Raw genomic sequence first — 72,089 nt, forward strand, 5'->3', positions numbered from 1 at the left:
CCCTGTATACTGCTGAAAAAAATTATAGGTTTGGACTCGCCCAAAGCAGCCATCATAGTAAAGTCGACCCCCAATTTCTGGGTAGCAACTTGGAAGCATATTACGTATTTGGGCGAAGCAAAATTGGCAATCTTGCATAGAGAGGTCACCATAGCATTGGGAAAGACCAAACACTTGGTTTGGGCTGGTTTCCACCGATGCTGTTGCGTTATGTGAAGTTTGCATTTGGTTGCTAAGTCTTCCATATACCCGGATAATGTTTTGGAGCAATATTGTTTGATTGTTTTCCCCTTCATCACAAATCATCTTGACGGTTTGGGCTCTGGCATCCCCCTCTGATCTAGATACCAGTGATAGAATTATGATCAAAGCAATGCATATAACAAGTGTATGTATTGGTTTACCCATCTTCTATTTTATCAAACTTATTGAAGCAGGTTATAAAAAGCTGCAGAAGCTGGTCAGAAGCTGCAGGTGTTTTTGCTTAAGATCTTTTTCCTTGTTGGGTTTCTTCTTGCCTATATATAATCTAATATAAAAATAGCTATATTTAAACTAAAGTTATTAGCGATGTGAAAATGATGTGGTTGCTTGTAACAACGATGAACATGTTATTATTGGTGGTAAAAATTGTTGTGAAAATAATGGGTGGGAAGCTGATAATGCATGTTGAAGGACAACCTAACAACGTTGATTGGGACAGCATATTAAAAAGAGTCGGCTGGTATCCCGACCACTTTTTTAGTATTTAAACCAGACTATTTGCAGCGATTATCGATATAAATAGTGGTGTTTTTGTCCATATCCAACTATTTGCAGCGATTACTAACAAGAGGCCCGCTATTTTTTGCCAGATTTGCCATTACAGACAGGGGGCCCGCACTATTTGCAGGAAATAGTAGGTGTGGTCTAGATACCAAAAAAGCTTGGTTGGGATATGAATCCCTTAAAAAGATAATGCGAGGAATTTCCAATGGAGTTGCTTGAATATTTATTATGTCTTAGGCTCTCCAATGGAGTTGCCTTGGGTCCTTTAGGTGCACTTAGATATCTTTTACCGTTGAAGTTTATTCAGAACGAAAGATTTTTTTAAGAAGGTCCTTACCTAAGGGCATGTCTTTACTTGTCCTTAACTAATAATTTTTTGTTTTTAGTTGGAGGTAAAAGGATATATATAAGGATGTTAGTATGGTTGGAGATAAAATTATAAGATTTGAAAGATGTATAAGGATTTATAAGGATATTATGGGGCAGCTTAAGAACGCCTAAAGATGTCCTTAGCAAGTTAACATTAGAGATAGCCTTACTCAGCAATTATGCAAAGTGTTGAACTGGAATGGTAATAAAGCTTTAGAAGGTATATTGCATTACATAGTTGACATGAAATAGTAGGACCGTAGGATTAAAATGGTATAAACACATGTGTTGCCTTCCGTCGATAGTGAAAGGTTGTGGACTTGTGGGCACACCGTGTTGTTTAGCCATTTGAGAGTCATCATCAAAATATGTCTTTATATCTATACTTCTGTATCTATATTTATATCTATAATTATATAAAAATTATGCACATTTTGTTCAAAAGTTAGAAAAAGAAGATATGCAAAATGATTATTATACCCATAATAAAATAATTTACATCATTAGTTCTTAATTTATCTTCTAAAATATTTCAACTACTCATTTAAATCAATTACTTAAACATCAATTATATTTATATCAATCTAGAATACCCGCCACCACCACCAACATCAATAGTCTTTATCACCACATGTCCCCAATATCACCAGACCGTCATAACAACCACCGTCGCATTGTGCGGGTATCGTGCTAGTATCTTATAGTAATAATTTAAGGGTTTAACTAAACACTCATTACAAAAAAAAAAGTTAAAAGTATAAATAAATAAATAAATGTGTGTGTGTGTGTGTGAGAGAGAGAGATCGCTAAACTAATACTTGAATATAGAACTGCATACCTTTTGGCACATATGTGGCTTGGAAGAACAGAATATAATTCTAATTTGTTTAGCCATTTTGAATAGTCGTTTCTGGGTAGAAATTTCAAAGTCAACTGAATTTTGAGTGGATGATTTTGTACAATTACCCACCCACCAAACTTGAATTTAATAGGTGGCGTTAGATTAATTTATTTTTACTTTTGAGCTCCTTGGTTTACTTGTTTGAATTTAATAGGTGATGTTGGCTTAATTTGTTTTTACTTTTGAGCTCTTTGGTTTGCTTTTGTTTTTAACTAGTAAATTCCGGACCCCGCCTTGCGGAGCTTCGGTTGTCTTATTGAAACGCTTATATTATTTTGGTATATTTGCGTTGAACCTTTAACTACTTGTTAATTAAAATCATCTTGTCATGAATATGTTTGTTTAAAAGTGTGTAAAAAGTAAAAGTAATTCGTAGTAAAACCAGAACAGGATATGATATAACAAAAACATCAAGGTATCAGAATTCAAATGGATGTGACGTAATAAAATACAAATAGTGGTACAGGGTGTGCTACAAAAAGGTTGGATAACTAAAAAGGAAATAATGGCGAAAAAAGCAAAAAGTAACCCGTGGTAGAAAATCCGCAAGGGATACGATTTAGCAAAGTCTGAATAGTGTACGGGGTGTGACATGAACGAATAACAACTCACCACATAAGCAAGTTACTATGAAAAAAAATATGTGGAAAAAAAATCAAGAATAACCAAAATAAATAAAAAACTGAAACGGGATTCGATATGACAAAATCTGAATAGTAATACGAGATATAAAATCAATCATTGATCCAGTGACACATGGTGGCATTGATTGGTGACAGTGGGAATATAAGGCTGTCGGGTATCTAAGCTTAGGTGTGGAACACTCACATATTGTTTTTTTAATCCATAAAAATTATGGGGGCCCATGCATTTATTCATTAAACAATAAATAATAAAATATTAGTATGTGAGGGGTTCCACACCTAAGCTTAGGTGTCGGACAGCCTTATATTCCCTTTTTCCTTAATATATATATATATATCCAATTCTACCACCAAAAAAATAGTTTTGATATATTAGTTGGAAACCCCATAAAAAAATGTAATAAAACAAAAAAGGAACCTATAATTTTAAACCCGAAAGGAATCTAACGTGGTAAAATCTGAATATTGCTACTAAAAAGATAAATGTTTTCAATATAAATATTTGGAAACCCAAAAGGAAAAAATATGGAAAAAAAAACCCAAAAAGTAACTCATTAGAAAAAAAACCCAAACGAAATACGATTTGATAAAATCCGAATGATGATGCAGGTTGTAGCATGGAGGAATAATAACTCGCTCGTAACAAGTGACTATTCACATCCAATTTAATTAGTATAGTATAGTATAATATATAATATAATATAATACATTGGAGTGATTGGAGTATTTGGTTAAAATATTACCGTAGTTTTTGTTGATCTGAATACGTTGCCATCATTCTTCCATTATGGAATTTATTTATGGTGGGACCAATCTGAAACGAAAATCCTAATTAAGTTCAAATATTGAGAGTTTGAAACTTACTATTAAGAAAAATAATAAATTATTGGAATTTTGGGACATTGCACCTCTTCCTTAACCTTGGCCTAACTACATGAGATAATATCTAATGATAGGTAAATATTGTGTGTGGTTGGTTATTGAAAATTTTTTTAGCTTAGGGTAAATAGTTAACACTTTTATTTATCAAGACAAAAGTTATGGATTCTCTTTAAGACTAGAGAATTTTTTTTGTATTTTAGATATAATGTGGAAGCAGATTCCATATCTTAAATAGGGTTAAATTGTTTACATCTAAACCTTCTAAATATCGTCAAAGACGGTAAAAGGTCATGGGCGGATCAGGGGATGATGAACCTAGACATATCAAGCCCAAACACCACTAACTTTGATAACTTATTTAGAATGAACTCAACCCAAAATTCAAAATGAACCCAACCCATCTAAAAAATCCAAATGCTCCTTAGGGGGAAAAATCAAGTTAACTAATTGAAATAAAAACGTGGTGTATTATTGTATTAGCTTTTCATGAAAGTTTTTAAAACACAAAATGAACACCACCACTAACAACTATCCGATTATTCTACATTGATCTTAAAAAGGAAATTTAAATCTCCAATTTTACTTGCTAGTAGGCCAAATTTTTATGAATGCTACAAGGGTAAACTTTTATTTATGATTTATTCCAAATCCTCAATTTTACTTATACTAGTTTTCAGACCTGATGGGCGGACAATCTTAATATATATATATATATATATATATATATATCAAAGGTAAATATCAAAATAATAAATAAAAAACTGGTGAAAAATAACAAAACATGAACAAAAGACATTTAAAAGAATGAACCTTTTGTATTAGAAGAAAAGTCCATAACCAAACTATAAATGACAACAAACTAGATTAAAAGAGATGGAAAAATAACAATAACATAATAATTCATTATCAAATAATAAACAAACACGAACAAAATACAAAAAAAAAAAAAATTAAATTAAAGTGATATATGGTTTTTTTGTAGAGAAAATTACTGAACTTCATTTGTTTATTGAGAATGATGGAAATTGATTAATAATTTTTTTTTTATGTTGTTCTTGTGAGAGTTTTAAGGATAGTATATATTTTTAAAATTTAAAAAAAGATTTGTTTTTATAGGCTAAGATTTATGATAAATTTTAGGATATAATTATCTATTTAATAAGCAAAAAAGGAAAAAAATTCTAGAAAAAAGGAAGAAAAAAAAATGGATGATTAATTAAGAGGAAGGAATATGCCTACAAAGGGAGATTAGAGGTGTCAAATGTACCTCCAACTTCTTCTTTTAATTATACTATAGATTAGGTCACAATTTTATAAATCTTTGAATTATTGGATTATGAATTTTTTAATTTTATGATCTTTTATTATTCAATTTCTATTGGGATGGTGCTAGTTTATTTATATCTATTTTAAGCTAATTTTTAAAGATATTTTATAAGTTTACTATTTATATTTGTGATATTAGGAGACAAGACGGATTTGCGAAATGAAATTGTCTTTTCTAACTCATGTTTAATTTATATGGTAGAAAAAGTAGCACTTGTCAAAGTCACAAATGAAAAAAATATCAAAATGTTTTCTAAACATGGGTCCTCGCAAAGAATAATTGTAATTATTTATGGTTTGTCATAATCTATCTATTATATAGTATATATTATCTATATATAATGCATTTTGCTTGTTTTATTAAGAAAATTTTCTTAAATATTCAGTATTTGAAATGTCATATATGCCCCCCATCTATGCACTTATAATGCATTTTTTCCCTCCACTTTCTTATTTAATGAACTAATCTACCTAAAATGTGCATTACCCATATTTATTATATTAAATATCTGAAGTTGATATATCTAAAATGCTCTATTTATCCGTCGCCGCTACCATTTTCGCCGTCACATTATGCGGGCACTCATCTAATCTAACAGTATATAAAGCATTTTGCTTATTTTATTTATGGAGTTTTCTTAAAAATTCAGCATTTGAAATGTCATATATGCCCCTCATCTATACATTTATAATGCATTTTTCCCTCCCTCTTTTTCAATTAATGAACTAATCTACATAAAATGCCCATTACCCATATTTATTATATTAAACATCTGCGCTTGATATATCTAAAATGCTCCATTTAGCCGTCGTCGCCACCATTTACGCCGGCACCCATCTAATACTATATAAAACAAACTACCCTCCCTCCTTTAACTAATTAAGACTTTGAGATGATCATATACCCCTCTCTTTATTCACTAATTTAAAAATCTTCATATATATATATATATACCTATAATATCTTAAATGAAATAACTTATAACATAGATTCTCCAACCCATAAATAACCATATTAACCCCTCTTAAATCAATTAATCTACATTCACCATCACGTGAAAGGACTGGACTCGATAAAAAAAACATGAATATATATATATATATTATAAGTGTTTACCCACTGCGGCGCAGTGGGGCTACACCTGCCCACTTCGGCGCAGTGGGTTCCTGCGGCCAACAATTCCAAAATTCCCCCACTGCGGTGCAGTGGGGTTGCACATGCCCACTGCGACGCAGTGGGTACCTGCTGCCCAAAATTTCCAAAACTTCATTTAAACCCACTCCAATACATGGAACACATTCGACACACTTCCAAACCTTTTAAAACCAAAACTAAAACTTCAAATTGTATAAAACATCATTACAACATTCACAACTTCATTGACCACCAAATGGGTCAATTGCCCAACTTGGGTAATCAAACAAAAATGATCGAGTTTACTTCCAAAAGCATATGACTCAACCAAAAGACCTTTACAACTTGAATTTGTACCATCAAACTGAAGCAAAGTGTTGCCAAACGACCAAAAACGTATCAAGAGGTGGAACTTCTAAGTATCTACGCAAAAGTACCAATCTACCTTCAATTCTTCCAAAAGACTTTAACTTCAAGCTTATAGTCAATCAACTAAGTTCCTTCTTCTGGAACTGCCTATAAGAAAATTGAAACAACTAAAATATAAGCAAAGGCTTAGCGAATATACGTGCATACATTTATGAACACGAAGGAGGGCAACGCACAAAGGACTATTACATGCAACCTATGACACCGTCGTGTCACACCTACATGTTCACCTTTGCATTCTAACGCTATACATGGATCCATATAAGCAATCAACACAATCAATAACAACTATCGGGATTCTTAGGTCTCGGAGGTTCTTAGGCCTCATACACAAAGGGGTTCTTAGGCCCCACTGAATCACATATCGGGATTCTTAGGTCTCAGAGGTTCTTAGGCCTCATAAACACTATGCCCCAAATGGGCTTAACGCCAAATCAATTACCACACATGGAAACTGCTCAACATCGTATTATAATCGACCCAACGTATGCACAAAGGTATGCAAATATACTCACCTCCTCCGCGGCTTAAACAATAACTCGATAATATGGCAATGCACATTTACAAGCTTCAACCTATAATCATATCATAATATGCATAAGCTTACATTCACAAACTTGACTAACTCAACTTAGTCATTCTTATCAATTACTAGCCTTTTCTAAATCCAAAACCAACCCATTTGTCATTGAGTTACTTTCACTTTCAACAATTTCACTGGGTAGTTCAATCTACCACTTTCATCATCATTTCAATAATTACTAAAAATTAACTTTATCAAGTGAACACATAAAATTCTTAGCCAATCATATCATGCAACTCAATGACAAACTAGGTTATCTAAGAATTTGGGGAAAAATTATACATAAATCAATTTCTAGCAAAATCCCCAATTTGGGTTACTCCATGAACCCTAATTTCAAGAGAAAGGGTAAAATCTAGGTTAAGGAAATCAATACCTCAAAAATGAAAGACAATAGATTAGGGTTTTCAAATCCCAATCTCCTCTCTTTTCTTCTTCTAGAATTCGGCCACCACCACCACCATACACAACCCTAATTTTTCAATCTTGCTTATTGAAGGTTATTATTATTGTTTCTATTCTTGATTTAAAATGAATTATACTTTGATTTGATAGAAACAAGAAGAAGCAGAAGACTTGAGAAGTTTAGAAAAATGATAGTGGAATGGTGAATAAGGGAGGAAGGATGGCTGGCACATCCTCAAGATGCCACGCCCTTTCTTAAAATTAGTGGTATTTTACCCGCTATCCACTAAAGTTCCAATTAAATTAACCTCATATCTAAAAATAAAATACTAGGAAATTAATTTAATGTCAAAACTATAAAAAGAGGTTGATTTCTTCACCTTAAAAACTTTGAGGTGTTACACCACGCCACCACCACCACCACCACCGCCACCGCCACCGCCACCGCCACCGCCACCGCCGCATCGTAGACATCCGTTTAGTTAGATAAGACTAATATGAAAAATAAAAACCAGGAAACTTATTTTATACATTTAAAGATGACACGTGTAACTTAAAGGACTTGTCAAATGTCGTTTAAGAGATGCTATAACCCTCTATAGTATATTGGTAGACATATAACTTTAAGATTTTGTTATTGTTATATTTATATTTGTTGCGTTATGTGGTTCTTTAATCTGGTCTCAGTGGACTAGTAAGTCAAAAGATTGGTGTGACATCCGATCGAATCGTAAAGTCAATATACATATATATTTGAACGACATAATATGATATAATATTAAAACATCTAGCAAGACGCGAATACAAGAGTTTTAAGATTACAAGAAGTTGAAACATAATATGACCAATTTTACTTCCAATCTTTTATTATACTAAAATATAATTGCTCTAATAGCTTATTAAATCTTAGTCCTTCAGTATATTAAGAGTTTAGAGAAAAACGACAACCCATTTATATTTCTATTTCTTGTTCCGCGGCTTCAAATGACTTCAAAGCAAGAAGGTAACCTTTTTTTCTTTGATATTTGAGTTCGATGGCTTCATAAATAGAGAATGGAAATTAACTTGTCTTGTTTGTGTTTCCATCTACCAATAGCATCATACAACCAATAGGTAACATAAATGTGGCTTCAAAATATCTCTCTAAGTTCCCTATATCATAAGGTAACCTAAACATAAGGTCTATGGGTCAAACGAGCATGAAAACAAGCCTAAACGACTGCCAGACCTGAATATGCGCCGCATGGATCTTCCATGCGCCACATAAACTCAAACAGAAGCACCCAGACTAATCTGTGCACTGCACAGAATTCTTATGCGCCGCCAGAATCCTTGTGCACCGCACAGAATTCCTGTGCACCGCACAACGGGCCTCGATCAGCAAACATAATTTTTGAACATCTCTAAACGATTTCCAATTGATCTCAAACCCTAACCCCGACCTCGAGACATGAAATTGACTCTTTTATAATACAATTGATGACTTCAAACCATCAATTGATTCTTTAATCCATTACAAACACAAATCGCTTATTTGATTACTCGAATGACATGAAATCCATAAACGTTTTGCAATTAACCCATACCCAACCCTCACAACCAGAGATGGGTGGATAAAAACTATTAAAGACCAGTACCCTATGATCTTGCAATGATGAATTACCTGTAGGGATGATTAATGGATCGAAAACTAGAAGAAATCTCCATCAAATTGCTTCTGAATCGCATAGAACTTGAGGGGATGCTCTAGGGTTTGTGTGTGAACTTTCTCAGAGGTTTTGGATCTGATTTTAGGGCATATGGGACGTGACTTAAGTCCCCTATAAGCTGGAGCATGTATCAAGATTCAACATCTAGGCCCTTATACTTTCTTATAGCTCATTTCGTAACCTAATTACTCGTTTAACACATACGGGAACTCTTAACAACTCACAAATCCTATCGGAAACACTTTTTAACTTTATTAATCATCTTTGCCATCTTAAACACATCAACATATTCATTATTAAAGCATTGAAACCTCACACATATAGCACATTATTCACATATAAGCATTAAATCTCTTAGAGACTTAACAGACACAAGGTGTTGACTTAACGATTCAGGTCAACCGTTAAATAAAAGTTCGGGATGTTACAACTTGGTTGTGGTAGAACAATCCATGGAGTATAAATACTAATGAAGTTATAAGATTCTTTTATTAGATGTCTAATACGATAAATTATCTAGAAGATAAATAAGGCCGCCGCATCGCGCAGGTTTCACCTCGTTATTATACTAATTTACAGATACATTAAAACAAACAAACATGAGATCGAAACAACAAACCTGAATGAAAGGATCGGAAGTGTGAAATTGACCGTGGAAATAGAAAAATTTTGAATACTAAAATCTTTATAAATATATTGATTGTATTCATCTAATTGTTAACCCTAAATCTCTAAAATTTAGGTATCTATTCAAATCTTTTTTTAATGAAGGCACGAATATGAGGGGATAAATTAGAGATCTCATTCTTCTATCAATAGCAAGAAGTAACAGTTTATTAATTTTGGGTTTCCACTGAAAACAAAACCAAGTTTGGTTCAAGTTGTAGATGCGTTGTACATGAACTCGGAGGTCATGCGTTCGAATCCGTCTCCGGATTTTTTTTATTAAAAGCAGATTTATGGCTTATATACGCTTAAGTGGACACTCCACATTAGCAGATAAGTTGCATATGTGGCTGATGACTTGTCACTTGATTCGCTCTGGTGATGCCACGTAAGAAAATGCTAACATGATGGGCTAAAAGAGCGCTACGTGAGCTCTTTTAGATAGGCTTTTATATATATACTAGGTCTTTTACCCGCACGATGTGCGACTATTTAAAATAACCTACGTAAAAAAGAATAAAAATGAACATGAACTAATATATATTAATCCATTAAAGCATAAAATCTGTAGAAGTACATATATAAATCTTATTCCAAAGTCTAATGTTCGTAAACTTTACAAAATGTGAAAATGTAGAATAGACATTCAATCTTATCATCAAGTCTTTAAAAGTCAAAATCAAATATTTAAAATCAAAACTTATCATCAATTTTTTCTTTAAGTTTTAATGGATAACCATGTCAAAATCAAAACCAAAACGAAAAAAATATAGCAGATTAATGAAAAAAGTATAAACTTAAGCATTTAATCTTCATTCACCTAGATATAGAATTGAAGAAATAAAAAATAGTTGGATGAGAAAAATGATGATAAGAACCATAAATTATAATGTCAAAATTAACTCAAAATAAACAGTTAATCGTCTAATCAAATTATTAAAAAGAAAGAAAAGGTTTAGTTGTCCATAACTAATCAACTAATAAAGTTTTAAAGATAAATATATAAACCACATAAAAAATAAAAGAATTTCGAAGATGAAATAAAAACCAACTTAAAAGAAAATATGATGGTGTTGGTGTCAACACAATTATAATCTACTTACTAAAACCAATGTTGGTTTTTAGGAAACAAAATCAATTTTATTAATTTCAAATTCTTATTTTGTTACATACCAATATATTTAATAATTTTCGTTTCTTAAATAAATAAATATTGTGAAAAAAAAATGAAGATGACACATAGGATAAAAATCTATGTGGCAAATATTAAAAATAGCTTTAAATTGAAGAGGGTTTTAAATAGCTAGGATTCCTATTGTTTTAATATATATATATATATAGATATATAGATTGTCATTCTACACATTTATTAAAAGTTATAACTAGTCTGCCAAATACCTAAATATATTTAAAAAGCTTCACTTATCAGCTTGCAGCTACAGTACTAGCTATCAGCTTACAACTTACAACTGCCAGTTGCAGCTAATTTTGCCAAACATACCCAACATATTGTTTAAACTTTAAACAAATTAACACACATGAAAGTTGGTAAAATTTAATATATACATCCCTAATATAAATGAATCTTAAAACTAAACCAGTATGACCTGTATACATGATTGTAACACCCCAGGCTAGAACCCGAAATATCACTGAAATTATATAGCACACAGTGGAATTATCGTAGAATATATACTACATGAAAATAAAGGATTCGGAGAATCCAAACCAACATTTAAGGTGCAAGATAATAAGTAAACAAGAAACCATGAATGAGACTAAAAACAAGGCATTACAACTAAGATCATAAGTAACTAAACGAGAACCCTAAATGGACAACGGATCACGGATCCATGGGAGTCCCATTCCAAGCTCTAGCAGAATCAACAAGTAGCCATCAATACTCCAACTTCACACGAATACCTGAAAAGTGCACTAAACAAGGTCAACACTAGGTTGGTGAGTTCGTAGGGATGGATCACATGAAGCCATCACCAATAATCACAATACATATAAGGAAGATCAAGCATACCAGTAGCCTTCACGTGTCACACTAACAACACATCAAGATTTCACAATATAAACAAGCGTGTAATGGTAAACATATATAATGCCAATGCCAAATAGGAATCGTATGCATGTAAATGTCATAATGCGTATGATATGCATGCCAATGTCGTGATGCGTATGATATGTATGGCCATTTATGCAACGATACCCACATGTCATCATGACCAATGTGGCATCTCAAAAATGCTTCGGCGTATATACGTCTATATACCCGATCAACACCGGTGCATACGTCTATACCCCCGGATAAACATTTGTTTCAACAGACAATCATCTCATCAAATGCATGCTTACGTACCCCGGGGAGCGAACGGCCCCGCACACGATTCCCTGCAGGGGTGCGAACGTTCTCGCTCACGTTTCCCATACAAGTGGGGCTACGTACATCTCAACAATAACCAACCAATGCAATCCCAAATGCATTTCCCCGAACAGCCCCAAGCCTTGGTTTACCACAAAGACCAACAAACTAGCCAATATCCATATCAAAGCTTAAGTGTGTTGCCTCTATCACAATTCCATCAATAATCATCCATCAATCCAACCATCTAACCGAACTATACATACATACACTTAAGAGAGTTTGCTTTCAAAAAGTCCTTGATGCTTGTATACAGGGTCACCTGCAACCTTCCCACCACATCTCAAACCTTTTGAAAGCGAAGTCGACTTCCATATATATACATCTATCCTAAATAACCACAATATTCCAAACACATGCATAATCCATCAAACAATCCATCAATCAATCCACAATTCAATTAACATTCGATCACACAATATTTAATCATAACGAGTGAAAATAAATTAAATAAAATCATCAACCATCAATAAATCAATCAAACAATTAAACACGTAAGGGTGCACTTTCCAGCCCGAATCTCAAGCGAGTAAGGAACAACGGAACTCACCTTGGCTTCCAAGCTACGATAAAGAGTTAACAAAGAGTTACAAACGCTCAACAACCGCTACGAGTCCGGAACCTAGCAATAAATATCATATTATCATCAAAGTCAACTTCTATAATCCTAAACAAGTTGGTTTGGTAAGATTAAGGTCGAGTCACAACTCTTAGACGTCTAACCGCTTTCACGCGTAAGTACAAGACACATTCGACTCGACATTTTTAAAAATGGAGAAAGATTCATGAAAAATGAATGTTACTACAAGAAAGTAGACTCTTATACGATTCCAACGATAGGTCATATGACTCGATTGGACTTACGGATCCAAAGTTATAAGCGTTTGAAGTTGACGAAGAGTTTCCGGTTCAACAACTTTTCACTGCGCCGCAGTGGGGTCTGGCACCTCCCACTACGCCGCAGTGAGCCCTATTTGCAGCCAAACAACATCAGGTTTCGAGCTAAAACACCCCAAAACTCCATTTTTGACCCAATGATCGATCTAGGAAGGTTCAAGACATGTTTTGAAGCACAAACCAACATCATATGACATAAATAAACATAACCCACATCTTAGTTTCGATTCATAACATCAAATCCTTGATCAAATCCATTTTGACCCATTTCAAATCCTATTTGAACCCTGATTTGATTTTTCCCGATTTGTGACCCGAATTCGTTTGTAATCAACTAGAAACATGTAAATAAACATGAAATGATAATTATGGGATGAATTTGACTTACCAAAATCTTCACCTCGTGCTCAAACCCGAATTTGACCAAAAAGTGGGCGATTTCCTACATTTCGAAACCCGAATTTTTGATATGATGATAAGGAGATGATGAGGATTATTATTCTTGTTTTTAATCTTGCTTAAGCTTCATTAAAGGTCATAGAAATCTAGTGAGAGAGTGAGATTGTGAGTGTGTGTGTGCGTGTGTGTTTGTAAGAATTCAAGAGAGAGGGAGAAAATGGAGAATGAATGGATGGGAGGGAGGATAAGGTGGTAGAAGGGGAATGGGTCTTGGGTCATGGGTTGACCCAACTCACACATTACTAGCTCAATTAAATTGTTTCCTTTTGTCGTCTAAGATCATACCATCCAACGAGTGGTCAAGTGACCCATTAAACGTTTTTCCCATCATTTAATCTCAAAGGAGCTAAATCATTCTTTATTTAAATTTACTAAGCATTTTATATAAAAATCAAAGGGTCAAAATTTGCGGATGTTACAATGATTCATGTTATTTTTCAATTAAAAAGATATAGTTTTCTCACTTTTAGTTTTAATTTGTGTAATAATAATGCTCACAGTTATAATTATCAAATCATCTAATATTAATAATTTTGTAACTCTCATGTCCAGGACACGAGTTTAAAATCTATTTTATATTATTAGATGCATGACAAATTAATTACAATGAGTTTGTCCGGATACTGGACAAATAGGTCCAAATCAACTTTGGGCTGGTTTGCTCCTATCCAGACCTGTCATGGTCAATTGGGACGGCTGCTGGTGTAACACCCCGAGCTAGGGCTTGAAATATTACGGAAATTATATAGCACACAGTGGAATTATCGTAGAACATAACTACATGAAAATATATGATTCGGTGAATCCAAGCCAACATTTAAGGTACAAGATACAAAGTAAACAAGTAGTCATGAATGAGAAATAAAATGGGTCATTACAACTAATTTCATAAGTACTATACATGAACCCTAAGTGGACAACGGATCACGGATCCATGGGAGTCCCAATCCAAGCTCTAGCGGGAACAACAAGTAGCCATCAATACTCCAACTACACACGAATACCTGAAAAGTGCACTAAACAAGGTCAACACTAGGTTGGTGAGTTCGTAGTGATGGATCACATGAAGCCATCGCCAATAATCACAATACATATAAGGAAGATCAAGCATACCAGTAGCCTTCACGTGCCACACTAACAACACATCAAGATTTCATAATATAATCAAGAGTGTAATGGTAAACATATATAATGTCAATGCCAAATAGGAATCGTATGCATGTCAATGTCATAATGCGTATGTTATGCAAGCCAATGTCGTGATGCGTATGATATGTATGGCCATCTATGCAACGATACTCACATGTCATCACCATGACCAATGTGGCATCTCAAAAACGTCGGCGAATATACGTCTATCAACCCGGATGACCAACACCAGTGTATACGTCTATACCTGGATAAACACATTTGTCTCAACAGACAACTAAATCATCTCAATGCAACCATCATAATGCAAGCCCAGGAATCCATCAATCCAACAACCATTAAACTAACAATATCCATATCATTGCCTAAGCGTGTTGCCTCTATCACAATTCCATCAATAGTCAACCATCAATCCAACCAACTAACCGAACTATACATACATACACTTAAGAGGGCTTGCTTTCAAAGAGTCCTTGATGCTTGTATACAGGGTAACCCCCAGCCTTCCCACCACATCTCAAACCTTTTGAAAGCAAAGTCGACTTCCATGTATGTACATCTATCCTAAATAACCACAATATTCCAAACATATGCATAATCCATCAAACAATTCATCAAACAATCCATCAATCAATCCACAATTAAATCAACATTCGATCACACAATATTTAATCATAACGAGTGAAAATAAATTAAATAAAATCATCAACCATCAATAAATCAATCAAACAATTAAACACGTAAGGGTGCACTTTCCAGCCCGAATCTCAAGCGAGTAGGGAACTACGGAACTCACCTTGGCTTCCAAGCTACGATAACGAGTTAATGAAAAGTTACAAACGCTCAACAACCGCTACGAGTCCGCAACCTAGCAATAAATATCATATTATCATCAAAGTCAACTCTATAGTCCTAAACAAGTTGGTTTGGTAAGATTAAGGTCGAGTCACAACTCTTAGACGTCTAACCGCTTTCCCGCGTAAGTACAAGACACATTCGACTCGACATTTTTAAAAATGGAGAAAGATTCATGAAAAATGAATGTTACTACAAGAAGGTAGACTCTTATACGATTCCAACGATAGGTCATATGACTCAATTGGACTTACGGATCAAAAGTTATAAGCGTTTGAAGTTGACGAAGAATTTTCGGTTCAGCAAGTTTTCACTGCGCCGCAGTGGGGTCTGGCACCTCCCACTGCGCCGCAGTCAGCCTTTTCTGCAGCCAAACAGCACTAGATTTCGAGCTAAAGCTCCCCAAAACTTCATTTTTGACCCAATGATTGACCCAAGAACCTTTCTAACTCGTTTTTAAGCATAAATACACATATATAAACATAATTAGACTCAACCCACTTCACAAATCCAACTTATAACATCCAAATCACACCCAATTTATTCTAACCCCAACCAAAACCCTAGATAACCCTAGGTTGAGTTTTGATCCGATTCGTGACCCGAATTCGTTTGCAATCAACTAGAAACAAGTTAATAAACATAAAATGATGAATATAAAATGAGTTTCACTTACCAAATTCTTCACCAAGTGTTCAAACCCGTTTTTGAGCTAAAGATGGGGATTTCTTATACTTGGTGACCCAAATATTTGATATTGTGTGAAGATGATGATGAAGATGATGATTACAATATAAATCTAGCTTGAAACGCAATAATGATGCAAGATTTCTTGAGAGAGAGTAAGGTATATATGTGTGTGTGTGTGTGTTTTATTCTTGCAAAGGAAAGAAAGAAAGATAAAGAGATAGAGAGGGATGAGAATGAATGAATGGATGAAAAGGAATAAGGGTGGGGATAGGGGTGGGGTTGGGTCATGGGTTGACCCGCTTCACACATTACTAGCTCAAATAAATTGTTGCCCTTTTGTTCGTCGAAAATCATACCGTCCAACGAGTAGTCAAGTGACCCATTAAGCATCTTGCCCATTATTTAATCTCAAAGGAGCTAAATCCATCATTAATTGAATTTAATAAGCATTTTCATAGAAGTCAAAGGGTCAAAATTCGCGGATGTTACAGCTGGACTTGTAAAGGCTTTTGGAGAGCTGGGGTTTTCATGGACCAGTTTGATTCGATTTTGATTTAATCTCAAACTAATTTTAACATATATCAAACCGAACCAAATCAAGTATATCGTCAATCGAATCAGGCCAAACCATGTAAGTTCTGATTTGGACGGTTTGATGGTTTTTCAATTTTTTTTCTTTCTTTTATTTTTATATAGTTCTGTATATAATTGTCAAGATTTATATTAAGATCCATAACAAACACTTAAAATTAGAAGTGTAAATATTAAAAGAATTTCTCGCGGATCAAACTATTTGTTTTAATGTGTTTGAACTTTAAGTGAAAACTCTATCCATATGTTAATAACAGTTATAACACTCACATTATTGAAAAAGCTTTTGTTTATATTAGAAATGTATAGTTAATTATAAATTTGAAATATACGTTTGTTCTTTACAATGAAATTCTAAGGAATTTGGAGCATAAAAGTGTTTATTTTCGTATAATGTTTAAGCTTTATGACTTTAGATAAAGTAATTATAAATTTGAAATATACGTTTGTTCTTTACAATGAAATTCTAAGGAATTTGGAGCATAAAAGTGTTTATTTTCGTATAATGTTTAAGCTTTATGACTTTAGATAAAGTAATTTTCTTTTTGAGTTGTGAAAGTATGAAGTACGGTCCGGTCCGGTTTTTCTTTGCTCAAACTGTAACCGGACCAAATAACCCGGTTTTTTAAAACTTAAACTATCGGATCAGACTTTAACAATTCAATCCGAATCCAAATACTGCGGTTTTGTTCGTATTAACCAGTTTGACAGTTGGATAAACACCCTTAATTATAGCAACTCTTTTAACATTTTTCTATCATAATTATGGTGGTTCTGTCATGAATATTTCGTTTTAGAATTGAAGTCAGAGTATTCCGACAAATAGTGTCAACTTGAGATCACTTTACATGATTTTTGTATAGAAATCTTTGCAAGTCGAAATAACGATAGTTTATTTAAGTTGTGGACAAACGTCTCATTTGCTCGTAATGACTAGTTCTTACTGGAAATCTGATTCCGAATGATGATGAAGGTACCTTTGAAGCCAACTATCTATGTCTATAACTATACTTCATATTATAAAGCAAATAACTTTGTTGTTCAAATTTAAGTTTCAACAATTCATCAAAACCATCTTACATCAATAACCTAAAATACTTATTGCCGCTGCCGCCACCACCACCAATTGCCACCGTCACTACCACTGCACCAATCGCCGCTGCACCCACCGCTACCGCTACCACCACACGTGATCACCACCCGTTGTCGTTACCACTGCCGGTACCCTTCTATTCTTACTTATAAACAGGAAAAGCCTTTAAAGTTAACATGGCGGATAGGTGACCTTGAGGACTAACTTTGTGTATCTATAAATAAGAGACAGAGTGTAGGTATTTTGTTCTGGAGGTTGAGAAAATGGACTAATGAGATCTAGTTGTGTCTATTAGCTATAGATTTGTTGATTTCTTGTGGCGGTGATGGATACCAAAACGAACCAGACCCAAAAAATCTGAAATATAGAGGGACCCATTGACCAGACGATATGTGCTTGTATAGAGCAGGTCCAACAATTTGTCAGGTTTTACCTATGCGTTATTAGTACTCAAAAAATCATGTTCCCTACCCTTTTCAACATAGTGAAAGCTTGCAGTCTTGCGCATTGCATTTGATGTGAACAAATTCAAAGAAATCCAAACTTGTTTTACTAAGCTTAGTTTTCCAGAGATATGTTGAAATGCCAAACTGTGAAAAAAAAGGGCCTATTTGAGAAAGCTGAGGTTTTCTTGAAAGTTTATTGTACTTGTCCATATCTAGCTTAAATGAATTATTCAAATGTAGCACGTTGGTTTGGAACAGCGAGTACCCAGTATCAATATGAGGAGACATCTTTGTAACCGGACTATATATCATATGAACAACATGCATAAATCAAAGTTTATGATGCAATACAAACAAATTAAACTTCCATATTTTTAGACTCAGCCAACCTCGGTACTACGCTTACTTTTGAGATTACAACCGTATTATTGGACTGCTTACACACGATAACATCAGAATGCTTACCACGGGAGTGGCTGAGAAGATCTAAGTTTCTAATCGACTGATGGTTTGTTGATTTTATTACAAACTAGAATTACCTTGGGTCGACATAGCTGAGAGAAACTGTGGCAACTGAAGAACCCCGTAATGTTTGCGTGATGTTGAGTTCCATCATCTCCTTGTCCAAAAATGGGGGATTAGAGGGGACGGGTAGTGGTTCATCGTCCTTTGCCAACATTCTCAGTGCCGCTGACATGGATGGTCTTAAAGACGGGTCTTCTTGAATGCAAAGAAGTCCTACATGTATCACTCTTATGACATCTTTCTGGAAAATGATATTAGGATATACATTCATCATCAGATTCGGGTCAAACATTTCCTTCAGTGTTCCATGCATAAAATGCCTCCATGTCTGCTTGTACATAAGTAATAACATTGTTCAGATATATTTGTGAAAGTATGTGATAGGAGTTAAGTGTGTGAGCTGAAGTCTTCGCACTTACAATAGACACTAAATATTCAGCATATTCCACGATTTTGCTTCTGTTGCTTTCCATTCCGCTGACCAACTCCAGTAGCAACACACCAAAGGCATAGACATCAGCCTTTTCGGTTAACTGGCCACAAGCCAGGTACTCTGGAGCAATGTACCCTCTGGTGAGATTGAAATTAAGAAGGGAAAAGGTTAAAGTACTATATTAGTGCGAAATTCAAATATTAAGGAAAATTTTAGCATAATATTAATATGTCTTTTGCTTCTTTCTTCCTAGTCCCTTTAACATGTTTGTGAAGAAATTGGTGGTCTCTTTAGTAAATACCAACATCTTTTAAGTGCTCTTTTTAGTTCTTTCTGGTCTCGTAAAGGTCAACAATATGAGGTACTTACAGTGTACCCACAATGGCAGTGCTCATATGACTCTTATCACCTTGAAAAGACCTGGCTAAACCAAAATCAGCTATTTTGGGACGAAGCTTGAAGTCTAACAAGATATTAGAAGCTTTAATGTCTCTATGTATAATGCGTCTCTTGGTATTTTCATGAAGGTAAACCAAGCCTTCTGCTATCCCAATAATAATCTCAAATCTCTTCTCCCATCGTAACTCCCTGCCTTTTGTTTCATCTGTATAAGTTCACAAATTCAAGCTTGCATCTTAATTAATCAACTTCACGATCTTAGAAATTCAGAATCATTAGACTTTAAAAATTACCAAAAATGTAGCGGTCGAGGCTCATGTTGGGTAAATACTCATATATGAGAATGCTTTCAGGTCCTGAACAGCTGCATCCCAATAGCTTAACCAGATTTTTGTGTTGAACACTGTTAATGATGTTAACTTCGTTGTAGAAATCTGCTGCTCTAAATTTGTTGTTTAAGAAGAGCCGCTTGACAGCTATTTCTCGTCCATCTGAGAGAACACCCTGAGAAATTTAACCATTCATCTAAGTTTTATAAAGGGGTCTACAAGATTACAGCAAACTAGAACCTCTATTGCGATTAAAAATTTATCCGAAGAGACATGATATACACTGATAGATGGCCTTAGATGTCGCAAATTAAACTCATGTAGTTAACTTGGGTTATGCATTATCTTTATCGGGCCAAATGGGTAAGTTAAAAGAACTGCTTAAGAAAAGATAGAGGAAATGTGCCGAAGTGCTTGAAAGTCACCCCAAGTGTAAATTTCAATGCGTAAAAACATCTCATAACATTTTATAATGATATATTAGATTATTACTATATTATGTAATTAAAGACTTACATACAAAATTTCAGGTCAAACAAACCTCCCCAGCCCGTGCCTAAATTACATGTCATGACCTGTTATTTGAACTCACTGATCATTCAATTTAAGGTGATTTTACTATACGATACTACCTTGTAGACAGTACCAAATCCACCTTGTCCGAGCTTATTGGAGTCATCCCAATTTCCGGTGGCTTTCTCAATTATAGAGTATTTGAAGTTCAAGTTACTGTTTGTAAGAATTTTTACCAGTTTTTTCGCATTTTTTGCTTCATAAGAACCTAAAACATTAAGCAACTGTTAGTGTTGATAACCTATACAAATTGTCTGTTGTTACTAATATATTTTGATGTCCATAAACATGAAACAAATGGTTATACCATTTCTCCTCTGCTGTACATATTTCTGTTTTCTTATATTTAAGAAGCTCATTAAAGCAACTGTGAAAACCACCACACAACTAACAACGGAAACTACAATAAGTATTCTCTTCCCTGCAAAACCCATTAATGAAACGTGATCAGATAAAGCTTCTATCTTGATGAATTGTATAACTTTAACCTCTCATTGATGATTTATTGGAAAAGTGTTTCATGTAAGACCCATGTTTCAATTGGTATGTTTGTAAGTGTTATAATCTTTACCTTTATTGCTAGAGCTTGTTGAGCTTTGTATAGGATTGAGAAAATTGGTATCAGAATACCTCATAAAGCATCCAGTGTTCAATGCTCTCCCCTCGGACCACGGCAAACATTTTGTTATTGATGCAGATGCATTCATCAAACACGCCCTACAAGAGCTCGGGCTTAAAGTTTTCCAACATTCTGCCAGCACATAAACTGAATCATTAGAACCAGCCGTTATCACCTCTTCCATAGAGAAGTAGCTACGATGTCTTAATGCCTTCGTTACAGCATTCATGACTGCCCGTCTTGTTGAATTTTGAAACATGGTACTTTTCCGTGTTGTATTCCCACAAATAATTGTGTCACTAGGCCCCGTATACTCCTTAAAAAAGTTATAGTTTTGAACTCGCATAAAGCAGCCATCACAGTAAAGTCGACCCCCAGGTTTTGGATAGCAACTAGGAAGCACAGTACGAATTTGGGCAGTGCAAAATTGGCAATCTTGTACAGAGAGGTCACCATAGCATTGGGAAAGACCATAAACTTGGTCCGGGCTGGTTCCCTCTGATACTGTTGCATTATGTGAAGTTTGCATTTGGTTGCTAAGTCTTCCTAATACCCTGACACCGTTTTCGAGGTATTTTATTCGATCGTTTTTCCCGTCAACACAAACCATCTTGATGATTTGGATTCTGGCATCCCCCGCTGATCTAGATGCTAGTAATTGAATTATGATCAACGCAATGAAAATAACAAATGTATGTATAGGTTTACCCATCTTTGTTTTATGGTTGATGATCATCAGTCAGTTAATACAAAACGTACACTGACAGTTTAACTAAACACTCGATAAGTATCTGAGATATCGAAATAGCTTGAATGATGTTAAAAAAGAATAAAACAAGACTAAATATAAAATATACATATCTTTTGGCTATATTTATATATAATAATTGAAATTTGATGATATTTAACTGAAAAAAACAACATAATTGTATGCATAGACTTGGTCAAAGGATATAGAAGCAAGTTGAAAAGAAAATTGTCAAAAGCCTAAACTGTTGAACCAACGATGACCATAAAGCCATTTCACATTTTTTTTTCAACATTGGATGATAGTTTTTGTTTCAAGTTTTATTTATGTGGGAGTGTCAAAGAGAGCTCTGTATGGTCAAAATAAAAATGAATGTTTTTGTTGTTGGTTGGGGACCCACTTGGCCACTTCATTTCGCTGTCTTCGTCTCTTTGGATATCAAAACCAACGACGGCGTCCCTATGGCATCTTATAAATCAACACTTGTACAAAGATTTAATTACTAGACGTGTCATTTTATAAAATTTTGTATTTCATACTCTATTGCTACCTTTTATCCAACACAATTATTTTAATATAGAAATTAGTTTATAAAGTTTCTGATTTTGTGGATTACTAATACTTTATTTAACAATGATGATTATTTTATTTTAATTTGAAAAACCAAGTTTATGAATAAATTTAAATTTAATTTATATTAAGATAGTATATGTCACAATCTAAAATCTAAGGCTCATGACTACTATGCAAAACTTTAAAAATATCCTCATAACAAAAATCCATTTGAGTGAGGAAGTCTTACAAATGCTTAAAATGTCATAAACTAAACAAAACATAGTTTAAAATAAATCAACCAAAATTAAATTAAACAAAAATATATATCTAAAATAAATCAACCAAAATTAAAACTATTTGAAGTTTAACAGGGATTTGTAGAAGCATCTACACAGGAATTGCAATAACCCATTTTCTCTGTCATCGCAATATCGCATGGCCATTTCAAATCCCCCATTTCTAATCCTAATTTCACCCAAAATTCATAGAAATTTAGCTTGTTAAAGCGCTAATTGAAACTCTGATCCGATAATTGTTGTTTCATTGTGATTGCCCCAATTTGTAGCATAATACGCTACCTATGATAGTAAAATTCGTCAAAGAAATGAGAGAAGTAATATAAGGAACAGGAATGGCTGATAAATGTAGAATCTGGTGGTAATGGTAAGGAGTCAAATAATGAGGAACAGACAAGCTGTAATTTTGAAGAGGTTAATTCTAACCTCCTCTGTTTTTTTTCTTTCTTTCTAATTTCCTTAAATATAAAAAAGTGTTATTCTTGACATTCGAGTAATTTAAGCATAGAAATTCATAACTTATCGTTCAAAAGTTAATAAGGAGAACTTTTATGAGATAAAACATTTAAAATAAATTAAATGAAATTTTATAATTTAGAAAAAAAATAATGTATGGTTCAAAATGATTCTTATATGTTTTTTTTATAAAAAATTTAAAAAAGTCTAATGTCTTAACCCTATCTAAATACTTAACAATATTTGAAATATTGAATGGTAGTAAAGTTTTAGCAGTTATGTTACATCACATAGTACGTTGACATAAAATACTAGGATTGTCGTCTTAAAATGGTATATATATTAAATACATGTGTTGGTATATATCAGTCCATATTCAATAGTTGTGGGTACATTAATCTATTACAAAAATCCCCTCTGTTTTTCATGGTAAAAAACCCCAACTGCATGCAGTGGCGAAGCCAGGTTTTTAAGCTAGGAATGGCCAAAATTTTTTTTTTGCTTTACCTATTAGGCATAGTCGGCTTTAGTTTACCATATATGTGGGTTAGGCGGTATCCTACGACCTCCATATATTTAAGACCTCCGGTTCGTGCTTGCAAATCTACAGTTTTCCGTAGTGGCTCAAGGGTAAAGCAAGTGAAGCAAAGACTTTAGGCCGCAAAATTTTAAAGGCCTCATAATTTAATAATTATACATAGAATATAGTACAAAAGAGAATTAAAATAACTTAGGAAAATAAGAAATATGTATAAAATGATGTGCTAAATGATATGTGACCATATACACTTACATGTATATAGGTGTGAATAAATCAAGTGTTCTAAATATGAACAATTTTATTAATACGAAAAGCCGTGTAATAAAATTCGCTTTAGGCCTCTTATTTAGTTGAGCCGCCTTTGACAGTTTTTAACTCATGTTTACGTTATTTTAACTATGACTTACTATTCACGAAAGTTTAAGGCTCGGGTAAAGCCTTTTAACAATAGGTTTTGTAACATATTATAATGTTTCAATTTTGAATAGATGAGGAGGGTTGTTTAAAAACTATAAAACAAAGCTTTCAAAGTTGGTTCCGCTTAATGTCATTAAAAACTTAAATTGGCCATGCTACTACTGCTATTTGTATTTTGTAAAATGGCTTTGTAATAATTGAAATTATAGAAGGATGAAGATCTCCTCAAATTACTTTCAACTTGAAGGGTCAAATTAAGAGTTTCTTAGCCATTAGATAAAATTCAAGAGTTAAGATGTAAAGATGAGTTTTTAATCTTGGCCCTTGATTTTCATTCAATGGTCAAGATCCTTTCAACTTAACTCAAGTTGGAGTTTCAACTCGAAGGAATCCTCGTACTATATACTTTCTATACTTGAAGATACAAAATTATACCATTTGAAAAATGAAAACAAAATGAAACATAAAAAATTGCAATATAGTTTCTAAGAATTATTTTATTATATAAAAAAAAACAATTAGTGTAGTAATAAACATACACGTGTATCGTTGAGCCAATCACACAAATGTTTCAATTCTTCAAAAGTTCAAAGTGTTTATAATAAAATACTCAATTGGGATGGGCCAAATGCTACAAAATTTCACATTCTTTGTGAATGTACATGGATATATTACTTACCAATGGAGTTTCTAGGGTAGGCCGTGGCCCTTCCTAAGTCTCAAGTGGCTTCGCCACTTGATGCAGTCCGCTGCATCCAACCTTTCCCCAATAATCAAAGTATATGTTCACGAGTACAATAAATTAGCTTGTTTAAAAAAAAAACAAAATATGTGTTGATATGACCAGAACCAAAATTAAAAACCGCCCTAATTCTAATTTTAATATAAACTCGATGATCAGTCAAATCAAAAAACACCGACCTTAACTAAACACTAGATATCAATATATTTTTGATCATACTAAAGAAAGAAAACAAAATTAGTATTTATTATAGAACTACTTTTCCTTGGCTTAGGGTGGACAGGATTAGAATTTTTGTTTGTTTACTTGGAGTAGTTCGGTTAATTTAGATTAAGATATATAGCAGGTTTTTATTGTGGCAAAGGAATAGAGTTTACAATGGGTTAGAAATTTCTAAGTCTTTTAAGACTTTGGAGTAGATGATTTTGCACGACATATCCCACCAAATTTGGACTTTTCATTTGGCTATATATGAACGTTGAATAATTTGCCATCATTCATTCACAAGTTTTATTAACATTTATTGCGAGTCGACAAGCAACATTTTTCAAGAATACACAGATTTTTTTTTGAGGCTCATTGCTATCTAGGGATGTTAAAAAACCCGTACTCGATGGGGATATCTAAAACCCGACATTTTTGGACCGGGTATGCGGGTCTAGGATCGGATATGGGGATGATTTTTTTGCGGGTTCGGTTTGGGTACGGTTTTTGATGAAAAGCGACATACCTGATCCGTATACCCGAAACTCGTCCCAAACCCGTATACCCGGCCCGTATATAATACGAGTAATACTACAACAACAACAACAACAACGATAGAAGACTCCAATAGTATAGTTCTCACTTCCGAGCTCTAACTCCTTACTTTCTTTCCCGCCGTAGAACTCCAATTGAAAGGGGAATCTCCCCTAGTAATTTCATTATCAAAAATTTCGCTATAGAATTTCAAATCATATATATTACGAGTAATATTGTAATCCTAGTACCAAATTTGAGTATATGTAAAATTATTATAATATAATAATAACACCCCATTTACCTGTAGGGAAACCCGTTACCTGACGATTAGTATATAAATGGGTACCCGTTGGGTCCCGGTCCGGGTTTGGGACGAGGATTGTTAATCGGGTCCGGGTCTGGGATTAGCAAAACCCGGCCCATACCCGACCCGTTGTCATTCCTATTGCCATCACAGGGAAAACCATTGGTTTGCCCAACATGAAACCCCAATTTGCTAGGTGGGTTCATCTGTGGTTGGTTTCCTCCCACGGGGAGTGAGTACTCATCAGTGATTTCAGTTTACGGTTCAAATAAGGAAAATAATACGAGTAATAATTTTTGCATTAAATTGGCTAAAAGAAAATACTGAAATGCTATTTCTACATATTTATACAAGGCGATATCTTGATATCACATGTCATGATCATAAAATGTCATGTTTTAGATGAAAACATAACTCAAATGAAGCCTATAATAAATGGTCACATGGTCGATTCGACCTGATATGCATAAACACACGGGTTCAATTAAACGAATTGATTTATAAGCTCTTATAAATCATTTATCCATTTTAGCCACATATATCCATGCATGATCTACTATATATCCATTTTAGCCACATATAGTGTTATATAGTTGATAAAAAGTAAGTAAAAGTAAGTAAGTACTTACTTTTTATCTACTATATAACACTATATTCAAACAAACACTTGCTCAATCTCAGTATTGCATGACATATAAAATGTTCATGTTTCAGACAATAAAAACACTCAAATCAACCTTAACATAGGATTTTATCCTTTATCTCAATTCCCTGTCCTTGCTTGCATATGATTTCTTGCCATCTTCGGATCTCCGTGGTGGCCTAGTGGCATCCTAAAGGCCTCAGAATTATGAGACATGGGTTCAAATCTCACTAGATATACAAGGATTCCTCTCCATTTCCGCGTATATTAAGTTGAGAAGGCCTTTTATCACTAAAGGAACCAGTAGACTCGGATCATTGACTACTTCAACTAAACAATACTTTCTTTAGCCTTATTCTGTAGGGAACCTTTAATAGGGAAACTTTTTTTCACAATTTGTACCAATTTGTTACGAGTCCTCAAATTCATTTTTCTTGCCCCTTTTTACATATTGAAGCTTGTATACACATATCATATGAACAACGTGCATATATTAATTATTAAGTATGTTATACAATACAAACAAATCAAACTTCCGTACTTTTAGACTCAACCGACCTTAGCTTCGAGATTACAACCATGTTAATTGGCTGCTTTTGACACTATAGCTTCCAAGATGCTTAAGGGAATGGTTGACAAAATCTAAGTTTCTAATCGGCTGATGTGTTTTAAATTTTTTATCACTAACTAGGATTACCTTGGGTGGAAATAGCTGACAGAAACTGTTGCAACTGAAGAACCCGTTACCGTTGGCATGATGTTGAGTTCCATTGTCTCCTTGTCTACAAAAGGGGGATTAGAGGGGACGGGTAGTGGTTCATCATCCCTTACCAACATTCTGAGAGCCACTGACATGGATGGCCTTAAAGATGGTTCTTCTTGAATGCAAAGAAGTCCTATGTGTGTCACTCTTATGGCATCTTCCTGGAAAATGATGTTAGGATATACATTCATCATCAGATTCGGATCAAACATTTCCTTGAGTGTTCCTTGCTTGAAATGCCTCCATGCCTGCTTGTACATAAGTAATTACAACGTTTAATTAGATGCACAATGTCTAAAATGCCTTTTACTTATTTATAACCCAATTCAGTTAAGCGTGTGAGCTGAAGTCTTCACACTTACAATAGAAACTAAGAATTCAGGATATTCCATGGTTTTGCTTCCATTGCTTTCCATTCCGCTGACCAACTCCAGCAGCAACACACCAAAGCTATAGACATCTGCCTTTTCGGTTAACTGGCCATGAGCTAGGTACTCTGGAGCAATGTACCCACTGGTGAAATTGAAATTAAGAAGGGAAAAAGTTTAATACTACATTAGACCATTAGTGTAAAATTAATATATACAGGAAAAACTTAGCATAATATCAATTTGTCTTCTGTTTTTTTCTCCCAAGTCCCTTTAACATGTTTGTATAGAAATTGGAGGTCTGTCTTATAGTAATTACTAACGCTATGTTGGTTCTTTCCTGGTCTCAAAAAGGTCCAACAACATGAGGTACTTACAGTGTACCCGCAATGGCGGTGCTGATATGACTCTTGTCACCTTGAAAAGACCTGGCTAAACCAAAATCAGCTATTTTGGGACGAAGCCGCAAGTCTAACAAGATATTAGAAGCTTTAATGTCTCTATGTATAATGCGGCTCTTGGTATTTTCATGAAGGTAAACCAAGCCTTCTGCTATCCCAATAATGATCTCAAATCTCTTCTCCCATTTTAATTGTCTGCCTTTTATTTCATCTGTGTAATTTTACAATTTCAGCATTGCATCTTATATAATCAACTTCATGAACTCAGAAATTCAGAATCATGAAAGACTTTTGAAATTACCAAAAATGTACCGGTCGAGGCTCATGTTGGGCAGATATTCATATATGAGAATGCTTTCGGGTCCTGAACAGTTGCATCCCAACAGCCTGACCAGATTTTTGTGTTGTAGACTGTTAATGATGTTAATTTCATTGTAGAAATCTGCTGCTCTGAATTTGTTGTTTAAGAAGAGCCTCTTCACAGCTATTTCTCGTCCATCAAAAAGAACCCCCTGAGAATTTAACCATTCACAAATATATGCATAAAGTGATTTACAAGATCACAACAGTACTACAACCTTTATTGGTACAAACAAATTTATTCGACACGGGATATATGCTGATAGACGGCAACTTCAAGTCATCTATTTAACATGAGTTATGCATTCTCTCTATCGAGCCAATTGTAAACTTCAATTCCTAAAAACATCTTAAATCATTTTCTTATGAAAAATTAGATTATTACTAATAAGATTCAGGTCAAACCAACCTCCCCATCCCCTGCCTAAATTACGTTTCATGACCTATTATTTAACCTGACCTTGTAGACAGTACCAAATCCACCTTGTCCAAGCTTATTGAAGTCATTCCAATTTCCAGTCGCTTTCTCTATTGTAGAGTATTTGAAGTTCAAGTTACTGTCTGTAAGAATCTTTGCCAGTTTTTTGGCATTTTTCGCTTCATAAGAGCCTGAAACATTAAGCAACCATTAGTTTGCGTTGATGACCTATACAAACTGTCCGTTGTTACTAAAAATTTAAGTCCGTGAACATTATCTGCGCTTGGCATTGCAAAACATAGTTCAAATGATTATACCATTTCTCCTTTGCTGTATATATCTGCGTTTTCTGATATATAAGAAGCTCATTAAAGCAACTGTGAAAACCACCACAGAACTGACAGCGGAAACTACAATAGCTATTCTCTTCCCTGCAAAACCCATAAATGAAACATGATTAGAGATATGTAGAAAGCTTCTATCTTGATGAATTGTATGATTTCGAGATCTCAAAGATGATTTATTTTAAAAGATGATTAAAACCCCTGTTTTAGTTGCTATGTTTATCAGTGTCATAATCTTTACCTTTATTGCTAGCGCTTCTTGTGGTTTGTATGGGATTAAGAAAATTGGTATCAGAATACCTCATGAAGCATCCAGTGTTCAATGCTCGCCCCTCAGACCACGGTAAACATGTCGTTATCGATGCATAAGCGTTCACCAAACATGCCCTACAAGAATCAGGGCTCAAAGTATTCCAGCATTGGGCCATGACATAAACTGAATCATTAGAACCAGGTGTTATCACCTCTTCCCTAGAAAAGTAGGCACGGTTTCTCAATGCATCCGTTACAGCTTTCATGACTGCCTGCCTTGTTGAGTCTTGAAACATGGTACTTTTTCTTGTTGTATTCCCACAAACAATTGTGTCATGAGGCCCTGTATACTCCTCAAAAAAACTAAAGTTCTGGACTCGGATAAAGCAGCCATCACAGTAAAGTCGACCCCCAGGTTTTGGCCAGCAAGTCGGAAGTATATTATGCATTTGGGAATAGCAAAGTTGGCAATCTTGTACAGAGAGGTCACCATAGCATTGGGAAAGACCATAAACTTGGTCCGGGCTGGTTCCCTCTGACACTGTTGCGTTATGTGAAGTTTGCATTTGGTTATTAAGTCTTTCAAAAACATTGATACCATTTTTGAGAAATATTGTTTGATTGTTTTCGCCTTCAGCACATAACATCTCAATGGTTTGGATTCTGGCATCCCCTGCTGATCTAGATGCCAGTAATTGAATTATGATAAAAGTAATGAAAATAACAAGTGTATGTATTGGTTTACACATCTTCTTTCTATCTTTTGGTTGATGATCATCAATCCATTTTGATGAAAACACACAAAAAGTTTCTGAGATATCGTAAAAGGTTGAATGTATGTCAACAAGTTTTTTTTAAAAATTTATGCAAGTTGTTGGTTTACTTAATATTAATTTTAAATTAGAGATTACTTTTGGTATTTATACAAACTTTTTTATTACAATATGTAACCATCCCGGGCCCTTTACTTGGACGCTTAAGAGTTCCTATGCCAATCAGCAATGATACAAAATTTATGTCAACAAGTTTATCTAAATTTATGCAAGTTGTTGCGCGTCTTGTTGGTTTGCTTAATACTAATTACCAATTTATTTAGATTAAAGATTGAAAATTTGGTTCTGATTTGTTTATAGTTGAAAATGTCATCGTTATTTGGAGTCAGGCTTTTGGTTATGTAATGGGGGTAAGAAAGTCTTCTAGATTTGATGATATGTGCTTATAAAACTAAAGTATTAAGTAGTCACTTAGCTTGTAACACCACAACAAAATTTAATCGTGTACAGAGGCGGATCCAGGAATTCGTGAGGAAAAAAAAAAAAAAAGACGTCTCGAAATTTAGAGAAATGATCATTACTATTACGACAAGACAGAAGGAACAACATGTAACAACAAAACAAAAACAACACTACATCAACAAAACGACAACTAAAGAGTATAATAAACAACAATCAACCAGCAACGAAACAACAACCGAACACAATTACAACAACTAAATTAAACAACATATAATATATTATATACTAGTATTAAAAGGTGATTTTTTTTCGAGAACCAAGTTATAACACTATGAACAAGTTAAACAAAGTAGAGGAAGATCTTTCATTTTTTCTTTAGATTCCTCATCAATATCACTAAGTAATAATGAAAACTATTTCTTTTTAATAAAAAAAAATATCTTTCCATATATCTGGGGAAAAAAAATTGCAACTAAATAATAATTCTCAAAATGTATATTATAATCACAAGTGATGATCGAACTAAAACACAATTGTAAGTTTGCAACTAAATTTAAATACTTTTGAAAGATTATGTGGTTGTGAGACGAGGAAAGGAAAAAATCAGAATGGCTTTGTTTTTTTAGCATGCCTCGTATCTTTTTCTTTTAAGTTTTAACCATGCATTACACTTAGTAGTTACTACTTATATTTATTAGAATGTTCTTAAAGTTGGGCTGGGCTTGACGGCACACTATAATTTGAGCAGAGGGCATCACGTTAAAACCTTAAGTTTTTTTTAAAAAATTACACTATTTGGATAAAATATTGGGATAAAGGCATGAGAGTGTAACCAACTATTACCAAAAGACTATGTAATGTACTCATCTACTCGACTTGTTATCTAGTGTAACCAACTTTGTTTTTTAGGTTATGCAATGTAAGCAATCGGCTAAGAAACAAGTTACAGGTTACTACTTTCAATTTTATTCCTTTTTTATTAAAAAAATTCTCACCTTTGTTTCCAGATTCCAACCTTTACATGACAGTGGTCACTTGATGATTTGTTATGTCAAGAGTGCGGAATCCTCTTGAGATAACTAGATTGCTATTGTCTTCCGTCGATTAATGAGCAATTAACCAACCTAAAGAGATGCGCAAGGCTTGTGGTTCGTGTAGGAGATCACACGAAGGAACAATTAACCTTAATTCGTAATTTCGTGAATATCTTCTAAGATTTACCAAACGATTAACCTAATTCCGTAGATTAGGTCTTGTATTTATACTAGTTATGTATTGGATCGTGTAGGCTTAGACCTTAATCGAAGATTAGGCCCGAAACAATAAGCCAATCGATTTGCCTTGTGCTGACGTCAGCACCAGGTTGTTCCTTCATACTGATGATGTCAGCACGAGGGACGACCATTTGGCTCTTTGTTTAGCTTTGTTTGACTCATACATAACATCCAATCATCGTTTAAGTGTTCTACGACATTTATAAACCTTGATTCTATGTTCTTGTACCTGCAAAACAATATATAACACACAAACACAATACAAAACACAAACAGATATAATATTGAAGTTCAAACGTAATCATTAAATATCAACACAAGTTCTTATGTAAATGCTTACAAAAATAGTTTCTAAAACATAAACGATAATCAAATCTATGTTGCGATTGTCACAACGAATCTGCATCTACAAAACTTCTATGAACATAAATTAATCTAAAGAAGTAACTTTACAGAAAAGTAAATTATAACAAAAGTTTTTGTAATTCGGACTTGCAAAATGGTGAAGAAGTAGAAATCAGTTTTATGATTGTAGGAACACCATTCAACAATACAACATTTTATTGATAAATAAAATTCAAATTACAACAACATATTACAAGTAAATTAACAATTAACTAAACCTTATAAATTATGTATTTTCTCCTTCTTTTATTATAACAAAAGTTTTTGTAATTCGAATTTGCAGAATGGTGAAGAAGTAAAAATCAGTTTTAAGATTGTAGGAACACCATACATCAATTCCTACAACTTTCTTTGTCCTCCATAAACTATTTTATTCATCTAAGTCTTTCAAAATCTTTGATCTCAAAAACCGTACATCGATAAATTCTAAATATTATATGGGTGTTTTTAAATTTTCATGCTCTTTCATTAGAGATGTCATTCGATGTACTTTCAACGAATTTTTAAATCCGAGGTCGGAGCCCGTACGGTTAAGGCATTTGACTATGACATATAACCTTGTATGACCTATCACACTCTATGACCTATCACCCTCACCGTCTCACCGCCGCAACATGCGAGCACTTGCTCTCGTAAATAAATATATAGAATACAACAAAATATAAACATTACCAAAAAAAAAACATAAAGCATAAAATCTATTTCGTGCAATTCTTTTCACATATAATGATTGAGGCTTGAAATGATTTAGCGAGTTACGGTTCAAAACCACATAACAAAAGGCTGAATATACAACCAAAATTGAATGAATAAAAGAATGTTATCTTAACATACTTCACCATATCTTAAATAAAATCGTTAAGTGTCGCACGTTTGTTTGGAAAAGCAAACCCCGATATCAAAAGCACAAGGTCCTTTAGCAACCTGGCTTTATCGTCTAGTTCATTTTCTTAATTATGTTGATTGCTTTCGACACACTGGCTTCCTATATGCTTTTTGTATGACCTATCACACTCTATGACCTATCACCCTCACCGTCTCACCGTCGCAACATGCGAGCACTTGCTCTCGTAAATAAATATATAGAATACAACAAAATATAAACATTACCAAAAAAAAACATAAAGAAATAAGCCCAAAGAAATGAAATAGAGTTATTTCCATTGTTTGGTAGAGAAATAAAAACAAAAACACCGAGCAATAGATTTCTCAAGAAATGATCTCTATGTAATTTCATTTCCATCTATTTTGTAGAGAAATGAAATCTTCCACTAAATTTTATCCGTGTCAAATATTAAGAAATGAGTTTTGAATTGAAAAAATAAGGGTATAAATATGCATTATACGTGCAAGTCACATTCCATATAAAAAACAAAAAGCTGTGTCTTTTTCTCTCTTTCTTCTCACCAACAATTTTGGGAAAGTTGTGTTCCCAGTTACCCTTTTGCTTCAATCTGCAATCAAGTAAGTTGTAAGTATTATCCTATATTATATTATTACTTTGAAAGTTTAGGGTTCATACACGTATTTAGAATTCTCGTTTGCAATGGGGTTTCCAAAACTATAAATCGAAGAAACATACCTATTTAAATTCGTGACCTGTGTTGATGCTATTATTGTTGGATTTATTCATTTATTTATTTATATTAAATCTGGTTGATCTTGAAGATCACGAGATACAGGTGTTGACTCGCCTCAAGGAGATATGAGGGTGCAAGTACCAATCGCAAGAGAGGAAGGAAAGTAAAGTAATGATGTCTTGATTTAAATAAGATGGCTAAATGATCAAAAAAAATAAAACAAAAAAAAAAGAGGCAAGAAAAGCTCAAATTGATATGGATATGCTAAGCAGGGTTGAGATCTTGACCAAACATCATGTGGCCGTAAATGTTAGTTTGGAAATATTTTTTATTTGACATCATTATTATGGTTTACAATTAAAAACAAGGAGAAAATACATAATTTTTAAGGTTTGGATTTTATAAAATTAAAAATAATGAGATTATTTGAATAAAATTTCATTTTCATTTCTCTATTTTTTTTACCAAACATAGAAAATGAATCTCATCTAAGACTTGCCATGAGACTGCCTAAATACTTAAAAAGTTCACTAGGTAAGGGAATTCTCATCAAAGGTAATACTTTTCTCTCTTTCTCTGCCTTTGAAAGTAGAAACACACTTAAAATGGAGGACTGAAAGGAAAAATAAAGTGAAAGAGGGTAGAAATAAAAAATTCTTAAAAAAACATATGGGTGGCAACTTTTTGAGTGTCACGCTCTTTAGAAATAATAAATGGTATTATACTCGTTAGCCACTAAAATTTTGTTGGCAAATAATAAATGGTATTTAACACGGTATCTTAATTTTAAATATTAGAAATTCATTTTGTTGGCAAAAGTATTAATAATTCATTTATTTAGATTTTTAAAGTTTTTAGGGTGTTACAACTGTCTCCATTTAGCGCATATCACGTCCCCGTGATCCAAGTCATATTCAACAACGGGTAACAAGTAAAATATCTCTTTCGAATTTCTATGAACACTTCGACATCTACCCAAGCTTTCACAACACTTTTAATACACTATCGCCAATATTGAACTCCATACACCTTTTTCTTTTTTACGTGCGTAAGATCCTTGCCGATCTTAAACCGGTACAGTATCAAACATATTTTCATTAATAACATACACTACTCGTCGTCACCATCACCGGTCGTTGCCGCCGCATTACGTCGGCACCATACTCTAATTGTTAATCATTATTCAGTATTTATATCAGATATATGTATTATGCTAAAAATTTCAATTTTAAGCGTTCATTAGACTCCGCCTTGGCTCTGCCCCGGTCTAAAAAGACCCTATTTACCAAGTAAACCAGTAAACTCAACTAATTGACTTCTTCAACTAAACATTTAGCCTTTGGTTTTTAGGAAATCAATTAGACCATCCTTAACCGTTAAACTTTTTTACCTATATTTTTTCATGCCAAGTGAGTATCACCTTCTCAACACCAACAGGATGGTCTTATCGGTTACTTAAAATCATTGGTATATATTTGTTACCAGTCATAACAATCATTTTCCCTGCCCCTATTTACATATCGAAATCTTGTGCACATATCATATGAACAAGATGCATAAATCAAAGTTTGGAATACAATACAAACAGATCACTCTTCTATACTCTTAGGCTTAGCTATCGGTATCATGCTTAGTTTCAAGATTACAACCATGTTAATTAGCTGCTTTTGACACTATAGTTTCCAAGATGCTTAAGGGAATGACTAATAAGATCTAAGTTTCTAATGGACGGATGGTTTTTTGATTTTATTACTAACTATGGTTACCTTGGGTCGACATAGCTAAGAGAAACTATAGCAACCGAAGAACCCACTAACATTTGCATGATGTTCAGTTCCATCGTCTCCTTGTCAATAAAATGGGGATTACAGGGGACAGGTAGTGGCTCGTCATCCTTTTCCAACATTCTCAGTGCCGCTGACATGATTGGTCTTAAAGACGGATCTTCTAGCTAGAATGCAAAGAAGTCCTACGTGTATCACTCTTATGGCATCTTTCTGGAAAATGATGTTAGGACATACATTCATCATCAGATTCGGGTCAAACATTTCCTTTAGTGTCCCTTGCGTAAAATGCCTCCATGCCTGCATGTACATAAGTAATTACAATGTATAAGTAAATGAATTTTTAGGCAAGGAATTGAAAAATGTGATTCAACGATTACAACTTCACATTATTGGGAAGTATGTGTTAGGAGCCAAGTGTGTTAGCTGACATCTTAACGTTTACAATAGACACTAAGCATTCAGCATATTCCATGGTTTTACTTCTGTTACTTTCCATTCCGCTGACCAACTCGAGTAGCAACACACCAAAGCCATAGACATCAGCTTTTTTGGTTAACTGGCCACGAGCCAGGTACTCTGTAGCAATGTACCCTCTGGTGAGATTCAAATATTAAGGAAAAGTTTAGGAAAACATCAATATGTCTTTTGCTACTTTCTCCCTAGTCCCTTTAGAATGTTTCTTAAGAAATTGGTGGTCTCTTTAGTAAGTAACAACATGTTGTAATTGCTCGTTTTGGTTCTTTTTTGGTCTTGTAAAGATCACAACAAAATGAGGAACTTACAGTGTACCCACAATGGCAGTGCTCATATGACTCTGATCACCTTGAAAAGACCTGGCTAAACCAAAATCAGCTATTTTGGGACGAAGCTTGAAGTCTAACAAGATATTAGAAGCTTTAATGTCTCTATGTATAATGTTGTCTCTTGGTATTTTCATGAAAGTAAACCAAGCCTTCTGCTATACCGATAATGATCTCAAATCTCTTCTCCCATCGTAATTCCCTGCCTTTTGTTTCATCTATATAAATTCACATTTTTATACTTACATCTCAATTAATCAACTTCATGAGCTCAGTTAAAGACTTTGAAAATTAACAAAAATATAGCGGTCGAGGCTCATGTTAGGTAGATACTCATATATGAGAATGCTTTCAGGTCCTGAACAGCTGGATCCTAACAGCTTGACTAGATTTTTGTGTTGAACACTCTTAATGATGAGAGAGGGATTTCACCCGAGTTGGATGCATAACCCAAGTTGGATGCATAACAGCACCACCTTCACTTTTCCCTATATATTGGTATAGAGAAAAATTAAATACAGTAAGTTACTAATTTGGTGTGATGATCTCTTACCGACAAAAATGCACTAAATGTGAAACAAAATTTTATAAGATTAAAAATAAAATATTAGAACGGATGATCGCTTATCGTTGCAAGATGTCTAACAACGGAGGATGCCATCAAACAAACTTTTATTAGATTAAAAGTAAAATATTAGAACTAACTTAAATTGTTTTGACAGATAATAACTTAAAAATTCGAAAACACCAAATTTTTCATGATGCTCTGAAGCTTAGCATTCAATTTTATTACTGATCAAAAGTATAAAAAACAACAAAATATAAACATAACAGATAAAAACATAAAGCATAAAGCATAAAACATAAAGTTTATATTTCAGCGCAATTTTTTTTCTCATTGGATGATTGAGGTTTGGATTGCTTCAGCAACTTCGGGCTTCAAAATCGCTGAAAGAAGGTTGAATATACAACAAAAAATGAGTGAATAAATGAGTGCTATTTTATCATACTTCGCCATATCTTGAAGAAAATCATTAAGTGTGGCACGTTCGTTTGGAGAAGCAAACCCCGATATCAAAAGCACAAGATCTTCTTCAACCTGGCTTTATCGTCTAGCTAATTCATTTTATTTGCTTCCATTTGATAAGCTCGCTTCCTATATATTTATGGGTGTGGATGGCTAGAGATGGACTAATGTTTTCAGGGACTACAAACATGTGCATGTTATTAAGAGAGAGAAAGAAGAAAGAAAAAAAATGACTTGATTTGATTGGCTGGAGATATATTTGTAAAACTTTTGGTTGTAATTAGTTTGTCAACCTAACACTTTTTCTTTCAGGAATTTCATTACCAGCTAAGGTTTCCTCGGGTATGAACGGTTGCTTGAAACTGTAGCAACCGAAGAATCCAGTAACGTTTGAGTTATGTTGAGTTCCATTGTTTCCTCGTCTATAAATGGTGGAACAGAGGGGACAGGTAACGCTTCATCATCCTTTGTTAACATTCTTAGTGCCACTGACATGGATGGTCTTAAAGATGGAGCTTCTTGAATGCAAAGAAGTCCTATATGTACCACTCTTTTGGCATCCTTTTGGAAATTGTTGTTAGGATATTTATGCATCATTAGGTTCGGGTCAAATATTTTCTCCACTGTCCCTTGCTTGAAATGCTTCCATGCCTGCTAATCCAAAAATAAATGTTATATTTGACTAGATGTGCGATGTCTATCTTACACTTCGGGTATAGATATGTGTGATTATAATTTACGTCTTCCTGAAAGTGAACAAAGAATGTTACTGTGCTACGTACTGGTTTTACTTACAGTAGACACTAAGCTGTCCGTATATTCTGTAATTTTGCTGCTATTGTTTTCCATTCCCGAGACAACCTCAAGCAGTAACACACCAAAGCTATAGACATCGGCTTTTTCTGTTAAATGACCATGGGCTAGGTACTCTGGAGCTATATACCCACTGGTGAGATTAAAAAAGTTAGAAAAGAATTCGCATTCTATATCTGTGCATGTGTTCGTTTATATCTAAATGATATCCCAAATAAAAACAATCAACTATTATTAAAGAATTCGCATTCTATATCTGTGCATGTGTTTTGGCTGAAATTATTTTTAGCAAGATGGTTCATGGGACCAGAAGATTTTCACCCATTTACCCTTTAGCATTGTTATTATTAAATATTTGATATTAGCACATTATTAAAGATTTTTCTCATTAAGGCGTGCTTTAGATTACATTTTGATAAAAGGTTTACAAAATGAGACACTTACAGTGTTCCTGCAATGGCGGTGCTGATGTGACTCTTGTCATCTTGAAAAGACCTGGCCAACCCAAAATCAGCTATTTTGGGACGAAACCTCAAGTCTAGCAGGATATTAGAAGCTTTTATATCCCTGTGAATAATTCGACTAATGGTATTTTGATGAAGGTGAATAAGGCCTTCTGCTATACCAATAAGAATCTCAAATCTCTTTTCCCAGCCTAATTCCATTCCTTTTATTTCATCTGCAGAAGCTCACATTTTTTATGATAACGTCACAAGGCATCAGTTTATGAACTTGGAATCATATGAAAATATCTAAAATTACCAAAAATGTAGCGGTCGAGGCTCATGTTTGGTAGAAATTCATATACAAGAATACTTTCAGGTCCTGAACAGCTGCATCCCAACAGCCTGACCAGATTTTTGTGTTGAACGCTGCTGATCAAGTTAACTTCATTGTAGAAATCTGCTGCTCTCAATTTATGGTTTAAGAAGAGCCTCTTCACAGCTATTTCCCGTCCATCGAAAAGAACACCCTGAGAGATTTTATCGATTAATGTAAGTAGTATAAAGGGGTTTACTACAAAAGAATAACATCTATGCTACCAAAAGGTTTTGATCTGTTGAGACTTCACATACACAATCTTAGATGTGGCAATATAAACTCATGTAGTTATGAATTAGCTAGTTCTGGTTAACAATCATATCTAGAGGGTCATATATGGATTAAGTTATAGAATATCTTAGCGGAAAATAGGGAAAGAAAAATGGGCCAAAATGGTCAGAGTCAAATGGGTAATTCCTGATATAAGATCAAATTTAGTTGAAAAAGTCACGCACAGTGTATTATTAAGGGTTAAGTATCTAGAAGCGTAAGTAACTTTTACATTTTTCCTATTGTGTGAATGTAACTTTCATTTGATTCATTGTATGTAACTAACCCGTTAAATTTGAACGATTAATGTAAAATTTTTACGTTGACCAATCAAAAACTTTTACGTGACAACTCATATGGTGCACCACGTATACACTTTTACATTAATCGTTCAATTTAGTGAGTTAGTTACATACAATGAACCAAATGAAAGTTACATTCATACAATAGAAAAAATGTAAAAGTTACTTACACCCCTGAAGCATTTCAAACTTCCAAAACTCTAGTTTACTTCTCAAGTCAGTGTCTATCTCTGACCTTATGTCGTCTAATTTTTCTTTTGGAATTTCATTCTTCTCAATGAAAATTCCATTCCTTCTCTTATTTTCTTTTAAGGATGTTGTATCCTCTTCACCCTTAGTAGTAACCATCAATAGCGTTGGTTCATCATCTTTGAACACAAGGTTTGCTTTCTCTTCTCTATGGCTTGGTTTTGGACAATTTGCAGCAAAGTGTCCAAAACCTTGACAATAATAACATTGTATGTCTTTAAGTTGTCTCCTTGGATAGTTTTGATCTCCAGGCTTTTCTTCCATCTATCGAAACTATCTTCACTCTTGTTATCTCTCGCAAATCTTCCTTGACCTCTTCCTCTTGTCTGATTACCATCTCCTCGTCTATTGTTCCCATAGTTGCGTTCATAATTTCTGCCATTCCCTTGGCGCGTGAACAACAACTTCCCACTATTATCTTCCCCACTTTCTTTTCTAAACTTAAGCCTTTCTTCATAAGTCTTAAGTTTCCCGCTTTCTTAAAATGAACAACTATTTCAATGGTTGCTACTATTGGTATAAACTTATCTGGTACTGCGTTGAGTAATTTCTGCACTTTTGTTTGTTCATCAAATGTCAATCCACATGTAGCAGCCTTTGTAATAATACTCATCATCTTTCCGGCAAATGAATTTATTGATTCATCTTCTTTAATCACGAGTCTCTCAAATTCTGATTTCAATTGTTGCGAGTGCGCTTGTTGAACATCTTCTGTCCCAACAAATCTAGCCTTTAATGAATCCCAAATTTCCTTTTCTGTTTTACACCCCGCAACTTGCATTTGCAAATCTTCAGGCAATCCCTAGAATAGATATGTAGATGCAGAACTAGCCTTTTTTATATCGATCTCTTTTGATGTACATGTTCCTTCTACTAAATCCCATATTCCATTTGCCACAAGTATCTTCATTCTTAATTCCCATAGTGTATAATTTCTATTGTTTAAAGTTGGACATTGATACGATGATAACGGTATGGCAACAACATGATTATTGTTTTCGTTTTTATCTCCCGACATATCTTTTTGATTTGGTTCTCTTCTAAAACCAATATAAGTCTAATAGTCGAACTTAAATCTTTCTGTCCAACCACAATAATTTTCAACCGAACTCTACACAAATTGCAATAGCAAAATCTAGTTTCTTATATCTATATCCGCTTCTTCTAATAAATATAAAGTTAAGGATGTAGAAAAGATATAGAACCTGTTTACTTGGGGTCTGTTTGGTAAGTGGTTTTTAGGGACTTTTAAGGGCTTAAAAGCCCTTAGCTTTTAAAAATAAGCTACTTTGAAAATTATAGCCCTGTTTGGTAATACAAAAGAAATCAAAATCCTCAGCCCCGAAAAAATCCTAAAAGCCCCAAAAAGCCTTTAAAATAAAAGCTCGTAGAAAGAGAGTTGAAAAAAAAACTCCAACCCCTAATCCTAACCTCAAGCTCCAGCCTCGAACCCTTAACTACAGCCCAATTCCAATCTTTTGTGCCCAAACATAACTTTGGTTAGTTATCGTGGGCTTTACTAAAAGAGATGCCCCTTTTAATTCCAATAGAAAAGCAGCGGCCCCTTTGAAAAAAAAAAAACACGCTCCTTTTGAGTTTATTTCCAAATAAAACTGATGCTTCTTCTCCTTCTTTCTTCAAGCGACAAATTTAGGGCTGCAATCCAATCCCTCTTCTTTCAATTCTGGTCTTCAAATCGAATGATTAATCAACGTTTTCTGGTAATCAGGCTTTCCTTTCTTTCTCTTGCGGTGGTGGTTAATCGATTTCTATGACGGTTACTCTTCTCCTTTGTCTTCTCCGGCAAGCACACGGCGGCGGCGGCGGCTTCTTCTTCTTTGAATAACTGGTCCGTTTCTCTCTTTTCTTTTCTTAATCTGATTCGATCTTTAATCTGTCAATTGATTCCCTCAATCAATTTGTTCTTAGTCTTCTCTCTCTTTTACTTTCTCAAATTCCATCTTCACTTGATCGGTTTTTTCGTCTATTCCTCTGAATCACTCTCGTCTCTGTCTTTCTTCTCAAAAACGATTCCTCTTGAATCGTTGCTGGTCTCTCTCTGGTTCGAACGACCTTGGCTCTGATGCCACTTTTGGTCCCTTGAACGAAATAACAATACTAAACTTTTCTTCTTATTTCACAACACTTGGACGCACGACGCGTTCTTCTTATTCTTCACGCTTTTACAAATGGACTTTACACACATATATAGTTTTCCAATAGACACTATGAACCATCATACCTCTCCACTAATTGGTATGACTTTCTAATAGACACAACTTTTCCTAAACACACTTCCCTTCACTAACTAACTGTCTAACCGAAAATAACTTCCATTCGGTTATAGACTTTATTCTTGACACTCTAGACCCCTTAACTTACATATCGACACTTCCATGGATTGATAAATTTGTATCTCAACAAGGTCAAGTCATCAGACCAAGCCATACCAATTCGCCATAATGACCGGTTAGTCAACCTGCCCGAAACACCCATTTTGCCACCTCTGGCAATCTTTTTGTGTGTGTGTGTGTGTGTTTTTTAATTTATTATAATACTACCTTGTACACAATTCCAAATCCACCTTGTCCGATTTTATTGGACTCGTCCCAATTTCCTGTTGCTATCTCAACGGTGGAGTATTTGAAGTTCAAGGTAGTATCCGTAAGAACTGCAGCTAGGGTCTCCACGTCATAAGAATCTGAAACATTTAGCAACCTTTTTTTTAGCTTACGATATTTATAGATTATGTTTATCGTTACTAAAGTTGTAGTAAGTCCAAAAGCATGATGTTTATTTGGCATATATACCTTTTCTTTTCTGCTGTATATATCTGCGTTTTCTGATATATATCACAATCATTACTGCAACTGTGAAGACCACCGTAGAGCTAATTGTTGAAACTACAATAGCAGTTATCTTCCCTGCAAAACTCGTTATTAAAACATTCTCAGGGATTTGAAGAAAGCTTATATGCTGCCGACTCGTGTGATTTCAACATCTTTAGCATGCAATTGATTGTAAGTGAAGGACTCCGTATATTGGTTTAGTCATACTAGGGAAAGAAAAGATAGCCGAAGTAAATAGTTTTATAGTTGGATTCAGTATTATGATTGTTACCTCTATTGCTAGAGTTGCTTGTGGCTGGTATCGGGTTAAGAAAATTGGTATCAGAATACCTCATGAAACATCCAGTATTCAATGCTCGCCCCTCTGACCACGGCAAACAGTTTGTTATTGATGCAGATGCATTCATCAAACACGCCCTACAAGAGCTCGGACTTAAAGTTTTCCAACATTCTGCCAGCACATAAACTGGATCATTAGAACCAGCCGTTGTCACCTCTTCCCTAGAAAAGTAGCCACGGTTTCTTAATGCATCCGTCACAGCATCCATCACTGCCTTCCGTGTTGAGTTTTGAAACATGGTACTTTTCCTTGTTGTATTCCCACAAACTATAGCGTCACGACGCCCCGTATACTCCTCAAAAAAACTATAAGTTTGGACTCGCATAAAGCAGCCATCACAGTAAATTCGAGCCCCAGTTTTTGGATAGCAAACAGGAAGAGAAGTCCGCATTTGGGAATAGCAAAATTGGCAATCTTGTACAGAGAGGTCACCATAGCATTGGGAAAGACCATAAACCTTGTTGGGGCTTGTTCCTTCTGATTCTGTTGCGCTATGTGAAGTTTGCATTTGGTTGCTAAGTCTTCCAAATACTCTGACAAAGTTTGAGAGCAAATTTGTTTGATTGTTTTCCCCATCGTCACAAATCATCTTGACGGTTTGGGCTCTGGCATCCCCCTCTGATCTAGATGCTAGTAATAATAGAATCACGATCAAAGCAATGAACATAACAACCGTACGTATTGGTCTACCCATCTTCTATTGCAGAAGCTATGTTCAGAACCAGAAGTACATATGATGTTTAATAGTAATAAATAAAACGATATCGAAATAGGTTGATCATACTAAACAAAGAACACAGAATCAAATACTGATTTCAGAACTATGTGTGGCTTGGGAAAGTACAAGATAAAATGGGTTGGAGGAATACAAGATAAATAGGTTGATGATACTAAACCAGAATCAAAATAGGTTGATCATACTAAACAAAGAAAACATAAACAAATTATTGATTATAGAACTATGTGTGGCTTGGAGGAATACAAGTTAAAATGGGTTGGAAATTTTCAAGTCTTATTTTAAGACTTGAAATAGTCCGGTCTAGAATAGCAGGTTTTTAATGAGGTAAGGAATACAAGAGAAAATGTCCGGGTTAGAAATTTCAAAGTTAAAAGACTTTGGACTGGATGATTTTCCATGACAAAACCTAATTTGGATTTTATATTGCTTTTTATAAACATTGAAGTTGATATATATACTAGACACATGTCAGCTCGACGTGGTGGTATTATTCTTGATTTATTATATTGAAATTATTGGTCAAAAAGTGTAAATTAGAGATAAAAAAAAATTGTAAATTTTTGTCAAAATTTGAAATCAAAAATCAATTTAAAAAAATCAAAAGTTATTGATCGATAAATTATTAGACCAACTGTATTTTAACATATAATATTAGTCAAATTATATAAGTTCGTGTTATAGTTTATTGACTAATATCCTTCATTTGTTGGCTTTTTAAGCCATCAATCATGTTATAATGGTTACTTAGTACTTACATAAGCTTTTGTGTAGGTACATGGAGAAAACATGACCATTTGGAGCTAAGTCGATGATTTGATGATTGATATTGGACTTTTAGATGCATACGAATGAAGCGGTTTGAGTCTTGGCATGTTGGTGAGCTGAACTGTTAGAAAAAGGACCAGTTTTGGAACGAATCTTCAATGCTTGTCAAAAGGACCTGCAACAACAACAACAACAGGACCCAATCCCTTCACGGTGTATGGGGGAGGTAAGCTATAGACAATCTTACCTCTACACAAAGGTAGAGAGACTGCTTCCATAGGGACCTCCGGCCACAAGGGAGTGCAAGACGGAAAATGAGAAATGTTTAGAAAATCAATCCTGTCCCAGAGAATCTGAAAAGAAGAAATACCTGTCTGCTGGGTCCGGCTACTATGCGGGTTGAACTTTTATCCATCATGCGTCCTACCGATATCTTAGAAACATGTATGACAATACAAATACAAATACGAAAGCAACCATACTGGACATATTAAACAACATAAAAGTAGCAAACTAATACGTAACTCGAACAAGTAGTGACATACATATAAATAAGAAATGACAAAACCTGAAAGGATCCCGATTGAGCCAAGGCAGTAACTACTTCTAAACAACCTATGGAAAAAAAAGGACCTTAGGCCGCCTGGCTATCCTAATCTTAATCCTCTCACCTGCTCTTCCAAACCAATAAACTAGTCCTAAACCCCTAGTCCTCTAGATAAACTCTCATTGGTCATGTCTTCTGACAGCCATCTTGGGGGAAACAAACACAAGAGTAACCTCCCCCCTCGGTTTAGGCCTCTTGAGACTCAAGGCCAAAAACCCCTACAAAAGGTCACAGAGAACCAAAGTCTAAAAAAAAGTCTACTTAATCTAAAACCCATATGCCTTACCCTCGCATTCCACATCCTCTACCTGGAAGCTCCTCTACCGCATTCGGAATTCCGTACTTCCACCTCCATCTACCTACCACTCTTCCTGTCACGTCCAAGTCCTCTGTAGCATAGCTAAGCCACTTCTCTAGGTCAAACCCTCACAAACCTCCTTTGGCAAGGCAATATGGGAAAAGAAGACTGTCTAGGTCGCCCAAAAGTCCTAGCCTAACCTACTATTCTACTCTAATCCTAGTTCTCCATGCCGTCCTATCCGACATCATGTCTTCCGACAGGCCGAGTTCTATTAGATCCTTCGCTAATCTATCCTCTCACCTCATCTTTGGTCGTCCCCTTCTTCGTCTGCCGTCCACGTGAATAAACTCCGCTCTCCTTAGTGGTGCAGTTTCATCCCTTCTCCGCTTGTCAAAAGGACCTGATTTGTAACTAATCAGTTGATGCTTGTTAGTGACTATTATGGCTGCTATTTTTGACTTCTTTAACCGTGTTATGGGATTGGTTTCTTAGATGGTGTTTGAAAATGCGTTTTGAAAATAGATTATTATATTTGTATAATCAGAATCAGATAATTTGCTGTAATAAAATGTGATGTAAAATTATAGTGTTTGGAATTGATTATGATGTTTAATATAGCCATAATCAGATAATTAACTTTTTAAATATTTGGTAAATTATATAATTTGATGACGAAACCAGTCAAATGAACAAAAAGGACATTCGTTTATATTATTGAAATATAATAAAGATAATTATACATCAAAACACATATTATAATCTTAATCTTAATATATATTATAAGACAATTGAACAAATGACTTATTAATCAATCAAATCGCTCAATTTTATTAAATTGACTCTCGCTTATGATTAGCTATAAATTAAAAACTCTAATAATCATTATCCTAATATATCACTTTACTAGTATTTAATAACCGTACGATGTACGGATTTATTTTATTTTTATTAAATTTTATATTTTGTTATATAAATAAAAATATATAATAAAATTGGTGTTTAAATTAAAAATATTAAACATATTTTGTAATGATTATTGTTTAGTTACAGAAAGTATAAATCTTTTAGGTAAACTAATACGGAGTACCTAACAACAATAACACTGATATAAGATACACATCGAAAGTAATACAAACAAACTTAATCAATAATAGGAAAAAATCTTGTGGTCATATACAGTTAATTAATTAAACAATGAATATGTTTAGAAATCAAGAAAAAAAACGTATATACGTACCTTTAACTCTTCAAGCTCTATCAACAAACCAATTTATTGTATATAGTTTGGACTTTGGAGTTTTGAGCTGAGTACGTACATAACTACATATAGTTCACTGTTTCTTGTTAATTGTGAATTGCAGGATTTGCAAATCAAAGCTTTTAGCATTTTAGGTTGGAGTTTTTCAATATTAAACTTTTATGGTAATAAAAAAAATAACCCAAATATAGATGTAAATTTCATGAATGATCTGGGAAAGTGGGAAGGGATCATCTTATGATGATAGTCATGCTCGATAATCCTATCCTGAATATATAGGAACTCTAATAATTTTATAATCTTATACGGTATGAGTAGGATAATATTTAGTTATGTAGTAGGATAATATTTAGGTAGCTAATTATAATAAATAATTTATATCACGTATATGTAGGATAGTATTTAGGTAGATAATCATTATAATTTTATAATAATATCTATTAAATTTATAGTTTTATTAATTTAAGCCAAACATGACACGTGTCGTTAAAACCTGATGCCTATCGTTTTAAGAAATATGCAATCCTGTTTTAATTTATTGGTAGATTAGTATTTATGTTAATTTGTAGAAAAAATCTCATTAATTTACACTTATTTTTTTCTATCAATAATTTACACTTTTTAACCCTTAAAACTTAATTTATATTTACTTTTAGCATCAACTTGAGGAGATTTTTTTAAAAAGTTATAAAAGGTATTTATGTTTATTTTTTTAAAGTTTCGATTGTCACTCAAAGAATCCTAATTGTTATCAAAGAGTATGAAAACAATCCTAATTGTTATCTAATTATCATAGGACATGTGATTGAAATTAAACCTATTCGTGTGACAAGTCCGCATCATGATCAAATACATATACTTGAATGTCAAGTACAGGATCACAAGTATGTTTATATTTTAATTCCTAATTATCTTTAATAATAATATCAAATTATAAGTACAACATATTCAAAAATTCTATAATAGAGAAATTATTGTAGCATGTGCCTTGTGGAATGACTACGATAAACAATTTCATCAATATGTATCAGCTAATAATGACAGTGACGAACATGTGATTATTGAACTAGAACTTGCAAAGTACTCCGTATAAAACTTAGAACTGTATACGCTCAAAATTATAAGCTTTTATGAATTAAATATATGAACATCTAATATTGATAATATCGTAAACCCCGTATCCAGTGTTGGACACGGGTCTAAAATCTAGTATAAGCTATTAAGACAAAATTTTAACAAATTATCATGGCATATTTGTAACAAATGTGGTTCTTGACTCTTTGACTATGTGTATTTTTGACTAAGTATTAGTTAATCAATATATGTTCTAGTGCAATTTAAGGTTCAATTGAGTGCAATGTGTTCATATGGGCCAATTTATTGTTCAAGTTGAGAATTATGTGCTAGTCGAGATCATTAATAGATGCTAATCGATTTTTCACTTAAATGACATTCAAGCTAACTAGTAAAATGTAAATGGATCCTACCCATGGGTTGTGCCCAACCCATGACCCACCCAAGTTAACCCAACCCTATCCCTTTTTTCCCAACCCATTTCTCCATCTCTTTCTTATTCTTATTTACTTACAATCACACACACTCAAGCTCTCAATCTCTCTCTAATTTAATTCACAAATTTAATGATGTTCAAGTAGAAATCATAACAAAATCATCATCCTCCTCATCATTCTAGCATCATATAAAAAAATTCAAGGTTTTAAGTGCAAGAAAAAGCTCCATTTAGGTCAAATTCGGGTTTGGTTGCTTGTGGAAGTTTTGGTAAGTGTTTTCTATCTCAAATTCATCATTTCTTACTTATAAACTTGTTTCTAGTTATAACAAAGTGTTTTCGGGTCACAAATCGAGTCAAAATGGATTAGGGTTTCATTAGGGTTTTGGGTTGATTTGTAAGGATTTAATGATCGATTTGATGTTTTGGGACAAGATTATGATATGGGTTATGTTCAATGATGTTAAAATATGGTGATTTATGCATAAAAATGTGTTTTGGAGCTTCCTTAGTCGATCTTGGAGTAAAAAATCTGCCAGTAGGAGCACGGCCGCTCAGACAGACGCTTAGTGCTTTTGGCTGCAGTTTTCCCATAATACAGATGCTCATACGGCCGACCGTGCGAGCGGCCGCAGTCTTTCTGTTCCTTCCCCAACTTTTCGTTCGGTTATCGGTCGACTTTTAATGATCCAAAACTTGTTTAATGGTCTTATATTAACATCCTAAGGTCAACAAAATTGATTAAACACATTTCTAAACACTTTGATTTTCATGTCAAATTTTGGTGCTAAGTCATTGAACCGTGTTTAGCCAAAACCCTTTATTTGTCGTTTGAATGCCCCGAATCACTTCTAAAACACCTTGGGGGAAGTTGTGGTATTGTATAACTAGTGTTGACCATGACTTGTATTGTGACACGTATTGTTAGGTTGTGGGCATTTGACGATTGTTGGACAACTTTAACTAGAGATTCACTCCTTTTGCCAATCAATGTGAGTTTTCGTAGCTTCCCTTACTGTTTTAAGAGTCGGGCTGAAAAAGTGTACTTCGTGCATGATGACATTTGTGATTTACATGTTGTGCGATGGTTTTGTTGATGTGCCGATATGTGATTCGTTGTATGGTTACTTGTGTATGTATGATGAGTTTGTTTAGGATAGTTAGGTATATATGGAGGATGATAATGCCTTTGAAAGGTTGGAGATGTGGTGGGAAGACTGCGGGTGACCCTATATATAAACATCAAAGGCCTTTCAAAAGTAGTATCATACGAAGTATATACACACGGAGTTGGTTATGTGTGTGGACAATGATGGTTATGGATGATCAATATATGTGCAATGAATGCAAATGAGGGGCTTGATGACAATACAAACGGGCACTTTTAGTGCTTGATGACATTATACGGGTACGATACGTACTTGATGACAATTATGGATGACATGAGAACAATTGAGGGACATTGTGTGCAAGTGTGAGATCATTGGTCATGTTAGATACTTAATTGATGTCTAAATTCTTGTTCTTTATGTTTGTGTATGTGATGGATGGCATTGGTATGTGTTCTTGTTCCTTCTTTCCTACGAACTCACCAACCTAGTATTGACATTGTTTAGTATACTTTTCAGGTAACCAAGATAACCCAAGAGCTTGATTGCATTGCTAGAAGTTGGACTATGACCATGGATCCGTGATTCAGTTTTTCATTGATGGGACTCGCTTAGGATCATGAGCCATCTTTTGATATCATTTTTGTAAAACTCTTGATGGTTGTATGCTCCTTATGCTTTTGTGACTTTATAACTAAATTGTTGGGTTCACGGAATCCTTTTAATTTCATATAGTTTCGTTCTACGGTAATTCCATCTTGTGTCATACTTTCGGTGCATTTCGAACCTAGCTCGGGGTGTTACAATATTAAAAAGGTAGCATTAGTGATATAAAAAAAACACTAATAAGCGATCTAACTATGATACAAATCATCTACTACTTGATATACTTATATCATAATAAATACTCCGTATAAATATTCAAGTATCAAATAAATAAATTTGTGATATATAAGAAATGTACAAAGTCAAAAAGCAAACAATAGGTACAAATTAATCCTCCAACTTTGTTGTCGATCAAGAAAATAAAAATCCTCAAATATTATTTTCGCTAGTTTAGAACTAATAAATAAGTTCAAAATAATATAAAACAATTATTAAATCTATTACTATTGTTGCTGTGAGAACAACCAGAAACATGAATTATAAAGAAACGAGACGGGGTGTCCGCGCGATGCAGCGGTGATGGTGGTAACGACAAAGGTGTGGCTGCGGCAATTGTGGCGATGATGTGCGGCGGTAAAGGTTAATATGGTTATTTAAGGATTGGAGAATCTATGTTGTAGTTTATTTTATTAAGGGTATTATAGGTATATAGGTAAAGATGTTTAAATTAGCGAATAAATAAGAAGGGTAATATGGTCATTTCAGGTTCTTAATTACTTAAAAGGGAAAGACAGTTTGCTTTATATAGTAGTATAGAAGTATAGACATAAATAGTGCTCACTTTAAAAAAAAAAAAAATAAAGAAATAGTGCTTAAGAGGGGTATCACAGTAAAATTGAAGAGGGGAGTGTACAAAATATATTACCTGCGTTTTGTAACAGTAGGTAGATACCTACTTTTCAATTATTGCGTTTTGAACCATCACAAATGTGAAAAATCAATTTTTTTATATTTTTTACCAAACACTAAAAATAGATTACTTGTGGTTTATAAACACAATAATCTAATAATCTTGTTAAAAAACAATCCAAAACACCCCTTAATTGTTCCACTTAAGTCCATGGAATTTATTTCCTCATCCAATCACATAAAGACATATGGCTATAACTTCTCCAATTCATATTTTGCAATGGTTTTGTGCTTGGACCTTTATGAAAAAGAAATTAGTTAATTTTGGTTGTGGGGATGTCATAGACAAACATTTTGCCGATTTCTTTAAAGAGAATCTTCATAGTTTTGATTTGCAATTGCGATTAATCACTAGAATACCAACGTATTTTCTCACTTACAGATGGTTGTTCATTATACTTTTTTTACTGAGGTTTACCCACAAACTTTTTTTTTACACGGTTGACCCAAAGTTGACTGTTTTACTGGTTATATTCGGTTAATGAAGTTGGCATGGATTCACAACGACAGATTTAATTTGGATGACTAATGTACTTTCCTTTTGTACATGATTGGCCATTGAACTTTTTTAATTGATGTGTATTACCAATGAACTCTTAAAATTTATACATGGTTGACCCAAATTTTCAAAACTGGTTCTTTCTCATACTCAAATCTTCAAAACTGCTTCTCTCTCTAAAAAGAAAACCCAGAAATTTTAATAAAAAAAAAAATAAAAGATTTTTCTAAAAAAAATCCGCAATTACATACATGTTGTAGTAGAAAACATTTGATTCGGAAATTTGTCCCATTTGGTTGACAATATAGTAAATAATCAGAAAATTCTCAAACAAATAGTTAACTAATTCGACATTTACATTACATTCGTCAGATAAAAAAATATCCCCATTTTCTTTCCTACCCTTACCGTTAATTAGATGTTATGACGGTAGAAGATGAAACCCTGTATCGAAATACTTTTTAAACACGACAACCATTTAGAAAACAATCAAACGATTAAAAACAAAAATTTCATCAAATCATCTTGTTACCCTAATCAATTAAACTGATAAGAACTACTCCCTATTAATAGTTTTATATATTATTAATCTTCTATTTAAAATACAATACTTAAAAAAAGAAAGAAAGAAGATATAATTGTTATCTATACTCCATTATATAATTAACTACCCATCTCCTCTTTTCAATTTTTTATTTTTAAAATACCTAAAATACTATTTCAACTCACACATTAAATCTACCTAAAATATACCTAAAATATTTCCAACCATATTTATCCAAACTACCTCTCTTCTTTATTCATTAAATTTAATATTTTCACTTAACATCTATGTGATACTTTTAACATAATAATTTACAAAAGATATCTAATAACCATTAAATAACTACACTATCATTTACATTAATTAATTTTAGATAAATAACCACATCGTTACCACTAGTGCCACCACCGCCATCCGTTACCGTCACCACCGCCGCATTTTACGAGTACTCATTTCGTTATATTGAAATTAAACTCTTCCTTTTAAACCTACTAACAAAAAAAAGCCCTCTTTGTTTTTGAAAAGGGAGGTAATCACTACACAACATTTGTTTGTCAAACGCAACAATATATGCATTGTATGATTATACTGTATAATTGTATAATGCATATAATATTGTGTATGGCTAAAATATGTTGTGTAGGGATCATTTCTCTTTTGAAAATGTTGAATGTTACTCTATGCAATAGGATAGAAATACTTTTTTTCTTGTTATTATTTTTTTCTAAATCACCATCTTTTTGTTCACTAATTCAATTATTCTATACCTACTTATAAAAAAATACTCCATCCGTCCCATTAATAGTGTTCAGTTTTAAAATTTCAAAGTCTTTATTTTTAGAACTTTGACCAAAAATATTTTTATTTATATTGCATAATACTTGATGAAAGTTATATGAATAGTCGAGGTTTAGATGTGTTTTCATCGGGTATAACCCTCTATAAGTATTATATAATCCAATAAAAGATATTTAAAGGTCAAACTTATACAAAAATAGACTTTGAATATTCAAACCTGGACACATTTAATGAGACGGGGGGAGTAGCCCTCTTTATTTTGGAAACGTTGAAAGTTACTTTATGCGATATGAATATGACAAAAATACCCCCTTCTTTTTTTCTAAATCACCTTTTTCTTTATTCTCTAATTCAATTATCCCCAATAATAGACCTAAAATATCCTTAATGAAATAAATGTTGCACGAGCTCTACAACTCTTAAAATAACTATACTAACCATTATATATCAAACAAAATTACATCAATAACATACACCACTCGTCGTCACCATCACTGGTTGTGGGAGCCGCATTATGCGGGCACCATGCTATAATTATTAATAATTATTCAATATTAATAAATTTTTATTCTAGTTGGAGAAGGCTAAGCACCTATTAAACCTTGCCTTGGCTATGCCCTAGGCTAAAAAGCCCTAACTAAGTGAGCCTGTTGTTTCGGTCAAAAATTACCTAAGATAACTTTAGAAAGAATTTTAGACAACTAATGAACCGAAGATTTGTAAGTGGGGTTTGGTGTTCAAGGATCTTCAAATAAAAAGGAAAGTAGTCTTATAAAAAATAATTAAACTAAGAGTTTGTTCTAAAAACAAGTTCGAAATGATCTTTGAGATCGAAATACTTTGAGTAAATAAGAAAGTGGTTGAAGATAATGTAAAATAATGCCAAATAAAGTATAAATCTTAACGAAATACGAATAAAAGTAAAGATCTTGATGAAATGCAAATAAAAGTAAAGACACCAGAATTTTGTTGACGAAGAAAAACCCTTGATCCAGTTAAGTGATCTTAGGTGAAAAACCCCGGGAGGATGCAATCGACCTTCCAGCTATTCTTTTATTATGATATTCGTTTATGAATAAGTGATTACAACGAAATGAAAAACTAAATAAATACAAATTGCTAATCGACTAAGTTGTTTTTTGTTAGTGATTGCTGAGTAGATGTTGTTGTAGTGAGAGTGTTAATATGCGTGTTCGTCCCCTTGTGCAGATCAATCCTTCCTCCTATTTATAGAGCTAGACATTGAACCGTATTTCTGAAATATCCGGGATCTTCCTTGAATAACTCTTCCTCGCTGATATGACTTGACATGACCGTTAAGAACTATTCTTCTTCAAGTAATTCCGTTGTCAATCCCGATTCTTGTGGATGAAGTGGTAGACTAGCCATTATAACACGTTCTTAATATAAAACGCGTCTTTGACCTAATTCCTGCAAATAAGATCTAATATATTGGACGTATATTCGTTAGTTCAATCATTGATCTTGAAGAGATCAAGATCCTTACATGTCAAGATAAAATAAATTTAACGACTATAATTATCAATACAGGATCAAGGATCTTCTAATTCCATATAGTATTACGAAGTTATTATAAAAGGACTTAAACTGTAAAACGTATTCAAGATGCTGACTAGTAAAAATTCTACCCCAAACAATTGTCTCCAAAACTTATGTTTCATTGTAAATAAAGATAAGTTTTCAATTTACTGTTAACTTTTGACAGTTTATAGAGAGTTGAGGGGTAAAATATGTATTGATCGGACTTTTACAACTACCCTCTTTTATCCCACACTTATATATGTTATCGACGGTTTTCTTTTCTCATTTTATCTCGGACCATTATCTTCAAACCCTAAAGGTTAGTTTCTCCTTCAATCTTCAAACTTTCTTTCGTTTTTATTTTACTCAGTAAATTATGCCTCGATTATCTTCTTCCCGTTCGTCAATTAAAATAAGTAAAGAGTTCAATCCTACTTATATCGCTAAAAACCGTAGCAAATTTTTATTTACTGATAGCGATATTGAGAATATTAAGGGTTACTTTCCTAAAGATACCAAATTTAGGGCCTTCAATCCTACTCTTACTTCAGACATGCAGTCAGATTTATGGGTCTGTTTTCCTGGATTTCCTTTTGAAAACCTGAAACTATCATTCCCTTTCCCTGAATTATATGAACAGTTTTTTAGGTTTTCTAAGTTAGCATGCCCACAAGCCATGCCTATGTTATGGAGAACCTTGTATGTTTTAGACCATTTGGTTAAAGAAAAGAAAATCGATGTTAAGATTTCAGACCTTCCCCTAGCATACAATTTGCAAAGTTTTGGTCCGGGTTACTATATGCTTAAGGCTCCTAGCAAAGATGAGAGATTGGCTTCGGGGGTTACTCAGAATGACCCATCATGGAAAAGTAGATTTTTCTTTGTTTCAAAAAAGTCTCTTCCCAAAGGACTCTATCTGCCTACTGCTTGGACTGAAAAGGGTAGGGATTCCCAAAGGACTCTATCTGCCTACTGCTTTTCCTTATTTATTTATCCTAGTTTAGTAATTGTTTTTCCTAACTGGTCATATTACAGTTAATCTTGAAGAATTCCCTATTAGTGAGGCTTCCGAAAGAACTAGAGTCGATACAATATTGGATCTCCCAACAGGACTTTAGGACTTTTCAGGCTTTACTAGATTCTCCTAGCAACTCCAGTTCTAACCAAATCGTTCCTATGGCTGGTAAGTTCTTTAAAGAAAATTCTCTTATGGTTAAATCTAAGCATGGTTCTAATCTATTTTCTATCCATTCGGAGAATAAACTTTTCAACTATGCTGACATCGTTGGTAATATTGGGGATATCAATCCTGAATCTGCTAATAAAGGTAAGACCACTTCTGCAAACAACACTACTAAGCCATCTAAACACGCTAGAATTACTCGTTCAGCACCAGACCCTGAGACTAGCAATTTGGCCCATTCTACCCATCCTACTCCTATTGCCTAGATTCCTGCTGATATAACTATCGGCATCGCTTTAGAGCAAGCTGCAATGGTAAAACTCTTACCTACAGAACTTTTATCTTTTTGTTTGAAAACACATTCAAATTACTCTCCTCTTTTAGTTATTGAAAACTGTTCAGGAAAAAGTTATTGAGGAGAATCAAAAGATGGCTACTATATCTGAGGAAAAAAAGTTGATGGTTGAAGAAATCAAAACTCTAAAAACCGAGTTGTCAAAGGCCAAACAAAGCTATGCTGACGCAGTCAAGAGTCGCGAGTATTATAGGGAAAGGACAAAAATCGCTGAAAAAAATGTCAAAAAAGAGGTGAAGGAAGCTTTAGATCGTTAGGCTCTGGCATACAAGGATACTGCTACTCATGTTGTTCTTCAAGCTAAGATTGCAATGGCTGCTGAAGCAGAACAAGAAGGTTTCCAACGTGAAAAATGGACAGTGACAGAATGGAAGAATAAGGTGGAATGGTTAGAGAAGAATTCTGATTCATCTAAGTCTAAAGGTGAGGATTCTGACAATGCTACAGTTTCAACCAAAGGAGATGATTCAAACAATCCAGTGGAAGTTTCTGAAGATGAGGAGGAGAAAAAGGAAGAGGAAGTTGCGAAGGAACAAGATGCGGTGCAGGCCGAAGAACAAATGGGTGAAGCTTAATCCTATGTTTTTATATCTAAGGACAATTTGTTAATTTCATAGGCAAGTGGTATGTACTTTTGAAAACAATTTGGATGGGGGGTGACTAACCTGGAATGCTTAGTCATGGTGGTGTAAAAAATGGTTTATGTTGGCCATTTTAGACTTATGCTATATTATCTATCATACTTTCCTAAATTTAACTAACTGTCCCCAGTTATTTAGGCATTACTTTGAAATATGGTTGAGATCATTCCGGGCTCTCAGCCTACTTATATCTATACTTTTCTTGCCATTCGTCATTTGTTATTAACCATGAATCATTCTAAACCTACTGGTATTTCCAATATCAAATCTAAATCTTTGAGTCTCAAAAGCTATGAAGATGAAAATTTTCGTTAACAACTTAATGAAGTTAAGGAAGAATTTGATTTGGTAAGATTATTTCTTTTCATTTTCATTTATTGCTTCTCATATACTTTAATAAATCCTTTTTCGATCCTAGAAATTAAAATAATTGATCGATTGTTACGAACATCAAATACAAGAGAAGAACCTAACCATTGCACGCCTAAGTAAAGTTTCTATCCTACGAAGGAAAGCTTTAGATGATGCAGTCACTGAAACATCTAAGGCTAGATCTAATCTACATGAAAATATAGCATGGCACTATGCAGAACACGAAGCATTACTAAAGGCATTTCATATGGATGCAACCATTCAAGTCCTAGAGGCTAAGTTACTAATGGCAGCAGAGGCAAACACTATGGGCTTTGGAAATCCTAATTGAGATGTTAACAAGTGGAGTAGCACATTATCTAAATTAGAAGAGTCATTTGCTAAAGAGGCATTTGCTAGTAAATTAGACCAACATAAGAAATCGTTGCAATTATTTTAAATGATGTACCTTTGGTTTATTAATTATCCTTGATAGCATCCGTTTTTCATAAGTCAAGACTTTTTGTATCTTCACATTATGAACTTGCATTTATGACATATCTCCCAAGAAACATCTATTCAATGTTATTAGTTTCCCAATGTGTTCGAGTTCACATTTCTCTGGTGCTTTGATTTGACCGTTAACACTTAATGCACCAATTTATCTTTCTTATTTGTCCTATTTATATCTAAGATAATAAATCTTGACTCATACAACTTTATGCCTAGAGAACATATCAAAATTATCTTTTCTTTTTCTATCAATATCTATAAATATTGCATGGAGAATGAATCATCATCTAGACATAAAACTCAAAAAAGACTTAGGGATCAATCTAATTCAGTAAGTACTTTTCTTAATCATATATTCTGATCTTCTTTCATTTTTCTAAAAAACTCTTATTTTTCTTTTGCAGCTTATCGAAAAATTATCTAACGCTTATGAAGTAGAAATCTCGTACAAGAATGAAACGATTAATAACACAAATGGACTCTTGAACTTAGTTATGGACACCAGAAACAAGACTTTAAAAGAGATGACGATTAGTTTGAAGAAAGAACTTAACGATACTAAGGAAGAGGTCAGGAATTTAAAAAGCTTTTTGGGGTGGTTAAAAATCAAATATCCTCAGATTTTTGGTGAAAGTGAAGCAATTGAAGAAAATAAACTAGGGGTTGATGTTAAACCCCCTTCCCATAATCGTCAGAATAGGAGACCTATTCTTTAACCCTAATTGTAATTATTCTACTGTTAATGAAAACTTTTAATTTCATACCTTTCCTTGCTAATTATGCTTACATGGATCTTCTTTTCGGTTGACTTGTTCTTTATTTCCTGTGAGAAAACATTGATCACAACAAATAATAATCACGTAATTCAACCATTTGTCCTTTATTTACTTTTTTCCATTAACCATTTGTTCCTCTAAAAGAGATATTATCCCTATTCTCGTTTGAGTGATCGTAGAGACCACGAACCCGTTTGAGTTGACTGAAAAGTCAACAACCATTTGTTTAAGTCTTAATTGTGAGGTTCTTCCCACAATCAAGAGTTTTTTAACGTGCGACCCGAGCGAAATGAGGTGTGAATGTTAAACCTCAGTCGTTTGGGAAGGTGTACCCTTCAACCTAGGATTGAAATGTTCAATCTACTGTAACTCAACTACGGAATTCAAATTTTGTAAGAAACCGCCTCGTCTTGTACCTTGGGTAGCAACTTATGATCTTCATTAGCCAAAATCCTGAATCGTTTAATAGACCTGCAATCGAATATCCAAACAAGAACATATGCTAATGATTCATGTTAGCCTTGATGGCTAATCATACTCATTGCCTCAAGTTAGTATTAGGAAGCACCTATTTAGAAATCAGTCTTTGTTAAGTTTCCAATTTTTGTTAGGAATTATTTCGTCTAATAAACCATTTTGTGTTAACCTCCATATTTCATAGTTAAACGCTACACATTTTTCAGTTTCATGACCAAAAACTCCGTGAAAAACACACCATTTATTTCTTTCAGCATGAAATTTTCTAGGTATTGTTTTAGGCCAATTAACCCTGTCCCCCAAACCTTTCATTATAGTTATAAGGCCAGACAAGTCAGTTGTAAAATAATAATTAGAAAATTGTAAATATTTTCTAAAATCCTTACCTTCATTATTAGTACCTTAATCTCTCTGGATTTTGTTAAGTGGCTTAATCTTTGTGAGTCTACCTACACAAGATGTTATTCGAATACAAGATATAATGAGTATAAATAATAATAATGATTATATCAAGTAACCCGACTGGCAAGTAATACTAATCTAGACAAAGACTAGTTTAGATTACGATCCAGATATGGATATGAACAAATAAGAACAAGTGCTTGAAACTATATAGATACTATGTATAATCAAGTATTATGGCAAAGAGTCAAGATGTATTTTTCAAAGTATTTTATTTATTGCTATAAACAAAATACAAAGGTTGTTGCGGAACAAAGATAATCACACTTGTGGAAATATCTAAACAACCTAGAAATACAAATGATCTAAACAACAAGGAAATACTCGTAAGAATACTTAGAGTATATATCACACGTTGCAATGCGAAAGTTCTAAGCATTTTTGCAAGTGTGAGAAGTCTTATATTTATAGGCAAACATGTCTTGATGACATGGCAAATGCCGTACAAATATGGTTGGGTGCATTTATGGATTTGTAGGACAAATCCATAACATGTTTGTTTAAGGTAAAGTATGTAAGTTTCTTTGATGTGACTTGACATACTTTATTCCCAACCTTTTGCTAAAACTATCCCAATCCCAGGTATAAAGTTTTTAACCGGGTAAAGGTAGTTTAAAGCATGCAAAAAGACTTCCTCGTAATCAGTGAAAAAGTGTTGTAAATACTTTTTCACTGAGGGCCTTCAGATCTTTAATCAAGTGGAATCTTCTCAGAGTTCTGCTCCTCAGAAGTTTCCCTTATTCAGTCTTCGACTTCAAAATGAACGTCTTCAGATATGTTGATCTTGATCTGAGGTGAAGCTTCAGAGAACTAACTCTGAGGGATGTCTCAGAATTTCTGTACAAGTATTTTCTCTGAGCTTCAATATTTCTGAACAAATTATACTTGGTCGATTTTCGACCTAACAAACTCCCCCTATTTGTTCTGAAATATTACATGCATTTTTAGACTTCTATTTATACATGTTTGTAAGTCTAAAATGCAAGTTTTGTTTAAGTTATATGAAAAATTTTCTAAGGACATCTTATAGATCATTGATGTCTTAGAATATTTACTTGTGTAAATTCTAACTTAAACCTACCATCTACTTGTAATGAGGGACTTGCAACATATATACAGTACAGAATCTCAGAATTTGTTACAGGTACATACAATTCAAAAATAATTACAAGTATATGAAAATTTCAGAGTAAAAGACTACTTCTTTGCAGCCTTGGAGCCCTTAGGTGCATCAACAGCTTTCCTCTTTAGTGAAGAGTCTTTCTCCCCAAATAATCTTGTCTCCATATCATTCTTGGCTTGCATCTTTTGTTGGATCCTCTGTATCCATGCGCCAATTAGACGAGACTTAGGCTTAGCCTTCAGAATGGGAATCATCTCTCTATGTTCAGAAATGCCAAACTCGTGAACTGAAACCTGGTTATATGCTGATGGGGCTTTCCCTTTCCTTGTCACTACCAGATCAAACAACTTCAAACCATCTTCTTTCAGAATTTCCATATCCATGATCTTGGCAGGATGGGATCTGTGCTTCAAATAATGTTCATACTGAGCCAACTCTTGTTTCTTTTGGGCTGCAACAACATCCTCAGAAATTGGCTTGAAAGTGGAGAGATCCGCATCAGAAATTGGGCTTCGCTACGTAATTCACCACTGATTCATATGATTCTCCAATCTGCTTGTTGATTTTTATTCCAGAAATCGCTTCATCAATTCGATCAAAGTATCTCTTCCATATCATGGCTAGATAAGGATCTACAGATGGTATGCCTTCAGTATTTCCCCTCAAAGTTTGCTAAGCTAGGTATCTTGCATTCTCAGGAGGATTTCTTAGGCTTTCTTTCACGTAAGGATAATCATACATTGAATCAAAAGAAAAAGAACTTTGAGACTGGTCAGACATGCTTTTGGAAAACGATTTTTGACGAAGATGTGAAAAATGATTTTTCAAAAACAATGTAAAAAATTGAATGTTTAATGACACTAAATCTTTTTTGGCAAAAACACCTTTTTGCCTCACGGTGGGCGCCAAATTGTTTCGGTCAAAAATTACCTAAGATAATTTTAGAAAGAATTTTAGACAACTAATGAACCGAAGATTTGTAAGTGGGGTTTAGTGTTCAAGGATCTTCAAATAAAAAGGAAAGTTTTCTTATAAAAAATAATTAAACTAAGAGTTTGTTCTAAAAACGAGTTCGAAATGATCTTTGAAATCGAAATACTTTAAGTAAATAAGAAAACGGTTGAAGATAATGTAAAATAATGTCAAATAAAGTATAAATCTTAACGAAATACGAATAAAAGTAAAGATCTTGATGAAATGCAAATAAAAGTAAAGACACCAGAATTTTGTTGACGAGGAAAAACCCTTGATCCAGTTAAGTGATCTTAGGTAAAAAACCCCGGGAGGATGCAATCGACCTTCCAGCTATTCTTTTATTATGATATTCGTTTATGAATAAGTGATTACAACGAAATGAAAAACTGAATAAATACAAATTGCTAATCGACTAAGTTGTTTTTTGTTGGTGATTGCTGAGTAGATGTTGTTGTAGTGAGAGTGTTAATGTGCGTGTTCGTCCCCTTGTGCAGATCAATCCTTCCTCCTATTTATAGAGCTAGACGTTGAACCGTATCTCCGAAATATCCGGGATCTTCCTTGAATAACTCTTCCTCGCTGATTTCACTTGACATGACCGTTGAGAACTATTCTTCTTCAAGTACATCCGTTGTCAATCCCGATTCTTGTGGATGAAGTGGTAGACTAGCCGTTATAACACGTTCTTAATATAAAACGCGTCTTTGACCTAATTCTTGCAAATAAGATCTAATATACTGGACGTATATTCGTTAGTTCAATCATAGATTTTGAAGAGATCAAGATCCTTACATGCCAGGATAACATAAATTTAACGACTATAATTATCAATACATGATCAAGGATCTTCTAATTCATATAGTATTACGAAGTTATTATAAAAGGACTTAAATGTATTCAAGATCCTGACAGTAAATATTCTACCCCAAACACTTGTAAACTCAAATAATTGACTTTCAACTAAACATTTAGCCTTTGTTTTTAGGGAACCAATAAGACCATCTTTTAACAGTTAATTTTTTTAGCTATATTTTTTCATGCCAAGTGAGTATCACCTTCTCACCACCAACAGGATGGTCTTATCGGTTACTTAAAAACATTGGTATATATTTGTTACTGTTTGTGCACCGAACCGAGGTTAGAATAATATAAGAAATTGGGTGTTGAGGATTAGTTATTGGCGGTTCCCAAAAGGTATCTCTTTACGCCAATTGAGTTTTATGTGCAACTGATCGTCTCAGCTTGAATGCCACTAAAAGGTCTTACGAGCCTCCTTTTATAGGAGGGAATGTTCTTGGAGAACAAGTAGGCCACTTAGGGTTTCCTAAGTCTTAGGCCGGAGATATAATTTCCCTAGTTATCAGCTGAAAATGATAAGGGCAAATCCCGATCTTTTAGGAGAGTAATTCTTATCCTTTTATCTACCTACGGAAGCCTTCGTGATGGATGATCATCGGTTTGTTATGTCAGGGTCTGCGTACCGCTGGAGGGGTATGTCATCGAGCCCCCAGTCCAAGGGGATGCTTCTTTCCAAATAAGCATTGCCTTGGACTAATCCTTCTTGTTATGCTGCCTCCAGGGGCTTTTTTGTAAATTCCTGTAAACCGCCTTAATTAATTTGATTGGAAAGGTAACTAAGGGTGGTAGATGGACGCATATCCCCAGACAACTTATGGACGGGTGTGATCTACATGCAACCGAATATATAAGCCTTTTGTTCATCCCTTTTTTTCTTAGTTACTCAAAAATAACAACCCCCTTTTTTCTTCTTAGGGTTTCAGCTCCTCACATCCTCCGATCATCATTAGGTACGCGATTCTTCTACTTTTTCTTCTATTTTGTCTTTCGATTTTCACTTTCTAATGTTGAAAAGAGGTATTAAGACTACTTAATCGACCGTTATTTGGTTGAGGTTAGACAAATTTGTTGAGAAATATTTTCCTGGAAAAATATCATCGTTTAAGAACCCTTCGGATGGTGATACTGTGCTATCTCCCTCGGATGGGTATGTTGGTTTTTATATTAAATCTATGACTGAGGGTAATGTTAGGTACCCTTTTTCGCCTTTTATGCTTGGCGTGCTTGATTATTTTGATATCCATATTTTTACCATCACACCACTAGGTTTGTCGAGGATAGGTGACTTTGAGGTCATGTGTAGGGCGTATGGCGGTGAGCCATCACTAGATCTCTTTAGGTATTTTGTGCAAACTTGTCCTTCTGGTAATTGGGTTACAGTGCGTAACCGTTCAAAAGCTGGTTGTTTTAGAAGAGGTGGTCTAGATATTCGTGAGTGGAAAAGTGTTTTGTTTATATGAAAGCTTCCTTGATTCCCAGTGGTTATCAATAAGAAATTGTTGTGTATCCATAAGAAATATGAAAACCCCTTTCTTGATTATGTTGTTGATGAACTTGGTCGAGACATTCGATCTCATCCTATAAAGGTTGCCATTTATCTTGACGTTGTATTGTATAAGGCAAAAGTGATAAATGTCTTGCCTGGTGATGTGAATACTGATGGTAAGAGTTGACTATGTGCTTCTGCCTGTTGTATTTTTGTATTGATTTCACCGTTGTTAACGTTTGTTTTTTGTAGATATGACTTTCAGGAAGTTTGTTAGGAAAGGCGTGAAGGAGGTGACCGTGGTCGCACAAGTTGAGGGGCAGGGGAGCCTTATTGTTAATGCTGGCTCATCTGGTGTTCAAAATGAAAATACAGAAGTGTCAAGCAATGTAGACCCTTCCGTCTTGAATGTAGATATGTGAGATATGCCGGTAGAAATAGGAAGAAAAAGGAAGTTCTTGATTTTGGTGTCCCTCAGTTTGTTGCAGGACGACTTCTAAAAAGAAGGAAGGTTGGTGATGATGCCAAAACTGCTGAGTTTCGCAAGCCCTCTGTCCCGAGGATGGGTACGTTTCTTATGTTTGTTATTTCTTCCTTTTCTGCAATAATATTTATATTGTTTCTTATCCCCCTTTTTTTTTGCAGATGTTCATGATCAATAAATTCTCAATTGGTGGAATGGTGAGGATATGAATGCTGAAGATGTCAAGAAGATTGACAATATGGGCAATGAGACATTCCTTCGTGTTTTCAAAAAGGATCGCCAATTTCACATTTATCTTGACGCAGTCATTGCTAGACGCTTCTCCAGAATGTCTATCGATCTTAGGTCCAAGAGCTTGGAGGTGTAGTATTTGGTAGCCACGGTTGAAGATTTGAGGGCCAAAGAGGCTAGGTTTATTAATACTGTGGAGTCATCTGATATTGTCCAGGATTTGAAGGAACAAATCAATATGTTGAAAGTAGATGCAGTTGTTCATGATGAAGTTGTGTTGAAGTTACAATAGGAGTATGCTGAGGAGCGTGAAGGTAATAAGTTGTTGCATGAGCAGGTTGTTATTTTGAAGCAGGATCGTGTCAGGCTAGTTACAGAGGTGATTCCTTATGTGAGAAGGTCCTTGTTGTATAGTGATGAAGTTGGTCAGCTGTTAGGGGAGATGACCTCAGCTGAGAGAGCCGATGAAAGGTCTATTGTGCTGGAAGAGTTTGCTGCTGAAGGAAAGTGTGACTTGCAATGCAGGGGAGATTTTATTGCCAATGCTTCCCATGACCTTGAGGTAGCCTACCAGAAATGGAAGGATGTTGTTTTTCCTTACCTGGAGAAGGTTGTTGTTGATCCCCATGATGCCATTGATGACCTGCTCAAGATAGTTCCTGACGTGATTCAACCCCAGGGTGCTGCCAACCCCCAGTGATATGGCCTGTGTGCCTATAATATGGCGTTTGTGCCAATCTGAAAATTTTCCTTTTATCAACAGCTTGCTGTTGTAGATAATTTCTTTTTATGTCTGTGAATATTTTCTTTTGCTTGCCCTCAGTTTAGTATCTATGTCCTTTGTCTTTTGACAGTTGTAGCCTTATAGGCTATTTTATGGGTTAATGCAACTTAATTGCTGTCTTTGTGGATATATGCTTGAAGAATGTCTTTATGGTTGCAGCCTTGAGTGCTAATTTCATGTAATTGTGCAGCTTTGGCAATTTCAGCTTTTAAAGCTGTCTTTGGGGCAATTGTGGTTGCTCGTTATTGCACCTGCTTGTTTGTATCATATGCCCGTAGGTGCCTATTTGGACTATTGGTCCTTTTGATTACTGGAATTCCAATATATGGGCGTCCCCATTGTATTTTATATATTTTTATGTAGAGAGAAAAAATTTTCTTTATTATTTTTTATAATAATTTTTTTTTCACTACCTTTATAGCGCATATATGCGTCTTTGTCGAAGGAGGAGAAAATATATTGAAAACAAAAAGCCTTTATTTAGTTATATAAGTGAGGTTACATACTATATCCTCTAGGTTTTATAAATAATGAAAAGACTAATTGGTCTTTGAATTGGGCTTGTCTTTGGGCAGATAATGCCCGTAGTAGGGTCCTTCGTTCCATGAGAGCCAATGCGGACCATCCTGGCCTTCCTCATATATCTTTTTTGCCTTCATTACCAAGGTCCCTACTCCTCCGTCCGACTCGTACTTGATCATGTCGTGCACTACGGACGAAATCATTTCAAACTTCTAGATTCCGGGTCTTCCTAGGATTGCTTGGAAATGTGATGTTCCGTTTACCACTAAGAATGTGATCTTTTCTTTTCGCTTTCAGCGTCCCTTCCCTATTGTCATTTGTACTGACAGCTTCCCCAACGGTTTAGCGGTGTTCTTGGAGTACCCTCGTACCAAGGCTTCTGTCTTCCTATAGTTCATTCGTGACATAGGGTGTAATTTCTAGAAAGCCTTTTTATGTAGGACATTGCATTCACTCCCCATGTCTACAATAATCTTTTTCACCTTCGATAATTCTAGAATTGCTGAAATTATCAGGGGATCTCTGAAGGCTTTACCATTATAAATTGAAGGGAATTTGATGCTCCTCATATCTCCCCTGTAGGTCTTTGGGAACGAGTGTCTTGTCCCGAGCTTGCTTTTTATAATAGTATAACTAGTTTTCTCAGGGCCTTTCTTCTCTTCATCCGTATCTTCCTCTCTTTTCATACTTTGTTGTTGCCTCACACTTTTTACCAGATGTGATAACTTTCCTTCGTTAATCGCTTCCTCTATAACCTTTCTGAGTTGCCAACATGCGTTTGTGTCATGGCCATGGTCTCTATGGAACTCACAGTATTTTTCAGGGTCTTTTCTGTTTTTGCCACTTAGTCTGGGAGTAGTCGGGAAAGTCTTTGCAATGCTTTCGGTGAGTAGTATATCCTTGTGATACGGGCTATACCTTGGTTTTTCCTTCTCGTTGTTCCATTTTCCCTTTCTACTTGCCAGGGTCTCCTTTTCCTGTGGGGGACTAATGTCCCCCCTTTGAGGCGGTATCCCTAGCATCCAAGTATACGTAAGCCCTCTTCTGGACTGCCTCATAAGTCTTCAGTAGGTCCCTGTATAGGAACTCGACGAGGCCTCAACTTCGGAGGCCATGTAATAGCCCAGATATCCTTTGCGACTCAGGAAGGTCCACGATATCCTCTGTTTCCGTCAAGTTATGGTCCAAGAAAGCCCCGTAGCCCTCTGTGTCCTTCTGTTTTATTCCGTGAGCTACCACGTGGATTTTCTTATGCTTATTTTGTTGGCTAATGCGGGCCCTGAATTTTTCTTTAAGACCGTCGAAACTAGTGATGGATCCTTTAGCCACATTCTTCAGCCATTCCCTGGCGTCTCCTTCGAGTGCCTACCTTAACATTCGACACGCAACTGGTACGTCCCAAACTTTCATCTTTGTCGCCCCTTCAAAGGCTTCTAGAAAATCATCTGGGTCGCTTTTTCCTTTGTACGTCTCCAGGTGAGAAGGGTATTTCAGGTCTTTCGGGAGAGGGTAATTCTATATCCAGGCGACGCACGACGAGTTTTCAATGCTTCCCCTGACTATATGTAACTCCAATGCATTCTGATACGCTAGAGCGATCCAGCGATAGGGGCTTGTGGGGTATGTTGCTGCCCTCCAGCATCTTGTGGGCCCCCAGGATTAGCGCGACATACTGTTACGCATGATATTGGCGAGGCTATGCCTGTCCTACAGGTTGATTACCATAAATTACCCCCGAAGCCTGAGTTCCATATTGTTGTGCCCCAGGTCCGCTAGTGCTTCCATAGCCTTGGCCCAAAGGCGCTTGATAGCTTTGTCCTATAGGTCCTTGATGGCTTTGGCTAAAAGGTCTTTGATAACCTTGGCTAATCGGTGTCTGGAAGGTTGGTCCTGAAGGACCTTGGAAGGTATGACCCGAAGGTCCTTGGAATGCTTGACCCGAAGGCCCTAGAAAGGTTTGACCCGAAGGCCCTTGAAAGGTATGACCCAAAGATCCTTGGTGGCCGCCGGGTGGAATGTCGTGTCCCGAGGGGGTGTTGTATGTCGCGTCCTGTCCCCCGGGAATGGAGCTTGCTTGGGTTACATTAGATTGTTGCCCCTAGGTCCCGAGGATCCCGAGGGGACGTTAGCCTGAGTGCCGGCTCCAGGAGCCGCATTCTCTTGCCTTGGGACCTCGGTCGCTTCTGGTTGTGGTCGATGCGGTGGTGTTCGGGGCCGAGGGCCCTCACTTCCTAATTATCTCAATCCATATTCGGTCCTAACTCACGACCATGGGATTCGTGGGTATCGATGGAGTCCCCTTGGGGGGGGGGGTGTCCGCATCTTAATCGTATTCTATCTCATCGTCAAAGTTCAACGTCCTGGTAAGGTCATCAAGTGCTCCAATGTTTTGGAGATACCTCATGGTGTGGCAGATGTGACTATAATTTCATAGAATATAGTCTGGATTAAATAATTGTGGGGTCCTGACTGGGACCCTCGCATGAACCCGCCTTGTCCCCCTGGTGTCTCATCTGGGCGTTCAGTGTCTCCATCAGCCCGACGATTTGCTTGCTGGTCGCCACTGATTCAGTCGTTGCCCCCGATCTTGGTGGAGGGTTCCCGGAGGGTCCATTCCCTGTCGCCTGCTGGGAACTCTGCCCAAATCCTGGTGGGACATCTGCCATTTTTCTTTGATTCGATACACAAAACAGAATTTTAAGGTGGTTATTGATAACAAATAAAAAACAGAATTAAGAATTGATTGTATTTTATTGATTGTATTTTTTTGATGATATGAACCATACACATTCGGTCCCTATTTATACAATGAGATTACTTCCTTTTAAAGGAAATACAATCAAGTCAAGATATGAAGCTTGATGCCGAAGTCGTAATCTCCTAAATATGGAAATGATGATTTGATCTGATCTAAACGGATTCTTATCGCTAACAGTTATAGGATTTAAGCGCGGTGTCCCATGGATGGCGCCAAATATTTGTGCACCGAACCGAGATTATAACAATATGAGGAAATGGGTGTTGATGATTGGTTATTGGCGGTTCCCAAAAGGTAGAGTTAATTTCTTTACGCCAATTGAGTTTTATGTGCAACTAACCGTCTCAGCTTGAATGCCACTAAAAGGTCTTACAAACCTCCTTTTACAGGAGGGAATGTTCTTGGAGAACAAGTAGGCCGCTTAGGGTTTTCTAAGTCTTAGGACGGAGATATAATTTCCCTAGTTATCAGCTGGAAATGATAAGGGCAAATCCCGATCTTTTAGGAGAGTAACTCTTATCCTTTTATCTACATGCGGAAGCCTTCATGACGGATGATCCTCGGTTTGTTATGTCAAGGTCTGCGTACCGCTGGAGGGGTATGTTATCAGTTACAAGTCATAACAATCATTTTCCGTGCCCCTATTTACATATCGAAAGCTTGTGCACTTATCATATGAAAAACATGCATAAATCAAAGTTTGGGATCCAATACAAACATATCACTCTTTCGTACTTTTAGGCTTAGCCATCGGTACTATTCTTAGTTTCAAGATTACAACCATGTTAATTAGCTGCTTTTAACACTAAAGTTTCCAAGATGCTTAAGGGAATGACTCATAAGATCTAAGTTTCTAATCAACGAATGGTTTTCTGATCTTATTAGTAACTACGGTTACCTTGGGTCGACATAGCTGAGAGAAATTGTAGCAACCGAAGAACCCACTAACATTTGCGTGATGTTCAGTTCCATCGTCTCCTTGTCTATAAAAGGGGGGTTAGAGGGGACGGGTAGTGGCTCATCGTCCTTCACCAACATTCTCAGTGCCGCTGACATGATTGGTCTTAAAGATGGATCTTCTTGAATGCAAAGAAGTCCTACGTTTATCACTCTTATGGCATCTTTTTGGAAAATGATGTTCGGATATACATTCATCATCAGATTCGGGTCAAACATTTCCTTCAGTGTCCCCTGCGTAAAATGCCTCCATGCCTGCATGTACATGAGTAATAACAATGTATAAGTAAATGCATTTTCAGGCAAGCAATTGAAATATGTGATTCAATGATTAGAACTTCACATTATTGGGAAGTATGTGTTTTACTTACAATAGATACCAAGAATTCAGCATATTCCATTGTTTTGCTTCTGTTGCTTTCCATTCCGCTGACCAACTCGAGTAGCAACACACCAAAGCCATAGACATCAGCTTTTTCGGTTAACTGGCCACGAGCCAGGTACTCTGGAGCAATGTACCCTCTGGCGAGATTGAAATTAAGAAAGGAAAAGGTTAACGTAGTATATTAGTGTGAAATTTAAATATTAAGGAAAAGCTGATGTGTGGGTTTCTTTGGTGTCAAGGTCCTATGCAAAAAGGGAAGGCTATGTTGTCGTGAAAAACTACTTGTGTTCCGAAGAGCGAAGGAGGTTTAGGTATTAGACGCATAGCAGAAATGAATAAAGCCCTCATGACTTCCCAAATCTGGAGCATTCATAATAGGCGGGAGTCTTTATGGGTTACTTGGATCCATGATTATAAACCAAAGGGGCACAATTTTTGGGATGTCTTGGCTCGAACAGATAGTAGTTGGGGCTGGAGAAAGATTCTTTACATGAGATCGTCAATTAAAAATCACATTAAAATGAGTATTGGAAATGGTAAGTCCACGTCTGCTTGGTTTCATGCTTGGAGTGAGAGTGGTCCGTTATGTGAAATTGTGACTCCTAGAGAAATGAAAAATGTTGGTCTCACACTGGAAGCTAAGGTTGCAGACATTTGTAGGAATGGTGAATGGGTCTGGCCTAATGCGTGGTATGTTAAATATCCTGGTTTAATGAATGAGTCTATCCCTCACCTTGATCAAAATAAAAACGATGAAGTTATTTGGATAGACAATGCAAAAGTTGAACCATACATAGCAACTACTGCATGGAACTCCGTACAAAGTAATGAGCAGAAGGTGGCATGGATGAATTTTGTTTGGTCCTCTCACTCTATACCGAGGCATTCATTTCATTTGTGGTTGATAATGCGTAGGAAACTTTTGACACAAGACGGAATCATTAAATGGGCATCAGCAAGAAGAAAGAACATGAATATGATGTGTTGTGCATTGTGTAAAGCTAATTATGATTCACATAACCGCTTGTTTTTTTAATGTACTTTTTCAACGCATGTTTGGTTAAAAGTTAGGGATATGGGTGGATTGCAACACCTTCCACCGCTCTTGGATGTTATAATGGAATGGAGGAATCCTTGTGCAAAATCAAGATTGCTTGCAAATGTGATGGGGAGACTCCTTGTTGCTTCAGCGGCTTATTTCTTATGGCAAGAAAGAAACAATAGGATGTTCAATGACCAAGCTCGCCCTCCTGATCTGCTTTGTGAAGTAATTACATCTACCGTTCGGTTAAAGCTAATGACATTAAAGTTCAAAAAGACTACTCGGGTGATCCATATGCTTGAGGCTTGGGGTATCTGTGGGGTTTAAGTGTATGCTATGTTAATTGGAATTAGCATAAAGGTAGATTGGTGTTTGGCTTTGATTCACTAGGTTTTATTTGTTAACATATACGTAGTATCAATTAGTATGGTACGTCCACCATGCTAATTGTAATGAACCGTTTTGATAGTTGTTATAATACAAAGTTGTCGGGGTAACCCTTTACCCCAAAAAAACATCAATATGTCTTTTGCTACTTCCTCCCTAGTCCCTTTAAAATGTTTGTTAAGAAATTGGTGATCACTTTAGTAAGTAACACGTTGTAATTGCTCGTTATGGTTCTTTAATAGGTCTCGTAAAGGTCAACAAAATGAGGAACTTACAGTGTACCCACAATGGCAGTGCTCATATGACTCTTGTCACCTTGAAAAGACCTGGCTAAACCAAAATCAGCTATTTTGGGACGAAGCCTCAAGTCTAACAAGATATTAGAAGCTTTAATGTCTCTATGTATAATGCGTCTCTTGGTATTTTCATGAAGGTAAACCAAGCCTTCTGCTATACCAATAATAATCTCAAATCTCTTCTCCCATCGTAACTCCCTGCCTTTTGTTTCATCTGTATAAGTTCACATTTTCATAGTTACATCTCGATTAATCAACCTGATAAATTCAATTAAAAACTTTAAAATTTACCAAAACTGTAGCGGTCAAGGCTCATGTTAGGTAGATATTCATATATGAGAATGCTTTCAGGTCCTGAACAGCTGCATCCCAACAGCTTGACCAGATT

The 72,089-nt window shown here is 34.9% G+C and overlaps 5 protein-coding genes across 6 annotated transcripts in view; all 5 read right to left on the minus strand.

Moving 5' to 3' along the window:
• Positions 1 to 520, minus strand: part of LOC122607002 (cysteine-rich receptor-like protein kinase 2) — a 3,694-nt gene extending 3,174 nt beyond the window's left edge. For both annotated transcript variants that reach the window (XM_043779930.1, XM_043779922.1), the window contains exon 1: positions 1 to 520. This exon is cut by the window's left edge and continues 352 nt beyond it. In XM_043779930.1, coding sequence (XP_043635865.1) covers positions 1 to 408 — 408 coding nt within the window. In that variant the 5' untranslated portion in view covers positions 409 to 520.
• Positions 521 to 18,728: 18,208 nt separating this feature from the next.
• On the minus strand, positions 18,729 to 22,129 carry LOC122585248 (cysteine-rich receptor-like protein kinase 2). Its single transcript, XM_043757366.1, has 7 exons — positions 21,259 to 22,129; positions 20,995 to 21,108; positions 20,747 to 20,895; positions 20,079 to 20,289; positions 19,756 to 19,990; positions 19,373 to 19,523; positions 18,729 to 19,281 (listed from the first exon to the last, which is right to left on the minus strand). Exons 1-7 carry the CDS (start codon positions 22,040 to 22,042, stop codon positions 18,964 to 18,966), a joined length of 1,962 nt encoding a protein of 653 aa, XP_043613301.1. The 5' UTR covers positions 22,043 to 22,129; the 3' UTR covers positions 18,729 to 18,963.
• Positions 22,130 to 27,225: 5,096 nt separating this feature from the next.
• Positions 27,226 to 30,609, minus strand: LOC122584835 (cysteine-rich receptor-like protein kinase 2). Its single transcript, XM_043756899.1, has 8 exons — positions 30,567 to 30,609; positions 29,645 to 30,466; positions 29,377 to 29,490; positions 29,102 to 29,250; positions 28,583 to 28,793; positions 28,258 to 28,492; positions 27,875 to 28,025; positions 27,226 to 27,760 (listed from the first exon to the last, which is right to left on the minus strand). The coding sequence occupies exons 1-8, from the start codon at positions 30,607 to 30,609 to the stop codon at positions 27,443 to 27,445; spliced, it is 2,043 nt and encodes a 680-aa protein (XP_043612834.1). The 3' UTR covers positions 27,226 to 27,442.
• A 7,011-nt stretch (positions 30,610 to 37,620) lies between these two features.
• Positions 37,621 to 44,192, minus strand: LOC122597923 (cysteine-rich receptor-like protein kinase 2). Its single transcript, XM_043770516.1, has 7 exons — positions 43,340 to 44,192; positions 43,030 to 43,143; positions 42,781 to 42,920; positions 39,339 to 39,549; positions 39,021 to 39,255; positions 38,559 to 38,709; positions 37,621 to 38,414 (listed from the first exon to the last, which is right to left on the minus strand). The coding sequence occupies exons 1-7, from the start codon at positions 44,100 to 44,102 to the stop codon at positions 38,091 to 38,093; spliced, it is 1,938 nt and encodes a 645-aa protein (XP_043626451.1). The 5' UTR covers positions 44,103 to 44,192; the 3' UTR covers positions 37,621 to 38,090.
• A 25,336-nt stretch (positions 44,193 to 69,528) lies between these two features.
• LOC122584921 (cysteine-rich receptor-like protein kinase 2) overlaps positions 69,529 to 72,089 on the minus strand; it is a 4,279-nt gene continuing 1,718 nt past the window's right edge. The window contains exons 4-7 of the mRNA XM_043757004.1: positions 71,993 to 72,089; positions 71,681 to 71,915; positions 69,963 to 70,113; positions 69,529 to 69,846 (exon numbers count right to left, since the gene is read on the minus strand). The exon at positions 71,993 to 72,089 is cut by the window's right edge and continues 114 nt beyond it. Coding sequence (XP_043612939.1) covers positions 69,529 to 69,846; positions 69,963 to 70,113; positions 71,681 to 71,915; positions 71,993 to 72,089 — 801 coding nt within the window. The remainder of the gene's footprint in view (positions 69,847 to 69,962; positions 70,114 to 71,680; positions 71,916 to 71,992) is intronic.

The sequence above is a fragment of the Erigeron canadensis genome, chromosome 1 (assembly GCF_010389155.1).
Source record: "Erigeron canadensis isolate Cc75 chromosome 1, C_canadensis_v1, whole genome shotgun sequence".
Taxonomy (NCBI): Eukaryota; Viridiplantae; Streptophyta; class Magnoliopsida; order Asterales; family Asteraceae; genus Erigeron; species Erigeron canadensis.

Coding starts and splice junctions, on each gene's coding strand:
- LOC122584835 (XM_043756899.1), bottom strand. CDS start 30,609: ATGGTTACATATTGTAATAAAAAAGTTTGTATAAATACCAAAA. Junction 30,467..30,566: donor AGTTTGTATAAATACCAAAA/GTAATCTCTAAT, acceptor ACGATATCTCAG/AAACTTTTTGTGTGTTTTCA. Junction 28,493..28,582: donor CCTCGACCGGTACATTTTTG/GTAATTTCAAAA, acceptor AAAATTACACAG/ATGAAATAAAAGGCAGACAA.
- LOC122585248 (XM_043757366.1), bottom strand. CDS start 22,042: ATGATCATCAACCATAAAACAAAGATGGGTAAACCTATACATACATTT. Junction 20,290..20,746: donor GATTTGGTACTGTCTACAAG/GTAGTATCGTAT, acceptor TAAATTTCTCAG/GGTGTTCTCTCAGATGGACG. Junction 19,282..19,372: donor CTGAATATTTAGTGTCTATT/GTAAGTGCGAAG, acceptor ATGTACAAGCAG/ACATGGAGGCATTTTATGCA.
- LOC122597923 (XM_043770516.1), bottom strand. CDS start 44,102: ATGGGTAGACCAATACGTACGGTTGTTATGTTCATTGCTTTGATCGTG. Junction 39,550..42,780: donor GATTTGGAATTGTGTACAAG/GTAGTATTATAA, acceptor AAAATCTCTCAG/GGTGTTCTTTTCGATGGACG. Junction 39,256..39,338: donor CCTCGACCGCTACATTTTTG/GTAATTTTAGAT, acceptor GAGCTTCTGCAG/ATGAAATAAAAGGAATGGAA.